Below are 72089 nucleotides of genomic sequence, written 5' to 3' on the forward strand. Positions count from 1 at the left end.
CCCCTCTGGCTGGACTGTTTTACTCTTACTGTTGACCCGTCCCTGACTGCTGCTTCATTTTCAGTTTGTTTCCAGTCCAACAGCTGCTCCTGCTGGCTTTCTTGGGAGGAGATTAGCTAATTTCACACTCTCAGCTCCGCTTGGATTATTGAATGCAGGTCCTGATGGACGGGACAGCTGGACTGGCTTTTCCAGAGGCGCAGCAAATGCCTCTTCGTATTGATCAAGTCTGACTTCAATGCGCTCGTGTGAGCTTACGTAAAAGGTTGAAAAGAGTTTTAAAGAACAAGTCCTACTACATCAAATGTTTGCTCTAAACTAAATTGGTTCTAAAAGTAGGAAAGTAGGCCTACAAATGGTTAGAATATAAAAACAACAAAAATAGGTTTATTCTAGTAATATTCAAGTACTGAAGCAGCAGTTTTAATATAACCAAATGTGTGTTGCATGTGCCAGCGCCTCACTGACCATATTATCTTCAGGACAAACACGATGGCTGCTGAGCCAAAGTCCCACCCGCTTTTAAATGCTTCCTGTGCGGGTTCAATCTGGCTGCAACAGCTCAGTGGCTCACTGTCTTAGCAGTTTACCATGACAACCTGGTTGCCAACGACAACACAGTGGCCAGACAGAAGCAACATTGATTTACCCATAATTCCGTAGAGCCCTGGAGCCAGCAGCATGTGTATATGGAAGTTTGTGCAAAAGTGGCGAGATGGTCAGGTGACATTTACACCAGCAGACCTTCAGTCCACACTTGTCCCGCCGTGAGTGTGCAACTCTACACGTCTTTAGTCTCCAATTACAGTGGCTAATGAGCGCCATCTACTGCAATGTGGAACAAGTGAACGGCCGCAGGCATTTAGGAAAATACAGGAGTGTTGTGTTCTGCAAATTGACCATCTGCATAAAGAGCCATGGAAAATTATTTATAAAACATCCAGGATTTTTTAATTTGAAGTGTATAGCCCAGAGGTAGTACTCTGGAGGACCTCTGAAACACCTCATCTGGTGCAGTGATTATGGAAATGGAGAGCAAGGTGTTTATTTGGGATTTGGGTTGACATCTGGTGACTGTGGCAGCCAGCAACACATCACTTTTAGTATCTCCTAACCCCTTGAGTGCTGTTTAGAAGACATAATATACGTTTTTTTGTTTATTTTTTCCTTGAAAGGTATAGCTTAGTTCATCAGTTTGGGAAATATGTCTATCCACTTTCATTACTGCCAGGTAAATGAAAAGACTATTACAAGTACACTCTTGTGCCTGTGCATTATGATAGGTTGTTACAAAGCAATTCATTAGCTTAGCTTAGTATAAAACAGTGTATCATCAATACGAATACTCAGATTGACAAATCATAAAATATATGTCAGTTACGGAGTTATAAACTTTTGTAACGTGCAGGGCTGGCCCCTTTAGGCTCTTAAACTCTCTACTCTAGTGTGGCCAACATATCTCCAGCAAGAGTTGCATTAAATCCAATAAATAACCTCATGTTATGTCACTTGAGTCAGTTGGTGGCAGAACACTACAATATGTGATCACATGAATAAATCTAAGGACTTTACATTATTAAGAAGTGAGCTCACCAGACATCTGTATCCAGCTCCTCTGCTCTGCTTGAGGGATGATTCAATTAGCCGATACTATTATAACACTCAAATCTATGACCAAACTGTCTGGGGTAGAGTTGCATTGCTGGTAATGTAAGCAGCAGATTTTTACAAGGAGAAGGAATGCATGGAATAAAAAATATGATGTGGCTCAGCTGGATTGATTTAGATCATTTTTTCATCTGTCAATGTTGAGTGACAGTGTAAAGGAGTATAATGCTATATCCATGCTCTACAATACATACACAGACACATTTAATCATCTAACCTTGGCCAAGAAAGTGAATAAGTGTTTTCTGAAAATGTAAAATACATATATATGTATAAGTCACCTGAATCTAACCTAGGACCATGTGACTACAGTTCAAATTTGACATGTCCCCCAGTGGGCTCACCGGATTTCCCATTTCCCATCAGCATCTCTCCCTGTGACGATTCCACAGTGATGTGATGTGCGATCTCCCTCGTAAAGCAGCAGAAGAGCTCCATCTGCTGGGGAACAAAGGGCACAGCTGGACTTTCTTCTTATATTGTTGTGTATCATGAACTTTTAACGTCACAAACAGGGTTTAACCTTTAATTCTGTTTCATTTCAACTTGGGTTTCAGTTTTATATCTCTGGCTGTCATCTTTTTCAGTTCTGGTGACTATGTGCTGTACAAGGTTATTGTTAACACGAAGCAAGAAACTCAAGGCTAAACATAAAAGTTTATTCAAAATCAGTAGTTTCTTGATTTGACCACATTTCCAGGTCCCAGCAACTGACTTGCTGTTTAGTGTATCTGGTGTGTGTTTTTGTATAAAGGCCAATCTATTAGGAATTTCAGAGTAGCCTTGGCTATAAATGCTATGATACTGTATGTAACATTGCGTCATACGATACTACATTGACCCTATAAAGATAAGCATTAAATAAGTTAAATAATTCCATTAACCCCCAGTAACAATGATAAACAACACTATGAAAGTAAGTGAAAGTTAACTTAAGTTATTCAGTGTATGTATGTGTGTATACTGAATTGACACAATTGAAATGTGTAAAACACTGGTGTGAACACAAATCAGACACTACCACTTGATTCCAGACTCATCTGTATTGATGTTAAGATTTTTATAATGAAACAACCTATCACCGTGATTGAAGGATCAACACAACAATGTGTCTTCAAAACAAGATGCGAAAAAAGTAAACAGTTGTTGAAGTGTTATATAAATTACAATCCTGTCACATTACAATCCTTTAAAGCAGCAATAACTTCCTACGATGACTCAGTATGTTCAACAGTACAAATAAATAAGAGAACAGCTGTAAGATTGAGGTTTTTGAGAGGAACCCTGTCTGGATGCAGATCAGCCCACCTCCAGCCATGTTAACAGCGATGGTGATCACTGAGAGTTTGTGTGTGTTTTTATGCATATTTGTTGGTAACAGCACTTTGTAGATTTTTCGGTTTAACAGGGTGTACGTGCCGGAGGTTCAACCTCACAGCGTCCTCAACGAAAATGTCACGACTCCACACACACACACAGTAAGCCACTGTCATCAAAACTGTACATTCAATAAATTAACAATGCATTGTCTTTGTTAAGCAACCAGTGAAATGACTAGATTACATAATTACATTAGATTACAGGTAGAATGAACCATTCACAAGATGAAATCCAGGGGAACGGGGGAGGGAAGGACCCACATGGCTGAGGAGAGGGGGGTGGTTGGCAATGGTAATGTATAGCACAAGGTTGGCAGGCGCAAATAGGGATGACACCACCTACCCTTTGGCCTCAGATCACTAGGGTTTGACCCCACGAGGGGCCAAGAGTCGCTTTAGAATTTGAGTTTCCTACACTGAAGTACCTTTGTCTCTTTCTCTTCTTTTCCTTCATCATCTTTTCCCATCTTGGCCCATCCCAAAACGCCCCCCACCTGTCCCCCAACCCCACCCCACCTCGTCCCGCCATGGTCTGTGGTCACACGCAGGGGTTTGTCTCTGATCGGACTGAGACTGGCTTTTTGGAGTTCTTCTGGAGTTGGTTGCAGTTTCCTGTAGGCTTCAAGGCTTGTGTTTGAAATGGGCCTCCACTGCAGAGACAAGAGAAGTAACATGAGGTAATGCAGTACTAGTGCGGGTAACAGAATGCTTCTAAACAATCTGCTTTTTCTGAGTGACAATAATTATGCTTTTTTTTATTAAAGCTACTCAGAGAGAACCACAAACAGAGAATCCAAAAGAAAATTGTTTTCTTGTTGCGGCAAAATGCAAATGAATCAGTCTGATTTTGTTCCTCAAAAGACTGAACTGCAGAATAAATGATTTTTTAAACAGTGTTTATTTACCTGAGCTGAGGAGGGTATGTTTCCACCCATGTCTGTGTATCAGCAGGATTACACAAAAAGTACTGAACCAAGTCCATACCAAACACGGTGGACAGATGGGCCTGGGACAAACCTATTAAATTTTGGTGTGGATCCACTTAAAGCGGCAGATCCAGAATTGTCCGTAACATTGCAAGGTTGAGTGTTTCCATCACTTTCACAGGCAATAATATTCAGAATTTAGAACTGCAGATTAAAGGGATAGTTCAACATTTTGGCAAATTGGCCCACAGCCAAGATGCGAGCTGCTCAGAGCTACGCTACGGAGGCTCATGGAATGTCAAATACACAATCCAACAACTGTCTCGTAATGTTCCATTATTATTACTAGCGTGGTGAATGTGCAGGTCACAACTTGTCCACCAGAGTGTTTTGGAGTTGTTGGATTGTGTATTTGATGAGTTTGATGAGGGAAACCAAGAAATTCCATTAGCCTCCGTAGCGTAGCTCTGAGCAGCTCGCGGCTCTGCTCTGCTGTTCTAAAAATAGCTTGCATCAACAATTAAAGGTAACGAACCTACTCCTAAAACTATAGGGATTATGGCAATTGGCCAATTTGCCAAACTGTTGAACTATCCCTTTAAGAACTTGTCCAGTTCGTGTACCTGCATATTCCTGTGGCCTCATTGGTCGATTGATCACTCTCTGAAAGGCCGCTATCCAATCCCGTTGCTCGGCCTCCGTCTCGCAGGCAAACAGGAACTTCCTGTCCGGTGTTACGATGGTGATGCCGTGGTTCCAGTGGCAGCCCTGGGTAGACGGGGGCAAACCAGCCAGGACGGTGTAGCTGTTCTCCTTACTGCCGATGAACACCTCGCCACGGGCGTAGGCATCCTGGGAGAGCAGGGACACGGGGTGAGAAGACAGATGGGTGAGGGCTGAGCAGTGGGTCATAAGAACACAGTAAGAACAGGCAGCTGTCTTCTTACCAGAGGGTCTTTAAAATACATGAGCCTCCTGTCATCCATAGTGAACCACCTCTTCTTAAAGCCCTCTGTGTGCTGCGGCAAAGAACAAGACAATGAAGATTATGAGAAAAGAAAACAGCAAACAGAGTTAGTTCATAGCAAGAACTATAAATTCTTATGACAGGTCTGCAAGCAACAACAATTTGTGTATTGAAACATTGATATTACTTTTTGATGTACAGAGTGTTATGTTAAATTTAATGTTAATGTTAAATCACCATTAAAAGAAACTAAATTTACAAGTTGTCACAAGTTAATCAATCAGGCAAACAAAGAACTCAACTAGTATGATGGCCATTAAGGGATATCATGTTTTATTGTCTGATCCTGAGGCCCTGCCATGTAAAGTGAGCTATGTAAATCTACTTTCAACACTAACGTCATTAGTTTAACTTTAACTTTGGATATTGCCAAATCAGGTTTTAGATGCATCTGGTCCTTAGTTGTGAAATGGTGAAACACGACAGATAAAACACAGCTCTGATGAATACAGTATCGATATATTTTTTTGCATACAGTGATATCACAGTGTATGCAATGTGTTGCTGGTTAAAAGGCCTTATTGTAAGGGGCCACAAGGCAGTTTGGGAACCTTTACCACACTAGACCATTTGAAATTTTAATTTCAATCACAAGAAATGATCCAGAGTAGACAACCACTGCACAAACCTTTGGGCCGGTTTTCTCCATAAAGCCTTCCTTCATAAAGTTTCTGGTCAGTTTAGGCACCAGCTGGAAGATAAAGAACAGAAACAGAATCACATTAAATGAAAGCATGGCTGAAATAAAAAGCAAAATGGCTTGATCTAGCATGTATTAGAGAGAATATTATGCATGTGCTTGTCTCCGAGAGTTTTTTAAGTGATATAAATGGCTCCCATGGTGAACCCAAGGACGATCATCCATCTTACAGGAATACAATAATTCAATGATAATCAGACATCTTTGAAAATTCTTTGCAAATCGCCCCCACCTCCTCATCACTTGCTCCAGGAAAAGCAACCTGCAGGTAGTGGAACCTGGCAGCTCTAATAGCGTTGAACCAGTCGACCATCTCCTGCAAGAAAAAGAAACAAACTGTAAAAAAAAAAAAAAAAAAAAAACCCTGAGTGGCACCGTAACCTGCTGTAACTCACAATCACCGTCTGTTCACTTCATGCATTCTGATTTGTGAGCGAAGACCGTGGGGTTTTATAGTAACAGTCACAGTTACATCCTTTATCTGTGATGACAGCGCAGGTATCTTTCTACAGGGAGGAAAGTGCAGCTGAGAGCATCGGAGCTCCGTGGATGCTGCAGCGCTGTCGATACCTCCACCACAGAACAAGAGTGACGGCGACACCGAACGAACCCGATGAACTCGCTCTGCTACCAGCCTTCAGTAACAGCAGTCAGCCAGCAGAGGGGGCAGTGCCTTCTCTATCTCAGTCTCTGACTCTCCTTTTCAGTCTCCTGAATGGACATAATTATCTGCCTCTTTCTTCCCTCTAATCTTGTTTTTGATTAACTGTGTGTCCCCTAATGTCCATTTTCCCAATCCACAACCCCACCAGCCCTCCTCCACTCCTCTCTGTTAGTCATACAGTAAATCCCATAGACGTAACCGTATTGCCAGGCAATAAATTGTGTCCTCAGTGGTACAAAGCCCCTCAATGAAGACGCTTAGCACACACACACGTGAGGACCTATCCATTCCCTTACCCTGAGCCAAGCAATGATTTTATGCTTTACTCTAAAACTAAGTCTGGCTCTAAAACCAACCTCTAACATCAGTCATTTCATGTCCAACACTTTGGTCCCCACAATTATTGTTGGACCTCATAGTGTGGTGGGCTTCTGGTTTTCAGAACCCACAAATACATTAAAAAAACACCCCATTACCCAGACAACAGGTTCAATAGCAGAATGGTGAGGGATACAACAATAGTTTGTGGCTTATTGAGGGTTTTTTTTTTGTTTGTATGTCTCACAGTTCTTACAGCACTCCTACAATTCCAAGAAAGGAAATCACTTGAGGGGTGGAAAACACCATGTCAAAACAGGAACTGTCTTTTAGTCACAGCTCCATGCTGAGATCAGATAGGTTAGGTTTACTATGAAAATTATGACTCCATGCACTCTTATTTTGAAGGATATGAACAGAATTAAGATTTGACATCCAGACTGACCTCATCATCTCCCTACAAGGAAGCACAATGCTGAGCACAGCAGCGAGTGTGGAGTGAGTGACCACAATAATTTCCCCACTAGGAAAGCCTACAGTATATTTCTGAGGTGGACAAGGGGGTGTTTGAAATTTAGCATGAGCAACAGCATTGACACAGATGATTAACTTGACTAAGTCAGAGGCGACAGTGGACATTGGTTGAGTCCTTTTGGTAGAAGGTCAGCATCAGTCAGGATTGCAGTATTTCAGCAACATAAGGATATAAATCTAATATGATATCAATGTAAAACTATAAATAAAAATGAAGATAAAAATAACAACTGACGTCCCTCCAGATACACAGAGGTGTCAATATGTAGTAGAAATGTGATGATACATTGGAGAAGTGGTGACTCCCAGCACTTAAACTTCATGTAGCAAGTAGCAACCACAACCTTTTTTTTTACATGAGCCCAAAATATTACAACATGAAGGCACTTCCTACATTTCCCCCATAATGTAGATGCAGACATTGTTTAATTATAGTCACAAGTCAGCAGTTTAACCTCATAGCCTCTGTCTCTAAATGTGTCACTGTCTGAATACTTTCATGACTGCGACGTAGGTACTGAAGCCACTGATGCTTGCTGGAAAAAGCCAAAAGGACATTAATTATTCAGGGACATTTCCAAGCCCTAGTGTGTTTAGTAAAGCAGACAGCATGCATATTATACTACTAACCCTGTACTAGTGCCCTGGATATAACATAAATCTAACTCTTGATATAGCGCACATGAAAACTGTTTCACTACATTGTGGGAATATAAGAAGTGGGAATGAGCGTAAATAACAGTGATAGCGTACCTTAGCGTCACTGTGGTAGACAAAGATGTTCCTTGTGCTGTTGTCTTTCAGATAGGTGATCTGTAATCCACAGGGGTTGCCGATCTTGGCCGGCTGGAAGGTGGCATTGAGAGTTTCAATTTTCATCACCGCCTTGGGATCCCTGGCCTTGATGGAGGCAGACATAAACAACAAATAGTACGCAGCACTACAAAATTCCCTTACTCACTAGTGGCTTTAGCTGAAGTGAAATTGTGCCCAACTGTGTACAGCTTAAAATCAGCTGTATCATCTTGCTTACATCCTGCTTGTTGAAGTATTTCAGCGCTCCCTCCCTCTCCGACAGGATGAACTTTCGGCTGAGAAACTGACCATTGTCTCTTCCTCGTTTCCATAGAAACCCCTCTCGGTACCCTGGGCAGAGAGAGAGAGAGAGAGAGAGAGAAAATAAATGCATGTGGTTATGGAAGCTGGTAACAAAAACCCCATCAGAGGAGATGAAAGATAAAACATAGGAGACATTTATAACAGCAAGGGAGAGATGTTGTAACTGCCCGTTGTGAGATGATACTGTACTTCAGTTGAGCTGAAATCAAACATCATTTGATCTTAATCTCATTTAAGGGAGGAGGGCGAAAAAGGAGACGGTGCGTGAGGGCGAGAAAACACAGCAGAACATCCAAGAAACAAACAGACGAGAGAGGGGAGCGTTTAGCGGGGGGAGCGGCATGAGACAGCACACAGAGAGGGATTTTATTGTCTCTGAACCAAAGAACATCCTTTTCCATGTTAATGATATACTGTTCCATTTATAGCCTATGATGTTTTCTTCTTCTTCTTCTTCCTCTTCAACCTATTTTGGTAAAAGGTTCTGCCTACACTGCCTGAATTTCTCTCTTTTCTCTTCTATTTCTGTCACACTGTGAAGTGTTTTCTTTCTGATCTGGATCTATTTTTGTATCTTGAATGAGAGGAAATGCAGATCAGTGATCAGCTGGCATCCCAAAGAAGTGGCTAATTTACATTCTAGCCATTACCTGATGCTGAGTGTTTTGTAATGAGCGCTAATTGTCAAATAAACCGCATTTTCTGCACTGTAAATAATGAGTATGAGGTGTAAAATGGGCGGATGTGCCCTGAATGACTAAAAACAGGATGAACTCGTGTCATGTGTAAATGTGGCAGAGGAGGCTAAATATATTTTCTCATTACTTGCATTTACATTTAATGATGTTGGGGGTTTTAGTTTCATTTGACCAGGTTTTAAGTTGGATGTGATGGCATTTTGTTTGAGTGTTTAAGCATCAGCAACATCTCACAGAAATAGAGTCACAGTTAATGTGGAAATCCCACAGAGCTTACTGTCAACAGCTGCTAGTCTGCTAGTGCTCCTGGTCAGGGAGACTAACTGGAAGACAGTTGACCACCTCATGATGTAAAAACAAACTACCTGTCAAAAACGAAAGTAGTCCCATTAAAAACTGCTCACTGCAAGGTTGGTTGGTAATCAAAAATAAAACAGATAGCATTCTTAGAATCTGAACAGTTTTTAGCATGATTGGCCAGTCAGAGTTTGAATGTTTCTCTCACTTCCCCCTTTTTTTCTTTCTTTACAGTTTTTACTGTAAATCTTTAAAAATCTCTTTCACTTTATTTTACTAATGTGAAAAAAGACAAGTACAAGTTTAGTAGCCTATTGCATGATTTAGAAACGAGTTCTGTGCTTAATCAATTAAGAGATGTTCCAAAAAAAAAAAAAAAAAAAAAAACTGTATCTATAAGGCTATTTACCACTGTACATAAGTTAGGAAATCTATTCTGTAAGTGAAACGTCCCTCTAACTAGAATTTAAAGCATCATTATGTATATTTTTGACTACTTTGTTGGAACAGAACAAGTTGTGAAAACAAAATATATACAATAATGTTAGCATGTTAGCAAAAACTCACTACCTAACAGAATCTTGGCATCCATTGTAGTAGCTGTCAAACTGGTAAAAGTTTTAACTCGGCTAACTTTTGACTAGCATGAATCTAATCAGTCAAATTGTGCACAATCAAACCAAAAAAAAAGCTAGGTGACTACGGTATAAACATGCTAAAATGCTTCACAGATTTAAGAATTGGTTTGTCACTACAATACAATACAATAATAATACATATTACTTTATTAATCCCCAAAGGGGATCCATAATTGTCATCCATAATTGCATGTTGCAGTTGTTTACAAGTGCACCTTTCGAGTAAAATAGTGTTTTTACAGTGCTTATTGATGGTACTTTATATATAATTATAATTAAGTGTGCTTGTATGTGGTTACAAATGAATTACAAGCCAAACATCTTGGGCAGTTCTCATCTTCTGATTCAATCTTGCCTCATATTCAGGGTCATCCACTGTTCCTTCACTTACTTGCTCTCTTCCATTCTCCTTATTCACTGCCATAGATTACCTCTCTATCTTTTTGTCCTCTGCACTCATTTCACTCCATCCTTGTGTGTTAGTGTGTGTTTGTGTATGCATGCGAATGCGCTTTGTGGCTGTGACTTTCTGACATGAAACATTCACCTACACTGGCATTACCTCATCGATCAATAGCCCTCCCTGTCCCCACCCTCGACTCCTTCCCTTTGCGCCCTTTTCCTTCCCTCTGTCCTTTGCATACTGGATCAATGTTAACATTGGCCGCTGTGGACTGCTGATAGCCAGTCTCAGACACTCACACCCACACACACACACACACACACCCGCACACACAAGTACTGTACACAGATGTCTTGGGCCTCAAAATGAATGATGTAGTGAGCATGAATGCACAGAGATGACAGAATGACTCATATTATTACAATCCATCTGTGTGTGTGTGTGTGCATGTGTGTGTGTTTGTCCACTGTAACAATAAACGGGTGAGGTCACAGCAAGCCAATCAGAAAACTCCATCTTCAACCAGACGTGAAATGTATACTAGAAGACACACACACACATAGCTAGGCCTGACACACACTAATACTATACACTCGGCCTCTACAAGCACACACATGCAATCAACCAAAAGCACACACACACACACACACACACACACACACACACACACACACACACACACACACACACACACACACACACACACACACACACACACACACACACACACACACACACTGTTTAATGGCAGTTCTATTTTCCGTCAGTGACAATTACAGTGTCACTGCTTGAATATGCTTTTAACTGCAAACCTATACAGAACCACTTAGGAGAGGAAGGATGAAAATTAATGTTTGAGAGTCGTCGATGGATGTTTCTGGGTAATTGAATTCCTGCTACTGGCATCCACTGGGACGTTTGTCCGAGGGGCTTTCAAGGTTCTGCTTCTCGAAGGGTAAACAATGCGAGCCTGACACGACAAGAAGAACAGCCACTTTTTGCTTTATTTTCGATGCTAACACCCAAGTGTAGGCCTACTTGTGCACGCATGAATTGTATGCACGTGGTTGTGTTTACGGCAACGCATCTGCCACCTAAAAATTTGCAAAAGGATGAGGAAGTCACTTGTTTCCAATTATAGCTCACTATATTAAAAAAACAAACATCAGTGGTAGCAGCAAGGTGATGACAGCATTTGTTGTCAGTTTTGTCTTTCACATAGCTCATACCAAGTGACAATGTGTATGTCATCATTTCATAGCATCTTCATTTCAATCGTTTTGAGGTGTCACCATGTCAGAAATTGAAAGTTGATTATTTTTCTTGTGAGTATTAGGGATTAAAGTCTTGTTTCAGTGAGGATAAGGCTGGCAGTCATACATTTAAAATAAGGCCATAATACACCTTACTCATTCAGCACTATATAGTGTAGGCTACTTGTTGTGGACAATTTTGACTGACTTACAGAAAAAAACAAATTTAAAAGTAAAAGACAGTTTTAAATGACTAAGTTATATCACATGTTGCCAGAACAGGCAATTTCTATTGTTGTTTTCTGGCACAGTATCAACTTGGTCAGTGGAAGGGTTGGTGTTGGAGGAATAATATAAGTGATGAGGGCCTCTCAGAGTATAATAATACACACAGATCGGTGTGCACGTACCTGCAGAATAAGGCTCCTGTTTCTCGATGAACTCAAATTCATTTCTTTCGTACTTGGCTCGGATCCACTGCTCTCTCAGCAGCCTGGAGACATGATGAAAAGCACACACAGTTAGCTTTCCCGTCAATTATACACCCACCACCTGCCCCGCACACCACACACACACACACACAAACACACAAACCGTTACTTCCCAGTAAGCTAAATACAATACTCTGGTGGTTTTTACAACTCAAAAATAATAACATGAAAATACCAGACCAGTAGTCACCAACGATGCAGTGCAGATGAAGCATTTTGTTGCCTATAACCTCTACAATAATGTAGACACACACATTTGTATCACAGTGACACCAAAAGACTTCACTGTCAGACATGATCAGTGTCTTTGCTTCCCATAGTTTCCACCAGTGCTGCATTTAAAGGAAGCAATCTCTTCTTCCTCTACTAGTGTGTGGAGAAACAAATGGCAACAGTCTGCACGTCACCATGCCAACCGTCTCTCTCACCACTCTCACGCTTCTCTACTTCTTCCAACCTTTCAGCCTCCCCTTCAGGCTCCAAACTGCTTTCATCCCTTTTCTCTCTCGCCACACATTTTATCTTTTTATCGGCCTCTCTCAGAAATAAAACGACTGTTCTATCTGCACAAAGGGGTAAAATGTCTTTTACTCTTGGCGGATATTTCCCTAAATGACACCTTCTAGTGACATTGGGTCTTGAACACTAAACTCTGGCTCTCGGGGGGGAGTGGGGTGCATGAACATGATGGCAGACCATGGCACAGGTACAGAGGGGTACATCTCCTTCATTTAAGTTTTTGTGATCTTTCTTCTGTTTGTGTAATATTAATTAAATCCTGCTGGACAGATGCGGACACACCGAGAAAGACACAGATGGAAAACTAAAGTGCCTGAAGTTAAAACAGGAGAAAAGAAAAGAGATTTTTTGGGGGGCAGGTGGATAATCAAAACGATATTCTATTAGTGCAGAAGAAACTATGAACATGTGAACATGCAGCAGCTGCCAAATAAAATATTAGTTTTCGCTTATGGTACTTTGACATTGATAGGTTTTTCTTCTGTTATATCACTGTCAAAAGAGAATCAATCAAAAAAAAATCAGTAAAGCATGAAACAGTGTACACGGTTGTGTGAATATCATTTACACACACAAAGAGGAAGGGTAAGTGATATTCTAGTCACAGTACACTACCTACACAGACAGGAGACATTGTGATAAACTGGTAAAGAAAATGCAGTATTTACTGTAGCAACGAAACAGCCAGCTAACTCCCTCAGGAGGAGGTAGAGACCAAACCAGAGCTCTATCACTGTCAATGTCAGACTTCAATTCACCATGTGGCCAGAAACCTGCTGTAGAACCAAGTCCTAAAACCCCCCAAAATAATTTGGATCCCTTGTCCTGAGGCATGTGTATATGTATATATATATATATATATATATATATATATATATATATATATATATATATATATATATATATATATATATATATATATATATATATATATATATATATATATATATATATATATATATATATATTTTTTTTTACATTTTTATTCAATTTCTTATATGTCAAACATCATAAAGACATCAAACTTCAACACAAAAAAATCAACCATATTAGACAAAAATACACAGGATAAAAACAATATAAATATACACACACAAATCACAGCCCATGCAGCGCAGCACATCTCCCAACACAAAACACTGTGTTTACGCAACACAAGTCGTCCTCCCCTCACATGTTATAGGCACCTATTCCCGTCTTATATGATTCAGAAAATGACCCTCCCTTTGTTATCATTCAACCTTGCTATCATCAATTCATAGGAGGCATTATCTGTCATATCAGCTTAACCCAGTCAGTAAGTTCTGGTCGAGTCTGACTCTTCCAGTAGCGAAGAATGATTCTAGCTGCAGTGATGAAGCCTGTCAGTGCTAAACCAAATTCTGCTTTTAATATTCCTAGTGGTGACCTTGCTATGACCTGTCTCCCAGAAGGCAGAGTTGGGGGGATTCTGGTAGAGCTTTTTCAAGCCATTCGTCCATGTGTTTTTTGAATGGTTGATTGTTTGAATGACTGAAATAAAACCTTGTGCTTAAAATAATATCTAGACATTTACACATTATTCTCTATGATGAAATGTCAGTAAAATGTCAAAATTACAGAGGTTGTCAGAGACATAACTCTTTTTTGTTGTGTTGAGGTCGTGAAAGAATCTGTCATTCAATCTTAAAACCATTAAAAACACTAGTATGCTAGTATTGGCTAAGAAGCCAGTATAGCTGGCTGATTCCAAGTAGTGAGGGTTTTCACTTTTGAGACAACAGATGAATAAAAATGAAATTAATAAAAAATAATATGTATTCAGTATTACTGTAACTTTGAGTGGGACAAAAGAGAGAGCACTTACTTGCAGTCAGTGTGTGTTGGTCTGTAGTAGAAAGCAGGAACCTTCTGCTCATATTTGGCCTTGGCTGCACTGTTTCCCATCGCAGCCATTAACTGAAAGGGAGACAGGACAACACAACCTGGTGATCTGACTACAGTAGTAGAACATACAGCAGATTTCATGTTGCTGCATTTCAGGAATTTAGATACATTTTATGTAACAGCAGATTTAACCAGTTAAGAGCCACACTTCAGGTATTTTTCCTTAAAAAAAACAACAACAGCAAAGTAAAATACTAGAGCATGGATTTCAATATTTGAGTGCATACCGACGTTTAACATTGAAAAAATGTAATTATACTAATACTATACAATTTCCAATATTACAGAAAGTGTAAAAACATCAACATCTTTGTTTCTTCTCATTGAATGAAATCCTATAAGCCATGCCATTTCAAGGACCTTGAAAATGGTGAAAACAGAACAACAGGCAGAAGGAAATAAAATTATCTGTACATATGACAAACATTGTCTGAAGCACAGGAAAACTGAAGTATGAAATAACTCATTCAATTGACAAGTCCGCTGTTTGTCTATGCGATTAATTAGGAAATGTCTCCACTGCATTGGGAAGTGTCTGCTCCTGCTCCCTCCATCAAGTGTTTCATCCAATGATAATCCCTGAGCCCAATCCAGCTGGCTGAATACCCCAACATGCCTCTCTTATCCTCTGAGGGGTTCTGGAAGGGATGCAGCACTGTGGCTTTTTTTTTTTTATCGTCAAGGTCAAATAGTAGCAGAAAATGCCCCCAAATCATAAACCCTCTACAGAGGTCACAGAAATTACGATATGTGACACATCTGCTGCCAAAAATGTGGAACACCAGACACCTCAGATGTGACATTAAGAACATTATATCAATATCATCAAAGCAGAAAGATCAAGAGTCATTTAGCATAACCTCCTCTGCTCAATATCCAATTAGTTTGGTACGCCTCTCCTTTATGCAAAGTGCTCACGACTTCAGACTGAATCACAAGCATTTACAGAGCAGAACATTCAGCAACTGTTCAATAAAATACCCAAATCTTCATCATAACATGGTGTCAATGGCAGCACAAATGAGACTAAATAAATCAGATTTGTCCCCTCTTAGACAGCATTATATAAAAGGAAGAGCTGGGACCTAATTTATCAAAACATACATAATCCCACCTTAACGCAATAACGATGATAAATCTCATTTGCTGTACATCCATCTGGACGTGCACATAGAGGCTCATTTACAAGCAGAAATCTGCCAATTATAGTCGACCACGTCCAAAAAGAGATAAAGATTAAACATAAACGAGGACAATGAGGTGAAGCTCCATAACATGTATCATGCTGTCCTCTGGACATTCAAGTCATTTCCTGTGTGTTCCTGCTTTGTTGTTGTTGCTTTTGTGCTGTTGCCAGAGAATTAGCCATTACAGGTATCTGGCCAGACTGAGAGTGATATAATGTGGACAATAGGTCAAACACTCTCTAGAATACAATCACGTGGACTTGCTCCCTGCAGTGTTTGTCCATTTTCATGAACATAGCTGAGAACATAAACATAAACATTTTAAGCCATTTAAAATGAATGAAACAAAAAACTTAAAAGTAACTCATAGATATAGTATAGATATAAATTAATTACAATTGAGCATCATTAAGAAAAAAGGAGTTCATTAATTAGGGCCCTGCTTTTAAGAATGATTAGTCCTCACAATACACGTCCAAAACCACTTCAATGTTACATACTAGAATATTCAATTACGATTATTGTGATTTTTCAGATGCAAACATGTGCCATTTATTCCCTAAATTTCAAAGGTTATTTTTAGAGACGTGCTCCTAAATCTTCTTGTATTACCACTTGAGGTGATTTTGAAAGCTGTTCTTTTCCATTGTTCTCCTCCACCTCATTTTGAAGATAATATTATCCTGTCTGTAACACTCCCTCAAACCATAAAGACATTTCTTTCAGAATAAAATGCTTATCTATTTTCAGAAATAAGGTGTTCTCAAGATAGTTCCAAGGACTTGACAGTGACTTTGCGTTTTCAAATCGACACCTTTGGTTTGAGAGGGGACAGGAGATATTTGCAGAAACTTATTGATGTTAATATTGTGAAGGACACGAAAGGACGGCCCCTCTGGGACGTTTGTGGGAAACCTATTAAACCCGCGATGGTTGTAACTAAGTTCTAATGAAGTGAATTCAGTCGTGACTGTTAGATGAAGGTGGCTCCTTTGATTGTGGGTGTTTTATTGGAGTGGGAGTCTAACACTTCCAAAGGTCTCTCGAAATCCACCTCAAACTCTCCCTATGCTGCATTTGCAGAGGTGGAAATGGAACACAGTTCCCTCACACATGAAACTATTCATCTGCTCGTGTTATTCTCTTGTATCTCTTTGGGTTTTATCTCTAAATACCAAACACCCCACTGTGTTATTCTTGCATTTTGCTTCATGCTACCTCCCCACTTTTATCTTAAGACAAATCCCCATTACATCCCAATTATTGTCCTCCCACATCTCCAGCCTCCTTGTTTTCCTCATCACCCATGTCACCATCACCTCCCCCAAAAGTTCTTTTTGTCACCCAGCCCTGGTGTTTTAGTGCTGACGTGATACATTCAAGGAACAACTTCACACTTCAACCGTAGACCAAAGATTTGAATCACTCTCCTCTATGATTAAGTTTTCTATATTTCTGATGGGGGTATATCTGCAAGGCAACAAGCCCCAGAAAAGTGCAAACTACCTAACTAATGGAATAATACTTTATTGATCCCAGTGAGGACATCCCCTCCCACCAAAATGAAGTCGGATGTCAGGGTCACATGAAGGTCAATGTTCTTTAGTTCTGATAAGATTTGATTGTCTTGCATATTGACTGAAGATGTCTTCAAGGTGCACAGCCAATCATATCATTATTAACAGATCAATACTGGTTGTGTTCACACACTGATAAAACTCTGATGCCTTGTTTCTCTGGTAACCAGTGGTTGTGTGGTTTCTGAAACACCTACAGAGCAAGATATTGAGAAATTGTGCTTTTTACCCAAATATGGTCATTTTGAGAATGAAATTTGCCCACAAAAGGAACAGGGCCTTGTAAAGAAACGGGTGGTGGTGGGTGTTGATTGTGCTCAGTGGAAAAAAAAAAAAAAATCAAGCGGTTTAATGTTAACAGACTAAATCATGAATTTCCAACAACCTTGAGCAGAACGAAGGTTTGGTGAATCAGATGTTGAGAAACACAGAAAAGAAAAGGTGTCATCATCTATTCCAGCTGAGTAACACAATGCCAGCCCAATATCAGATATCAGCAGTCAACTCAGAGAAAGGGAAGTGGTGTTTATAGATATATTTTTTAATTTTGATACTTGATATCTATATATTTAATTTGTGACTATGCATTACACTGTAAATTCACCATGACTGCCCTACCTCCACCTCACTGGCGTCCCATGTGTCCTGGACAGACTTCACCCGGCTGATGTGGGGGATGCTCCGGTGAAGGAGCGAGCAGGCCTGGCAAACAAACACGCCCAAAGTCAGCGACGCCCAGTCCGGCTCTGCAGGAGGGAGAAATGGGGAGAGAAGGAGAGAATTAGAAGGAGAGATGATGTAGGGAGGTGAAAGGAGAACATTTGAGGTTGGGGAGAAAATGAGAAAGAGAGCGAGGGAGGGAGGGAGGGAGGGAAGGGAGGAAATGAAATGAAAATGGGCAAAGTGGTGCAGAAGAATGATAGAAAGAGATAAAAGAGGAGGTGTGAGAAGGTCCTGTCATAAAGGCGCTGCAACAAAGAGAATAGCAGCTCAAGGTTCAGGCTATAAATACTGAAAGTGCTGATGCTGGTGCTGTTAGGAGGTAATAGCAGCAAAGTAAATGAAGCAAATATTACAAGGGAGTTTGGCTGAGTGCGTCCCTGCTCATAAAAGAGAGCAGCTGCAAAATATGATTTTGGGGAAATCCTGTTTAGCTTACTGACAGGAAACAGACCGCCTGCGATCTGATCAGGTTAGTTACATCACCAAACTCCTAAATACACTGTGATAACATCATCACACATACAGTGCTTACATGCACACACCCAAAAAGACGACATGCAGTGTGCGGTACTTTAAAGGGTTAAATTTAAAGTGAGAGTGTGGTAAACGTACACAAATGCCCTGGCATGCATGCACTGCACACACGCACACACCTATACAGCACATGTAAATACACTATTGTTACTTACTGCCAGTATGACCATGTGGTTACACACACACTTTGAATACAGGCTCAGTAGACAGAACAGAGAACATGCAAATTAGGACAAAAAAAAGGAGTTTTTCTTTTCAACGTGACAGAAGTAGCATCAGTAGGCGTCAAGAAAGGGGATGTCTGAGTCATTGTATCACATAGACTCTGATCAGATGTAAATGACAAAGTCAGAGATGCAGTGTGTCAGAGTGAGACATGAAAAGTGAATGAGTGCTAGACATCAAGGAGTAATGAAGATTAAAGCTCAGCTGGTAAAATCATGTCAAACATGTTTGGTTAGAATAAATAAATGAACACAAACTGTTCATAACCGCAAGGAGATGATCTTTGTTGGCTGATTGGAATCTTTTTCATAATTAATAATGCTATAGGATTCCTTTAACAACTGACGGGACTCAGTTACACACAACTGTATAATATCCTTCAAGGCTTAACGATCTTACATATCTGTCAGATCCAGAGTATTTATGAGTTTGCACCAAATTGTAGAAATTACTTTTGAATGGAATACCAGTACCTACCCTCTGTGCAATGCTGACTGACACAAGTGAAAACATTCCACTCTGGGTTGAAGCTACCAGCCTGTCCGTTAATTATTCAGATGATGTACATAAACCCCATAAACCAAACATTCACTATGTCACTTACTTAGACTAGAGGTCACTCAGTAACACGGCCAGGAGCAGCATAACATAAGGCTGTTAACAACTTTATTGGTGTTTGCCAATTAATCTGTCATTGAAATCTTGCTGCTTAAGCACGTACTAATTACTGGCCAAGAAAAGGTCAGAAAAGCTCAAAGAAAGAAGCTGTTGCCATTGCAATGAAAAAGCCCAGAACACAATTGGTCGGTCCTCAACAGGGTTTGTCTCCAGGCAGAATGGCTAATGTAAAAATAAATGAATGAATCCGCTTTGTGTCATCATCATTCAATTCAATGTCATATGACCAAATACCAGCAAAGCTAAACTCTGTGTTGTGCTAATTCTAATATTAGTAGACTAAAGCACTAAAGATAGCAAACATAACACCTACGTGCTAAACATCAGCATCTTGGCATTAGCATATTAGCATAAATGAGCAATTAGCTCTATGTCTCACAGCCACTAACATTACTATAACCTTTTAGTCTTGGTGCTAAATACATTGATTATAAATTATCTAAAGGTTTTAGCCAATTGATTTGCTTAATTGTTCCAGCACTATAACCACCAGGTGTCTTGTTTATTTACATTTCATTACCATGGAGGAGAGCCTGATACATGTTTGACATACAGTGATAAGTCTGAAAAAAAATATATATATGTGTGTGTTTTTTACTTTAATATATGTAACAGAGGTCTGTAGCTACAGTCACAGTCAGGAGGTACCAGTAAGGAGAAGTGACAGCGTGTGGTGGCCAGCGGTACTGATATTAAAACTCACTCACCCATAAAAGAAGTGCTAATCCACTTGCCAAGTGGTCATTGACCTCTTAGCAAAACGGTTAGCATCATCGCCCATGGGCGGTTCGAAAACCGCTCAGCAGGCCAGACAACATCGGTCACATTGGTGCCGTGACCGGGATGTCCTGGGTGGAGTGAGTTCAGGGGGATGAGTGTCACGGAGGTCCGCGAGTATAGTCACAGTCATGAGGTAGGCTACCAGTAAGGAGAAGTGACAGCGTGTGGCGGTTAGCGGTACTGAAGTTAAAACTCTCTCACGCATAAAAGACGTGCTAATCCTCTTGCCAAGTGGTCATTGACTTCTTGGCGAAACGGTTAGCATTGTCGCCCGCGGTACGGGAGACTCGGGTTCGAAACCCGCTCAGAGCAGGCCAGACAACATCGGTCACATATATTTCTTTTTCAGACTTCTGACCGTATGCAATATGAACGGCACAAAACATATTCATGGCCGCTAGTGACTGAAGTCACCATGATTTCTGTCCAGCTCACTCTCTCTGCAGTTGCCATTTCTCACACATGGACCCTCAGCATGGTGCACCAGGACCACGTGAATACACACATACACACACACACAGTGAGAGCGCGTAATGCTTAAGGGAGTCATATGAGAGCTACAGGAGAGAGAAGGGTGGAAGAGGGCAAAAAATACCATTCTTGCATTTCCCCAGCCTCTTGAGACTGGAAAAAGCATAGACGGAGATGCCACAGAGCCTGACTGGGGATCAGCGGGGGGGGAGGAGAGAGGGTTCGGAGATGTGGAAGTGATGGAAGAGGAGAGGGATACAGTCTGAGACATGGGCAAGGGAGAGGGAGGAAGTCTGTGGGCTCTTTATCATGCAGAGAGATGATGTGAGCTCACAAGATCCCCAGGGGTGTTATGTGGCATCTACGCTAATCTCCCTTCGATTTATCTCTTTTAACCCGTGACAAGTCCGCAATATTTTTCATAAATGTCAACTCATCCTTTAATCACTATGGATTGTGTGATCACAAAGCACTGGAGATGACGCTTTGATGTGAAGAAATCAAACCTCTTCCATTTCATTTCTGTCACGTCTTTCTGCCAACAACACACATACAAACACACAAAACCTTGCTGACACCAAAACACACAACCAGCCATTCAGCGGTGAGGTCACTGCTGTCTGAGTCAGGCCTTACAGAGAAGCAGACAGCACTCATGGAGATTACTGTGGTCGCATGACTGACTAAGCGTGCACACACACACTATATACACACACACACAAACCAGGCAGATGCACACACATGGGGCTCCCTCCTCTACATGTACATAGAAGATGTTTCTCAACAGGATTACTGTGAACAACAGATGCACAGTCGTAGCGAACAGGAGGTGGAAACTCCTGATGCAGTGTAACCGCTGTGTGTTTCTTTCCTTTTCCACAGTGTGTAATGCTGTTTTGAGACGTGTTTGTTAAAGAGCTGCATCTTTCGCTCCATCAAGGAATTGTTTTGAAAAGAAAAAAAAAAAAAAAGTCAAGTTTTGCTGTGGTTACAGGGCTCGTTGGTTGGGGAGAGACAACAGAGCTATTGATCCAACCACACAAGGTTGAAGAAAGAAGTGCCTGTAGCGTTACTGCAGGGCAGATGCTCGGTGAATGAGGGGGCATTTATACAATAGCGGCCCCTGTGCCTGCGTGCATTTTGCAGGCACTTCTCTGCATCTGCATGAGTTCATTTCTATGTCTGGAATATGTGCGCGCCAGTCCGTCAGTGGTTGTGTTCTGGTGGGGGGGTTAATGACTGAACAGAGGGGACGGCTGAGGTTGTGACCCTCTCATGTCTAAGTCGATCCCCTCGGGTAACAGCACAGCGATTTTTCTTATTCCTGCAGCAGGAGTTACAGTAATCCTAGTTTTTACTCGCATTTAACTTCAGCTTGACCCTGGTTCTGTAAAATGAAAACACTCACCATGCAGGCTTTTAGAAGAAAACCATCAAGGTTTGCTTCATCTATAAAAGGCAGACTGTCCATAAAAAGATATTCCATGCAGATGTTGTGTGGCTGCGATTTTGTCTTATATTAAAGGAATGATTGAATGGATGAATGAATGAATATATGTGCATGATGATCCATCCTTTGTGGAATTATTTTGACAAATTCAAAGAAACTGTTACAGCCATCAGCATTATAATTTCCCTGAATAAAACACATTACCTAAACTGGACTCCAGCTGTAGAACTAACTGTAGCCCAGCAGTTGTGCTGTGTATGGTCCCTGTTAATAGAATTGAAATAATGACATAATATAGTAAACCAAAGTAGACAAATATCACAGAAAAACAGAATCAACATGTATGCATCAGTTCTTGTTTGTATACAAAACACTTTGTCTGATTTAGTTCAGGGACAACAACATAAAGCAAAGAGAATGTGAGTATTTTCTATTTTTCTCATGTTTCATGCTTTGAAAATATCTTCTGCCATCAGAGACAGCAGGTCTATAGGCAATTTCAATGGGATATAGAACCCACAATGTTCTTTTAAGTGAGTTGGTGCCATCTTTGTCCCAGCATGCCTCATGGGACCTTAACACAGCAAAAAAATGCATCTACTATAAGTATGCTACATTGTGTCTTCCATTAAGACCAAGCCTCCTGTGAATATAGAAAGAAGAAAGAAAGATGTGTCAAGACTGACACAAGACGAGAATGTGGTGCACTTTGTATATGAAGCATTGTATTACCTCATTGACATTAGCTGTGTCATTCATGCTCCACTGTCACTCATCAATCAGCTGCTTGTCTTGCTGACTAGTAGCATCCAGTGGTGTTATAAAGTGTACATCTTAGCTGTTCTGACACTCCTGCCTGATGCACCTTCCTCCATCGCCCTCATTCTTCGCTTTTTGTTGTTATTTATGCTCGTATTTGTTTAGCAGGGATTTGTTCTGGCTGCTGCTCGGATTCTTTCAAAGCTCCTTCAAAAGACTGGAGCTTTTTCTGGTATAACCACATGATGTAAGTGTCTCTGAGTGAGGTGGGGAGCTTAAACATAGTCTTCTGTAGCTGGAAGCTTGCTGTTACAGAATAATATTGGACCTGTTGGTAAAATGTCAGTGCTGATTTTTCTTTTGTTACAAACTTTTTTTTTGTCTGTGCTGATTTTAAACTGTCCTCACTAAACATGTCCAAACCCTGAATCTCTGTGGTGGAGTTACCTGGTCAATGGTAGTAAACGGACAATGCAACATAAAGCATAAGCATAAGATAATTTGAGGCAGCCATGTTGGAAACCTATAGGCTAAGGATTCTATAATGATTCTATAGTCAACATCCTGGTTGGTAACAAAGACAAAACCCTCTACATTTCAATAGGCCAAATCAGGGTACTATCAGTTTAGGTGTCCCTAAAGTTAGACACATAAAAGGTATGGTTTTCAACTATCCCTTTCATTTAATTTGAAATCGTGAGACATTTCTAGTGAGGAAGAAGTGACGGAGCAAACACAGAACCACTCTGGGCATACTTTTTGGTAGGCAAAGAGAACTGCACCACCGCTGACAGGAACATCCATTTACGATTTTGCTCGTTACTGCTATCCAAGGCCATCTGGTTGTCCTGCTGAAGGTGTGACAGGTTGTGTTCCCACACCATTTATCTTCCAGAACGCCTTATGAAAAGGGAACACACCTGTCGCATACCGCCAACTCCTAGAAACACAGGGTTTAGTGACAGGAGTAATCTTAGGCTGTGTGACAAGATGTGTTGTTTTCTCCATTTCTTTTTCCTCGAAAAGAGTCGGTAAAGCCACGAGTGAGCTGCCATGGCTCAGCCTCCTCCGATCTGGTCGGTGCTCCTGCTGTTTCTGCTGTTCGACAAACACCTTTCTCACTGCACAGAGGACTGCTGAGGCCTCTCTCTGGAGGGAATAGCTCGTTTGTGTGTCCTTAGCGAAGGGCACAGCCACAACGCTGCTGAGCTATCGAGAAACCCTGCCGTATAAGCTCCCAGCTCAGCCTCACATCTGAGCACACCAGCAGAGAGAAGATAGGGAGGTGGTGGTGAGGGGCAGGCAGGGGAGGGGAGGGGGAGGGGGAGGTTGCAAAGGTAAGGAAGGGCAGAGTAAGAATGACTAAGCATAAAAAATACACAAGCAGTGTTGCCAGTTTGTGTGTTTTCCGACCAATTCCAGCAGGCGTCCTGTCAGGTTAATGGATGTCGTATCTGCAATTGGTCAGATAAAACAGGGGCGAGGGAGGACGGCCAGGTCACTGCTGATGATGTGATTGTCTGTCTTTAGACTAAAACTCTGAAGATTCAAAGACACTAAATGGCTCTGAAGTGATGTAATGCAGCAGGTGTATTTGACAGCCTCAATTTCCCACTGTGCAAATGAATATGTAAAATTGGGCCAGGAATCACCGATATATCTAAGAGAACAACTAAATTGTGAATTCATTCAATAGGTGACCACAAAGAGTAACCAACTTAAGCAAAGTTAAGAGGACAACTTTCTCTTGGCTCTGATTCATTCAATACAGAGAACCATACAGCTGCTGTCATGAACCTATTTCCGTTTTGTCAGATCATGATCCTATAATAATCATTTGTTCAGCTGGTCTGTCTATCGCAACAAATTTTGACTGCAATGCACAGTTTGCTTGTCAGACAGATTTAAAACATTTGCTCACATTTCACTGTGGACGGATCATTATTAAAACCACCTGGAAACACAGGTGCGGACAAACTGTTTTGACAGGTAAGCAGTGCTTCACAAATTTGTTAGGAGAAGTTAGCAGAGATAAGGCTATTTCATTTGCTCATTTGGTGACTGGTTATTGATTCGTGACAGACAGTGGTTCACATTGTGTTGTGTTTAAACCCCCCAATGGCTAAGTATCAGTGCTGTAATCAATCTTAAGCCATTTGACTCTTCCACTTATTGAAAACTGAGACAGGAAGTAGGGTGCACTGCTAATGTTAGCGTTAGCAAACCAAACTGACTAGTATTCTACCCATTAACACCAATGGGTGAAACAGAAACACTAAAAGGAGCCTCACTGCAGTATAAAAACCTACAAGAACTTTTAATAATTGATTCCGGTTGATGATATAGGGAGATGATCATTCATTTGCTCGAAATGTTAAAAGTTATAAAATGATAAATGTGGATGCAGATCTCCCTAGTCTGATAACAAACATTTTTACTGAGATTTTATGCTACGGTGAGTGCTCCTTAATCAATTTTTGAAAATACTGTTTATGAAAAATCACATGATATTGATGACTTAAGATATTGTGACTTATTGAGCCATGACCTCCGGATCATAAATGTATAATTTTGCCAGATACACAGGTTAACCAGAGGTTCACAGGCCTACTGGCACAGCTGGAAAAAAAAAAAAACTCACTTATAAGTCATATATCATTCCCACATTCCTTGTTATCTATTTGATTTATCTTTCAACATACAGCTTGGGGCTTACACTACTTCCCACTTAACCATTCTCCTCATGCCCCCCTCTGTAACCTTGGCTCATTTGTAGTGTTTTGAGCTGTAATGAAACTGATATTTTTCCTAAAAAGCCAGTGAGATAAAATCCCATCAGAGCCACCTAACCAGCATCAATAATTCATATCTTCATCATTATGAGATATGAATAATGAGCTCAGGAATCCCTGATCTACTAGCGGGTGGGAGGATTGGTCGATGGATATCCTAGTAGCTTTCATCTGTGTGGCCGGTTCTTATGAAATAAGCCAAGTTGAGTGAATGCAAATTTGAATTCAACGTATTCTGCTGACTAAGCAGTGTCTCTAGCGGTTGTGTTTGAAGTGCCTTGCTCAGGGGCATCTCTGCACTTGTTGGGGAATGAAAAAGCACGAGTCACTTCATGCGCTGTGATCTGAGTCAGTCAGCCCTGCAATTACCTGCACCTCTGAGTGTTTGGCTACTGCTACCCTTCAGCTGGAACTGTCATATGATGTCCCAGATGTTGTTTTTTTTCACAGGTGTAGACCATGTAACATCTGTCCCACCTTTGCTTGACAGGAGCTAAATTAGATTGCATAATGATAGCAAGTGGAGTATTTCCGAGGCAAAACGGCTGAGCAATCTCAGCATGGGGATATCCAAAGCCAAGATTTTCTCTGAGCACAGTGGATCACTGCAGATCAGTTTGGAGAGACAATATAAAAATGTTATTTGTATGAGTCAAATAGGGCATCGGCCTCGGTGCCACTTTTCTACAGCCATCGTTAAAAAAAAGGACAAAGGGAACAATTACAGCAACATGTTTACAATGACACTGCAAATGTACCCATTGTGAGACTAATAAAGGAGTATCTTCTTATTTCACACATATCAAACTTCAAATTCTTTCTTTTAAAAAAACTGTTTCTATAATTTTATGATAGAGCACAACAATATTATCTTCCAGGACAGAGGTTCTGAAAGCAGTGATGTGCAGGCCGGTTCACACTTCACAAAAGCCTGCTCAGAGTTCACACACATTAAAGTGCTACTTCACATTCACACTTCACGATCTTGAATTTTGAGCTAAAGTTCACTGTCCCAAAAAATTACTTTCAGTTTTGTTTAAATAAGATGCGCTCAGCTATACTTTTTCATTAGAGGTTCTCGTGCCCTCCATCCCCAACGCCCCATCATTGCCACCTCCCAAACAAGAATTGCTGTAGTGTTATGTTATGATTTATGTTCTAAAAAAATGATGGCAATGGGCCAATTTGCCAAAATGTTTAACTATCCCTTTAAGGGATGGAAGTAAAAAAACATTGGTTAAGCATATCAATCAAAGATCCACAGGTGTAAAACAGGAAGCCCTCCACGATAAGTTCCTCCTCCTAAGTCAGCCTTTCAATGATCTCATAGGGCATTATTAACACCATGCATCTTCTTAACCATATTCTCATATAAAGGTGCTCATCATGGCATCCATGTGCACAGCAATAATGGCATAGAGTTTAAACTAATCTTCACCATCAATATGATCTCAGGGCTTGAATAAGTCACTCAGATCAGTATGGGCAGGTTCTTGGTTGTGAATTGCCAGCACTAGCATTGTTCACGTTAGTTGCAAACTGATACCGTTCACCAAAAAATGATTGACTGACTGAAAGCGTGCGTCATTGTGTGCGTATTTCAGCAAATATCACATCCCTTGTCTCTCCAACAACTACAGTAGAAGCAGCACAAGAACAGCCGAGGCTGATGAGAATGCATATCGGCTGATATTTGTTAATAAACCTCAGTCAGAGAATCAATAAGTCATGAAGAAGCATAGGGCATGAGAATCTATACCAATTTTCATTCATATCCATCCAATAGTTGGTGTGATTTTTTCTTTTTTTTTGTCAAACCAGTTTGGTGCACTGATGACTGACAGACATTTCCATTGCAATAATAAGCAAATGTGGCTAAAAATCAGCACAGGAAACCAAATGTTTATGTTAAAGCTTTTATAGCCTGGCCCTAGGCTGGGCAGCTTTATGTAAGTTGATGTAACAGAGAGGCAAAAGGCCACACAAAAATGTATAGATATTTAAATGGTGCTGTAGTCACCAGACAAATACAGCACCCACTACTGTAAGAGACACTTTGTTTGCTTAATTCTCATCAAGAAAACACCCTCCGGTCGAGATGAGATCCTTCTTCAAGTGTCCACCTCTCAGACAAAGCTATCTAATTTTGCGAAAACACGGCTGGTTCCAAAAAGCTGCTTCGACACAGCCAGTCCTCAAAGGAGCTGTAACCAGGGCCAAGGAACAGGCATCCTGGGCAGGCTCGGCTCCAAGCACTGGGCGTACGGCCCGTACTGGAGCCTCGGTGGCCACTCACTGGTTTATTGCCATTTCAGTGAGGAGAAAGGAGAGGGAGGAGGAGGAGGAGGAGGAGGGAGGGAGGGAAGGAGGGAGGGGACGGAGCGGAAGAGAGGGGATAAAAAGGGGGAATTGGGAGAGGATGGAGAGATAAAGAAAGGAATGAAGACAAATATGCTTCAGCGGCGTCTGAGGGACTAACATAATCCAGGTGAAAGCAGCAGTGCCGTGTGCTGGCACTTCTGCAAAAATGAAAAACAAACATGTAAAGCAAAAAAAAAAAATACACACCACCAGTTAATTACTGAGCCGGGCTGGAATGGATGGAGGCTGCTGACACTGGAGAACATGATAACACCAGACCACAACACCAGCAGACACACACACACACACCATTGGACAAACATGATGTCAGTTGGCATGTCTTTTGCACACACTCACACACACACATACTATACACAGAGGAATGTTTATGTGTTTATGGCTCAAGTCCAGAGTCCAGTCTGTTTTCATTAGGCCTTCTTTTACCTAGAAAGAAAAAAAAAAGGGGGGGGGGGGGGGGGGGGGGGGGGGGGGTTTGCAGGTAGCTGTGTCCTGCCAGGCATTTCATATCATATGGATCCAATTCATTCAGACTTGTTGGCTTTTGAGGCACCTCATCTTCCCACCTTGTGCACATGAGCAGCCTTCAGCTTCATGCATTGGTGCATCTGTGGCTGCATGTATACGGGGGGACACCGGGAGCCAATAGCTATTACGCTTCGGGGTCTCGTTTCTTACCTGGATTGCCGCAGTCCGCGCACGCTTCGTTGCCGGGTCTCACCAGCACGTCCTGCAGGAGCCGGTTGTTTCCCTCCGGTTCCAGCGCCATGGTGAGTTTTATCCGTCCAGCCTCACCGCGGTGGGAAGGAGCCTGCACAAGAACATCCGCTGGACATCCACGGACAGACGGACTGCTGCTGCTGCTCGGTCACCTGCTGCCACCTCCGATGTGAACTGGAGAAAACGGGCGGACCGGTAGAGAAAAGACTGGATGAGACTAAACGATTCTCTCTCTCTCTCTCTCTCCCTCCCTCTCTCTTCCTCTCGCTCTCTCTCTCTCTGATAGCTCTATTACCTAGTCTCACAGACTGCATAATAATCAAGCTTATAGTCGTTGTTACCATCACCTCCTCCCTCCCTCCCCGTCTGTCTATCTTCTCCCGTCAACCAGTCTCATGTTTTATGAAAGTGTGACATCCAGCGGTGGATTCAATGAACAAACTCAAAAGCAGGAAAATCCCAAACTAATTGGAAAAAGTCACTCGTTATCTCTAATGAAACAATAGGAGCCTAGATTTGCTAGAAGAGAAGAAAATATATTAAAGGCTATAATAATAATAATAATAATAATAATAATAATAATAATAATAATAATACATTGTTTTATTTGTAAGTGCTTTTACAGATGCTCAAAGACACTTACCACTTTAAAAATCATTAAATAGAGCAAAGTCAGAATGAAATAAAATTATTAACAACAATAAAACAGTATAAAAACACACACAATTATATATTATGATTGGCCATTTAAATCTACTTGGATTGCCACTTTTATTTTGTAGTTTCCAATTTTCTGTAAACACATATATTGACTAGGATTTTCCATCCCCCTGGAGTTATTGTTAAAATTAATTTTGTCCTTTTGTTTATCGAGGCTTAACTCTCTATGCTTAGAGATAATATTATTTTATACATGGAAAATAAACAACAATGAAAAATGTGTGTTATTACTTTGGAGTGTGTTTGGTTGCCGTTTTGTTATACAGGCCTATTTTTAATAAAATACAATAGCGTTGCATTATGATACATTTAATTTCCTATGACCTCAGCAGGCATATGGAGCCATTATGTCTCTGTTTGCTGGACCCCATTAACTCTACTTGAACTTGACTGCACAATGAACTAAATCAACCCCGATTTCATGATCGATGTGATCCACTCCATTACTAATGTCTGCCCCCGAAATGCAACGTCATATTTACGCGACAGCGGAGTCACACACGGTGACAGTTTCCTGTAGTAGAGAGGACTCGCAGCTTCTTCAATAAAGCAAGCTAAACAAACCTATTTGAACATGTCTACTGCTATGAACTTTGGCTCCAAGAGTTTTAAACCTCGGGCCCCAGATAAAGGATCCTTCCCTCTGGATCACTTCGGTGAGTGCAGACGAACAGTCTCGGCTCTGTTGGATAACATTGAAACAACCGATCAGACATGTAATGTGACCGAGCTGCTAGCTCAGTCTCTGGAGCTGGAGACATCACACAACTCACTGGGGTGAAAGAACAAAGTCACTCAAACTGGTGTATCTGTAATATATAAATATCTTCACTTCTTTCTGATCATGCACCACTGAAAACTGTTTGAACTACAAATTATGTGGTTAGGTGTTTATTTATTTTGCTTGCAACAATATAAAACACACACAAAATATCTGATATTGTTCCACACAGCTCTGAAAATGAAAGACATTAATGTAAATGTAGTGTTTGGGACTGTATGGAAGTTGTTGGGGTGGAGAATTGTGGTTGAATTTGATCTCCTATTCCTCCCTTCAGACATTTGTCTGAATTTCCAATGGACCTCTCCCTTGCTATACAATCTTAAACAGACAAGGTGCATAGGGAATTGTTGGGAATGCTGATTCTGTAAAGGCAACAATAAGTGGTCACCAAACAGCATGCTGAGTTTAAAATATGGCAAACAGAACAGTGCATGTACTCTAACTGTGCCCAAAATCCATAACATAACTCCACATCCTACTGTATGTACATGTGGTCCAAACTTTGCAAAGAGTTTAAAACATATCATACACATCTATATTGTCCAGCAAATAGAGTGTGGTGTCTCTCCACCATAGGACTCGATGCTTCTGCAACATGACAAGCTTCAATTTACGTGTGGTTGGTTTCTGTTTCAGGAGAGTGTAAAGACTTTAAGGAAAAGTTCATGAAATGTCTGAGAGACAACAGCTTTGACAACTCCCTGTGTCGATTGCAGTCCAAAGATTACCTGGAGTGCCGCATGGAACAGTAAGAACCAGCATTACAAATTACGGTCAAAAGCCAAAATAATATGTCGTTTTTAAATCCAGGCTGGATAATCCCTTTGTTATTTTGTGTTTTCCAGTCAGCTGATGGCAAAGGAGCCTCTGCAAAAACTGGGGTTCAAGGACCTGATGGATCCTCCTCCCAGCGAAGCGGACAGTAACACTAAACCCTGACCTCACAACACCTGCTGCTGGAGCAGAAATACGAGGATGGAGTTTCTCTGAACTGAACAGATCCAACACTGTGTTGGGGATGAGATGAGGAAAGAGTGTTGTGAAGAAGAGGCTGAGGAGACTGGACACTGGTTTGCATTGTGGCCTTTGAGTTTGAGGGTTGAGCTTAATCACTTGTGTACATAAGATGAATATGTGTAATATATATAGAGATATTGTTTTGGTGTGTTGATAAATCCTTTCTATTTTAAACTAAACTATGTGTCGATTGACTTCTTTCCAGCTGCCAGAGACCCAACAGTGTGAGCAAGCACTGTTGACAATGGTTCTGTTAGTTCAGTTAATATGGCGACATCTGCTGGCCAACTCTTGGTATTGCATTTGTATGGTCCCATGTTATACAGACATTTTTCAGAAAATATAATTGAACATGCAAAAAAAAAAAAAAAAGATCTTTTATCCAGAGTTAGTGGTTGGGTGAATTGTGTTTGCTCTTTTTAAATCATAGTGATAAGTGAAACCACCCAAATGGCCCTGATCTGCTGCTAGTAGATTGCTACTAAGAGTAACTGTCCACACCTGTGACTTGTTTGCTTGTAGCTAATTAGTGTCTCTGTATAAAATGTCAATGAGATTTTCGACTTTACTGGATTCTGAGCCATGGGGAAAGCAAAACAATTGTCAAAGGACCTAAGGGAGAAGGTTGTTCAACTTCATCAAACAGGAAAAGGATATAAAAAAAGATATCCAGAGATTGGACAATGTCAATCAGCAGTGTTCAAACTCTCATTAAGCAGTGGAAATTAGGGGGTTCTGTCGATACCAAGACAAGGTATCTTTTATATGGACCAATTTGAGTCTGAATATGGAATAACTACATAATTCCATATGTGTTCCTTCATAGTTTTGATGTCTTCAGTTTTAATCTACAATGTAGAAAGTAAAAAATAATGAAAGACCAATGAATGAGAATGTCTTGACTGGTAGTGCAGCTTCACAAAAAGTAGTTTTACAGGGGGGATATGTATTGTAGTAACCATTGTAAATTGTTAAGCTCTGGCCTCCCATGTACAATGTTTCATATAAATCAAGTCATATGAATAGGAGCACACACCAGTGCCCATTCTACAAATAGCAAACACCAAATGCTGTGACTGGTTCCTCTGTTCCTCCCAAAAGAATCATTGCCTGATGGGCTTCACAAAAATAAATAAAACATAGAAATTTGCTTTTTTTGGATTAAACTATGACCTTTATTGTCAAGCCGCTAGCTGAATATAACACTGAACCAGCAATATAAAACGAGGCACACACAAACACACCACGTCATGCAGATTGTATCGGTCCGCCACTGAGGAGACGATTAAAACACAACAATCTTTCCATAAAGGAAAAACCACAAACATCTGGCTCAAAGTGTTCACAGTGTGACATTTAAAAAACCAAGTGGGTAAAAGGAGCATAAAATACTGATGCATCAGTAGTTAATGAGTGACTCTGACCTGTCTGTATTGACAGTTCAATAATGACTATGTCTCGTATTAAAACAGATACATATTGCTAACAGGTACTTTACTCAATATGACTCGCATGTATAGCTGCCTTTGTAATGAATTACTGTAAACTGTGATGCAGTTAGAAACTCTGTAAACAATATTTTAATAAAACACCAACTAATAAATTTAGAGTTAAGGGTTCACTATCATTCACAGCAGGGTAGATAAAATATACAGTACTAGTTTTAGTTTGTTCCACCCTGTTTAGATCCCTCATCTCCATATAGGATATTAAAGGGATAGTTCAACATTTTGACAAATTGGCCCATTGCCATAATCCCTATAGTCATAGCAGTAGGTTTGTTATCTTTAATTATCGGCGCAAGCTATTTTTAGCACAGTTTTTCGGCAAGCAGTCTCTGCTTTTGCCTCGAAAACAACTCGTAACGTTCCGTTTTTACCTCATAGCGTGGCGAATGTGCAGGTCACAACTTGTCCAACAGAGCGTTCTGGAGTTGTTTGATTGTGTATTCGATGAGTTTGATGAGGGAAACCAAGTAATCCCATTAGCCTCCGTAGCGTAGCTCTGAGCAGCTCACGGCTCGGCTCCGGCGTCCTACAAATAGCTTGCACCGACAATTGAAGGTAACAAACCTACTTCTAAAACTACAGTATACGGATTATGGCAATGGGCCAATTTGCCTAAATGTTGAACTATCCCTTTAACCCAGATAGGAGCGTTACAGTGTTCAGTATTGATTTACACTTAAAAATCATGACCAGTAGTATAACTGAAACTCTTTCCATTTATCAAAATGGCACTGGACAGAACTTAAAGTGAACATCTTGGTCCTGCCAGATGGATTTCAGAAAACACTGGTTGACATTAAACTGAAGAAATTATTTTTAGACTTGTCACCAAATAAGTGATGAGAGCAGTGCCACGAAAATCAATCAATCATCAACCAGCAGATGATTTGCTCAGTGCCAATAGAACTAAAATATTTTTTTAGTGTAATGTAAAATAGTTTGGTCACAATAAAAAAAAGGTAGGTTTCTCTACGAAGATAGTTTGACTATGTGTCCAGTTCTAGCTGGAACATGTAAAGAAGATCTAATATTTACATAAACTAATATAATTCTGTTTCTCCACTCTGCATTTGTCTGCTTCCTTTAATTTAATACAGTGCAGGCTCTGACATGAGCATCAATCACTAGCTCACTCAAATCTACCGAGTGACACAGTGGTGGTTTTGATGCCCGTGCTCTCATCACTCACTGGGTGACAGTTAAACATTAAAACTTTAATATCTGGTCACACTATCACTGATCAAAAGGACGCAGTTAGAGGAGCAGATCTAAAGGATGGGTGTCGGGTGGCATCGGGTGTCACCTAATCGCTAACGGGAAGAGTTGGAGCTGGATCGTGACCGGTGGCGGCGGCGTCCGGGGGACCGAGACCTGCGTCGTACCGGAGAGCGTCGCCGAGGAGAACGAGACCTGAGAGGGAAAGAGTGAGAAAAAGGAGCAGGATAAGAATTAAGAATGAAACTTGCACCTAATACAAACAGTAAATGCAGAGATTGTATTAGACATTGGCAGTACACATCACATGCTGCTCACCGTCTCCTCATTCGGGGCGGGGTGCGTCGCCACATCGGGGGTGGGGGCGGCATCCTGCGGGGAGGGGACAGCCTGCGAGGAGGAGGGCGCACCGTGGGAGTCAGCACGGCCGTGACTGTGATCTCCTGACCGTCAATCTGACCTGAAAGAGGAAAAAGAAAAAGGAAAATCCATTATGTCATCATTTCACATGACTGAGAATATGGCTCTGATTCAATCTGTTCATGTTTCCCATCATCCTCGCACCTCCGTCCATGTGTTTCAGGGCCTTCTCCGCCTCCTCGGGCGTCTCAAACTCCACGTAGGCGTAGCCTTTGGACAGGTGAGGGTGGATGCGGTTCATGGGCATTTCAATCATCTTGATCTTGCCATAGGTGGAGAAAATCTCCTGGATGTGTTCCTACAATGGCACAGAGGAGAACACATTTGGTCCAGCATCTACATTTAGATACATTTATGGAAATCAGTAGAGATCTCTGGTCAGTGGTTCTTTAACAATCTGTAAATTTACAACAGACTAATGAAGTTCCTGTTGTTGTAGAAGCCAGAGACTCATGGAGATGTCTCTGTCATTTAGTATTCTGGTTAAGCAGTCACCTTGATGACGTTTCTCGTCAGCCGGCCCAGGTAGACCTTAGTGGGCTTGGGGGTCGGGCTCCTACGTCGTCGGTCTCTGTCATCCTTCTTTGCTGATTTTGACCTACGGTGACATTTACATTGCAGTTATTCATAAATCAGTGGTACAGTACCATCATTTCACTTTTATCAAACCATACTACTTGTCTCAACTGATGATTTGTAAAACATCATTATTTCATTGATGTTTATAGTTTATGTTTTGAGTAAAGGTGAATGTTTGCTCCTGAGCTGTAATGGATTTGTGTAAATGGGATAAAAAAAAGAAAGAAAGAAAAGCAAATACCCCTGTAAAGTACAAGTATGGATGAAACTAATGACTTATCGATTAATGACCCAGTTCATACTTTGAGCGGGAGCGTCTTCTGTTGTTGTGGCGCTGACGGCTGGGGCTCGGCGAGGAGGAGGAGGAGGAAGAAGAGGAGCGGGAGCTGGACGAGCCTGAGTGGCTGGAGGCGGAGGAGCTGGAACCGCTGGAGGAGCCTGAGCTGGAGCCTGAGCTGCTGCTGGAGCTGGAACTGGACCTGAAAAGACAGCAGTTTATAATGTAAACAAAATACGAAGGAAAACAATCTGCTCAACACTAACAGAAAACTGATGTTGAAATTAGATCACCCGTTGTTTAACATTTCTAAATAGAAAAAAACTAAAACAGAGCCTGGAAGCTGCCTCCAGTTTCATTTAATAGATTTAGTGCCTGACCTGCTGCTCCCACTAGAATTGCTTCTCCTTGTGCGGTTCTTCTCTCGGCCTCGGTCTTTATCAGCTCCTTCTTTAGTGGCTCCTGACTTCTCCTTTACTCGCTGTTTGCTCTTGTCATCCTCCTTCCTCTTGGTTGGGGAAGGAGCCCTGTTGGAGCAGAAGGAAACACACACACAGTCAAACTTTAGGCCTTTAACAAGACCCAGAAATAAACATTCGCAGTTATTAAAGGTGTTTGCAAACAGTAATAGCCGACTGTTGGTATACAAATGTAAATTAAAATGAAATTTAAATTAAAATATCCCCGCACAGAGGTCATAATGCAAATACATGCACCTCTGGATCACTGAGCATTAAATAGAATGCAAAATTGTTTGGTAAACACCATAATGGCTACAAACAGCAATAACATTAGCATTAGCTAGTGAGATAATATCGGTTATATTAAGCTGTGCTGGTATTCAGGTGCGCGTTTTTTTTTAAAGATAATATTGAATTTTCTTTGACTTGGTTTCACAACGCTGTTATTACTCAGTCATGCGTTAATGTAAATTAAAAAAAACACTAATTCAAACTGAAACGTTTACTTACATATTAACCTAACCGCGACTGTTATAGTCGCATAAAGATGACGCATTTGCCACAGCTTGACGTCATCCAATCACAGCATTCTACACACAGGGGCGGTGATTAGGGTGGTAGATCTCTCCCTCAGTATGGACTGCTAGGGCATTTTCTTGTCGGCATAAGGTTTAGCAAGTTAAAACTTTTGCATTGGTTTATGATGCATGGTGGAGAAATGAACGAGGGAGAAAGGAAAGGAAATTAACAACATGCAGACTCTTATTTTAGAAAAAAACTACAGTAACTATTTCCATTAGCCTTCTGTTGGGAAGAATCTTCAAAAACTCTAATGTGAAAACTATCAAAATCTCACATAAAAAAAAAAATCAACCACAATTTGAAGTTGTTCCCACTTACCATTTGTGTAGTTTATTTTTTGCACGCCTTTTTCTCTCATCTAGCCTTTTTTATTTTATTTTATTAGCCTGTTTAGTTTTTTAGTTGTTGTTTTTTTGTTTGTTTGTTTTTCCTTTCCTATCTATATGCAATTTCCTCCCTTATGTTTCAATGTTTTTTGTTTGTTTGTTTGTTTTTTAACACAAACTGACAAAAAATGCTGTGTTTGATTTTCGGGAAGTTGCCTGACAGGTAATGCGGAGGACAAAAAAACACAATTTCATGAAGCCGGTAAGATAGGACTTGTGCCTGTCTTTCATATCAACAGAGGAGAACGTACCCTTGCTTGCAGTCGTTATACCACTTACTCACTAGAATAGATCATATTTTATCTGTCAGTCAAGTTAATGTATTAAGCTAAAGGTAATAAGATAACTCTAGTAGTCATATGAAAGGAACGGGGTGCTGCAGGACACAGAGGTAAGGGGATGCACATGTCCCAGTTAACAAAATCATATTGAATCAATGTTGAGATATGGTCAGGCAGAAATGTTGAATCTACGTTGATACCTGACATCGAAACCAAATTGAAAGCGCTCGTTATGATAGGTGTTGAATAACCGCAACTGACACTGAATCAACACTGATTAACGTTCACCTAAAAGCAGTGTGCTGCTGTATTTTAGTTGATTTTATAATGAAATAATGTTACTGAATCAATACTGTATCAAGTATCAACTGTATCTAAATTGAAGCCCATATGTAGGCAGATATATAAGTTATTTTAGTCCAAAATTACCCTACTTCTGCATGCTGCATAAAAAATATGAAATCATAATAAAACACATTTGAATAACTGAAAAAACGGACAGAAAACAGGCATTTAGCCTAAAGTTCAAGGTTTATTCTGAAAAGGCAAGTTTATGTCAAAACGTAGGCTATGACTAGTTTTATCAGTCTCTCGGTCAACAACTCCAGAGGTGTGTCTGCAGGTGGAGACTGTGGAGTGATAAGTTCTTGTAGGAGATGTGTGCCTGCACTTATGGGTCAGCAGTAGGATTTTGTGGTTGAACCGGAATGAGACAGGGAGCCAGTACAGTGAGGGGTTATGTGCTCATCTTTACGGCATCTCATCAGGATCCAGGCAGCGCTGTTTTACATGGACATCAGCTTCTGGACGTTATTGCCAGGAATCCCGAGCCTCTAACCTCTTAACCTACATGTAAAACAAACAATATGTCAGGCGATTGTCGTTTTGATTATTTTTTGTCACATAAATAAGCGTTTTAGCAAAACATAACAATAGGCTGTGTAATGTTAACTCATTCAGTTTTTTCCCTCCAGTGTACAGCCAGTGCCAGCACTTTTGAGGATTTCTACTTTTCAAACAGCCACAGAATATGTTGTGCTATGACACACAGAATATGGGTTAGGGTTAGGGTTAAATGAAAGGGGAGACTCTCTACTTTCACCAGGGGAAAAAGTGAGTTTGTAGCATGTTCCACTTTTTAGTTATCCTCATTTGAATACAGCATGCTTTATCCAAATTCAGCATTCTGGAAGGATAATTCTGAGAAAAACAGGTTTAAAGTGAAGGAGACACTTTCAAGCAGAATTCTCTTTTGAACCTAGTATTTATTTATTTATTTATTTCAACAGCACCAATGATTCTCTCTACCACTAGATGTAAAGTTTGGAGCTTCCTTGCTACCCTATTCTCAGCGCGAATCCGGCCCAGACTGGCGCGTCTGGTCGGGAACTGCAGTTGAGAATTTATTATTAAGTTTTTTACGAGGTGACAGAAAAGTCAACAGGACAGGGGGGCATATTAACCCGCTGAAACAACGGGTGACGCCACATGAGGGGGCGGACCCCGTCAGTTATTCGATTTTCTCAGTTGCATGTAAATTGAGACAAGGACAGGAGTCCGACTAGACGCCAAAATCAAATTTAAAATCGATTAAGCTCTGCATTTAAACGTACTGACTGAAACAATGTTGATTCAGTGTTGGCATTTCAATTTACAATGTCAACCACCTTTCAATGTTGATTCAATGACATATTTTCAACATTACATTTTTAGAATGTTGATCAACCTTAACCAACAATCAACCTTTCTAATCATCTTTTGCTATGTTTGTCCTCTGGGACAGCTGGGCGTAAGATGAGCTCCACAGATGATAGTGAGCCAGAAGAGACCAGCAACACCTCAGGCAGTATCAGGATCCTCGCCTTAACTGTGTGCTCTGCAGCCATTGGAGGCACCTTCCAGTATGGCTACAACATCTCCATCATCAACGCTCCCACCAGCTACATTCAGGGCTTCATCAATGATACCTACATGGAGCGCTGGGACACAAGCTTGGACATCCCACAGGTGACCGTATTGTGGACTCTTATTGTATCTGCCTTTTCACTGGGAGGTTTGGTGGGTGCACTTCTAGCAGGCCCTATGGCAGTCCGCTTCGGGAGGAAGAACTCGCTGCTTCTGAACAACTCTTTCCTGTTTGTTGGCGCTGTCCTTGTGCTAACATGCAGGGTGGCCAAATCATTTGAGATCATCATCCTCGCTCGATTTCTGGTGGGGATTAACTCAGGTGTGAGCATGAACATCCAGCCTATGTATTTTGGGGAGAGCGCCCCCAAACACCTCCGAGGTGCTGTGGCTTTTTCCTCTGCTGTTTTCACTGCATTTGGGATTTTCTTGGGTCAGGTTGTGGGACTCACTGAGCTGCTGGGTACAGAACCTCTTTGGCCTTACCTGCTAGCTAGTAATGCTTTGCCAGGATTGATCCAGGTGCTTACCCTACCTTGGTTCCCTGAAAGCCCCAGATACCTCCTCATTGACCGGGGAGATAGGGAAGGATGTGCTCGGGCGCTTGGAAGACTCCGTGGCGGGGAGGCTCCTGTCCTGGAGATGGAGGAGATGCTTCAGGAGCAACAATCAATAGCCTTAAATTCTGGATGTGCAGCTTCTGCCAAGACACCGTGGGCCCTGTTTAAGGATCCTGACCTGCGATCCCAGCTCAGGACAGTCATGGCTGCCAGTAGTGCTATGATGCTCTGTGGCAATGATTCCTTCTACTTCTATGCTTCTTACATCTTTCTCGAAGCAGGGATTCCTCCAGAGAAGGTCCAGTATGTCACCATTGGCACAGGAGCATCTGAGCTAACTGCTTCTATACTCAGTAACCTTCTGATTGAACGAGTGGGCCGCAAGTACCTTCTCGTTGGAGGGTATAGTCTTATGTCTTGCTGGACCATAATCTTTACTATAGCTCTGAACCTCCAGAGCCGTGGGGTTGCGGGGATGTCCTACCTCAGCATGGCATGTGTTTTCTCCTATATCCTTAGCTTTGGCTTGGGTCCTGCAGGAGTAACAGGGATCCTACCAGCTGAGATCTTTGACCAAGCTGCTCGCCCAGCAGCTTACATGGTTGCTGGCTCGTTCATGTGGATCAGCCTGTTCTTGATAGGAATGGTGTTCCCATTCATTGTCAAAGGCCTGGGGTACTTCTGCTTCTTACCTTTCCTGGGTGTGTGTGTGGTGTCTGCTTTGTTTCTGTGGCTAACCTTACCGGAGACTAAAGGCAAAACACTGGCTGAGATCACTGCAGAGTTTGATAGACAAAACAAAATGAAGAAAAAGAGGCAGGGGGATCAGCCCAATACAGATCAGTACCAGCTCGATACGACCTGTCCCTTCACTAGCCTTACAGACGATCATGGCCATAGCCATAAGAACAGAGACTAAAATTTGACATGGTTCAGATAAGTGGAGACAAACCAGGCTGTGCCTTTGTAATCACAAAATGCACTTTTAGAGGAGTAGATTACTCCAGAGATATAATCTGAATACTCTGTTGATGAAAGATAAGGGTAATGACCATTAATTCAATTTAATTATGGTTTCATGAGCTTTAGGAGTCTCCATACATTACCCAAATGTGTAGAGTGTAATATCGTCTTGCTCGAGCAGAAGTGTGACACTTAGCACTCAAAGAGACTTTTAACACAATATGCTGTTTTATTGTTGCTGCAGGAACAGTAGCAGTTCATATCAGAATACCAAAGATATTGCATGTCCACTCAGTCTCCTAGTAGAGTGCTAGGAACCTTACGAGTGACAAATTTGACCTATCAACTTTTTGTTGAAGACATCTTGCTAAAATGATCAAAAGGCAAAGTGATAAGCATGGCCATTATCAGAGGAAGGAAATCATTCCTTGATCATATAAAACCTTTGTATTTCCTCAGTCTGATTGTGTAGCTCATTCTCATGATTCAGTGTTCTTCATAATAAACATGACTTTATGCTTTTAAGTTGCTTTAAGTTTTGATAAACATTCTGAATTGCTTTACCTATTGTAAGAAGGGAATAGAGCTTTCAAGACACCATCTTGACTTTTGGCAATCAGATGTCAACCTGCTCTAGTTTCTCCGTCCTAGGTTATGGAACCTGTTATTGTCTTCAAGGCATAATGTGTGTTTTTAATATCAATGAAGGAGTTCAGACTTTAGTAACCCACATTCATACCCACTCCAACTCCGTGAAGGTCGGTAGTAGGGTGGGTAATCGTTTGAATTGCATGTAGTGAAAGATTACCTACTCTGATTCAACATGTCTGCACTGGGTAGATAATGGTGCTCGTTTAATGTGTAATCTGATTATGCTCATTGTTTTGTTGATATGTGTGTCCGGTTCAGTGGTCCATGCTTGTGTATGTTACTCATTCAAAGATCCAAGTGGAAATATTGACTCTAAGCTGTGGCCAGTTTCATCACATGTTCTTCTTAGCAAAGATGGGAATTGTGGAGGCATCAAGTCATCTCCATGGCATGCATGTATTTTTTCTGCCCATGCACTAAATGGTTAGCTGATGAGTGAATGCACCTGGTTCAGTGACTGAGCAGAACAAATACATGGCATGGAGTTGACTTGATGACTCCACAATTCCCATTTCTGCTTCTTAGTTAATAATTTCATAGGACATCAAGCATCTGTTTTATGTGGTGTTTAAGCATCAACTAGACTGTGTGTATAATTAAATTACAGTGGTCAGAATCCCCTTTGATATTATGTCTATACCTAAGTGAATATCATAAACCCTCTGTTGCTGCTAACAGTGAACTGGCTGAATACTGTATATGAATGCAGTACTGCAGATGGTCCAGTAGGTGTCGCACTGTCACTGTTCTTGGCTTGCACTCCTTTACGTATGATGATGTACTAAAATATATGACTGTATAAATATTAAAAGGAATCACAGATGTAGCACCCAAGAGCAGATGACACACTCAACAGCTGTCAGACCACAACCTCTCCAAACCTTCTGTCAACCATCTGTCATTACTTCTGTAGTATTTCTCAGAAAAGCAAATATTTTGTATTTTACATTTAGGATGTTTTAAGCTCAATACAATAACAGGAAAATGTAAATTATACAAGAAATTATTTATTCATTTTTAGACAAGTGATCCAAATCATCCTTTCATTTCCTGAAAAGAGAGAGAAAACCCTTGCTGGAGACGGTGCTGTGCACTGACTGAATGAAATCACTGTTGTTGTCTGACACTGTAACCAAAGCATGTTTGATGCTCAGGCTGTATTTTGCAAAAATGCACGATTTATATCAATTATATTTATTCAATGCAAATGACTATTGTATGAAAAATAAAAATAAATGTAAAAGTGCTTATTTATTGCATTTTCTATGTGATTTTGTGAGGTCATTTGACTTATTCTGCCTGTCTAATCCAACTGCTTTCTTAATTACATTTAATCACATTACTTTGTCTCCCTTTGCTCCTCAGTACTTATGCAGCCGCCTCCTCCCACTCCCATTAAAACTGTTAGCGTATAGTGTTTATTTATGGAAACAAGTGCTGTTTGAGAGCATCTCACTTTACAACTGGGAAAGGTTCAAGTGTGTTGTTGCACTGGACTCCGTTACATCATCTCAGCATGAGCAATTCCCCTTGGATGCTGAAATTGTAAATAAACAACAGAACGATAGGATTGATATCCAACCGTGTGCCCAGGCAAGTGGGTTTTTGTGCGTATGACAGCACGATACAGAGGACACTAGAAAACTTAGCTGGAATTGTGTTTGTAATCACAACAGGAAGCAGGATTTGCTCTTTTCTGTCCTCTGATAGTCATCAGCCTTTAATAGAAAAGCTAATGAATCTGATAAACAGGGATTTAGAGTCCAAAGAGATTCTCAACAAGCAAAACCAGCATTAAAACAGGTGACTGGTTTTATTTTTGTGGTTGACTGGTTTATATTTGTAACCTGTTTTAAGATCAAGTTGATTAAATTAAATAATTCATAGGATACACAATGAATCTCATCCTGAGAGACGGACTACATAAAGACAGGGGTCTGTAAAACACCTTTGTTAGGCCAAGTGAAATTTTAAACCCAAACTGGTCCATTAGCTAATGATCTTAGGGATTTTTCTGTATTCATTGCTCAGGGCTGAATGTAGTTAAAGCTCAGTGCTCATTGACTCATCAGATTAACCTGGGAAAAGACTGGATGACATTTACTACAGTGCCCATTTTCCAGTCACAATTTCAATTTTCAGTTCTCAGGGGTGCCTTCAGCCCGCAGTTAAAGGAATAATTTGACATTTTGAGAAATGTGCTTTATGTGTTTTTACTGCCAACTGTTAGATCATAGAATTGGTACCAGTCCCCAAAGCTAACAGCCAGGAGACCGTTTTATTAACCGAGGGAAGGAGAACATATTACTGAAACCACAATAAAATGCCCAGTGGGTGTCAGTCCGCTGTGATTTGACCCGCCTGATTACCACACCACCACTGTCTAAGCCGATAGTTGCTGCTTCTTTGAATGTCACTTCCTATTGTTGACCTTTAGAGAAAACTGATCTAGAACTCCATATTCAGCCCCTACAACTTCTACGAAATGTAATGTTCAAATTAACTTTTTTTCTTTCACTCATTGAGGGATGGCAGACAAAACTGAATTAGCCTGTATTCATATTTATCATGTTGTCAATGTATTCTTGATTTACCCATTCAACCGTGGTGCAGCTGGGGTTTTTTTCAGCCCTGAACGCGGTCGAAAAAGCGGTGCTTCAGCGTCTTTGGTCTTTTCTAGTGGGCGGTTTTCTAGAAGGAAGTCCCAATGTTCAAGCCGACTGTGTTTGTTTGCATCTTCCTGCTTCACTGTAAAGTGCTGGTTTCCTCTAGCAACCAGAAGTGGAGTGCAGAAACACTGGATGTGGTGAGAGAGACTTACCTTTAATTGCTGTACTTGTTATAAATCAAAAATCAAATGCAGTTTAGTTTGTACATTATGTGTTGCTGAGGATGTGTCTACATGTGTTAGAAGTCTGCACACTGTAAAGCTCGTCGAGTGTTTATTTATTATAGATCAACGTTTCGATCCCAGTGGATCTTCGTCAGGATAAGAGACAGAAACATTTCGCTCATATAGGCAATTGGTCCCACCCCCCAAATCAAGGATGCAACTCAGGTGAGGCAACCCAAAGACATAAGCCGAGGCTGTTAAGGGGAAATGAGCCAATAAATAGAAAACAATAAACACACAAATACAAATATAGACAAATAAAAAGTATATGCTCGAGGAGCTTTACACAATGTGTGGACTTCACTCTTTTCTTCTAAGTCAATTTTGTTTTTTAGTCCTGCACCTGTCACACGTTTGGATGTGCGTGCTTCACCCCACTATTGTGTCTGCATGTGTAACATTGGCAAGAACACTTTGTATCATAAAAGTCTTCAAAGAGCTGTAGACTGCACCCCATCACGATAATACGTGCTGATGATGATATTATGAGGCAGACAGCGGGTCACAGTGGACCTGCCACACAGCCTGATCGTCAACACCATCGCCTTGGACACGGGTCGACCTGTTCCTCTGATGGATGGATAGCAGTAATAATAGAGTCATTATTACTGTGTGACCTTTTTGTCTTGGGAACAGTGAGATAAGAGGGAGATGTGCACTTTGGCATCATATTTATTAAACAGGACTCAGAACACACAGTACTGTATATTAAACCCACAGCCTCGGCTCGTACCAACGCAACATGCTTCATACACGGCGGATCATCTATGTAACATGTTCCATGTCTTTGCTATTACTTTATGAAATTGTTACCAAAATACTCTGGATATGAAAGCTGGGATTCAGAGCCAGATGCTTATCTAAGGACAACAAAGTGATTTTAATTTATTTTAACAATGGAACAGATCTGAACATTTAGATAGAAAATCTGTTCCAGGGGGTAAAACTCGTATGATTATTATTGTGTTATTTGTAATTTGTCCCAAGATGAAATGAAAAGATCAATATCAATCTCAGATCTGTCATTAAAGCCGCATTAATCAGTGCTTATGTATTAACAATGGATTAAATGATTAAGTGGAATGTAAATGGAGTCGCTTGCAGCAACAAACAAGAGAAATGTCACCTGACTGCCGTCCCCCTCGGCTTTATGGTGTTGTATCTTTCAGTTAATTGTTGTTCCGTACTAACCTGCAGCTATGATGTTTTGGTTCACTCTCATCTCATTATTCGACTTCATTTTCAGCTGCAGATGTTTGCAGAGAAAATGATTTCAAATAAAAAACAGACAAACAGATCAACCCATCGAAATGTCCAGATAAAAAGACAGAGCACACACTTACGAAAAGAGTAATAATACACTGTATATCACTAGAAAGGAACGAGAGTGCATGTATGTCTGGGTTAGGCCCTGGGTTTGTATGTGTGATGGAGAGATGCGAAGAAAGACAGAAAAGAAAGCAGGGAAGGGTTGGATGAAATGAAAAACAAGGTAATAGAGAAGGGGTTCAGGCAGTAGCAATAAGACCATAATTAAAATATTGTCAGGAGCGTGTTTGCGATGAGGATTAAGACTGCGAGAAAAAAGAGGGGGGGGGGGAGCACCCAGGGAGTGGAGGAGAATAAAAGACATAGACACTCATTCTGTCCCCACGCTCTACTTGAAAGGATTGGTGTGATGTCACTTTCTGTCCACACAAGCGAAGCGGCTGATTTGTTTATTCATCCAGGTCTTATTTTAATGCTGACGCTGATGATGATAGAACATGCGCTGCTGAACATGAGACAAGGGCTGACATTACATTTCAATCCAATATGATTATGTAACTTTTTTTTTTTTTTTTTTTAAAGAAACGGAAACAGACGCTTGCAGGATAGCTTTTCCCATCATGTACAAAAGTCTTAACTGAGCTGATTGTGTCTCTCACTTACAAAACCAGTGTGTCTAAGTTAATTACCTGAAGAGTGTGGTGCTGAGTCTGAGCAATAACCAGTTTTGGCGATGCTGCCTGTCGGTCTCTTCTAAGAATCTACCCAGGAGCTTTAAAGCTGCACTCAATAAATCACAAAGTCCGATAATTGACACTTAATCTGTTCAACTGAGGATTCAACAGATTCAAGACCAACAGAACATGTGTCGAATTATCTCTTAGACCAAGGTCAGAAACAAGAACAACTGAGAAACACAAACCCTTATTATTATCTTATATCTAACATGATTCCATAGTTTTGTGGGGTTTTATTTCTCATTCTTTCAAAAATATCTACACCTGTATTTGACAAGAAAGAGTGTGAGAGAGATAAAGGAGCAGTAGGAGACAGAGTGAGGAGACACATGCATCAAAACAGCGCCCTGCGGCTCAGAGCTCAGTATGGCCATGTGGTGTTTACAGTTTTTAAGTTTTTAAAGAATAAAATGATCACAACAGGAGTCTTTTGAAAATGACAGAAGTTGGAGTAACCTGACTTAAAATGATGATGGTATCAGCAGGTGACATGCAAATGTTACTGCTTAACAGAGTTTGTTTTAAATATTTAATCCAGTGTGTTTTATTAGTATGTCAGGCTTCCAGCTGTACGAATTAGTTAGTATAACGTCTGTGGAGAGCCACTACAGGATTTGTCACAAGATGACATCATCACCACTCTGCCTCGCTGCAACTGCAAATCAAGTCAAAGTCTGAACCATATGTAAATACCAACATGATGTTTGCATTTGAATGAATCTTTTTCTATATTGATTCAATAAATTGCCTATTTTTCATCAATTAACGTCACCTGAAGGGCTTGTTACGCTGTAGGTCACAGACTCTGATCACTCTGTCAGATTCAATCTGATCTGATCAGTCACAGTCTTTGTGTTTCTTTTATTCTAATGAACGGGCATGGAGTGAATTCAAAATGAACAGCTGGAGGAAAGTAGATCAGAGCCTGGCCTCGAACCAAGGGAGTGAAATATCCTAATTGTTTTTTTTTCTTTCCTAAACTACTCTTTCAGACAGCTCAGTGAACTTGACTGGTTTATGTGTCTCTTACCTCAGCAGTGGACCACAGCAAGCACTGATTTAGAGCAGTTATAAAAGTAATCAGAGCAACGTCTGAGGTGTCCTGAAGTATGAAAATGTGATATAACACATGGTTTCTTTATTATGTTTTCAGTATAGTTTTGTTTAGTTCATTACCATCTATCACAGTAAATAACAGTAGCAAGTAGTAGGAATGTATTTCATGTTAAAAGAGCAACACATGATATACAATTATGCCAGTTTCCACTTAAAACTAATTTTTTGGGGGACCAAGTGTCACCTCCTGTAAATAAAGGTGATATATTTGTATCTGTTTGTGATTTAGACTAACAAAACAGTTTTTTTTTTCTTTTTACATAAAATCTGTCTTATAGTGCAGATTCTAGATTCTAAAACAGCCATGAATGCATAAAAAATATAATACATTCCATTTGTTAGGCCTGTCATTAAATGCTCACATTATTCAAGGATTGCAAGATATAAAGAACTGCTTTAATAGCATGCATACATTCTGAGATGCTGTACACCGCTTAAAAATGACGTGTGCAAGTGTGTGTGTGTGTGTGAGAGAGAGAGAGAGAGAGAGAGAGAGCTGTAGGAGGGAGGGGGGCTTTCATCAACAGCTCTCTTCCCTTGGGGCCCTGGTCTGTGTGTGTGTGTGACAGCAGCAATGTCAGCATGCATCACTCAGGGACTTTAGGGAAAAAAGTAATCTTATTTAACCAGCGCATTGATTTCCTGATGGCCTTATTGGCGCTCCAAAAAGAACAAGATGAAAACAGATAAATAGAGGAATAAAAGAATAAGATTATGAAGGAAATAAAACTATCATAAAAAGGCTGCCATTTCCCTAAATGTCTAGCAGCTGAATACTTTACATATGTCGACGTGCCGTGAGGTAAATGGACGATTACTCACAGTGGCACGTTCAGGAAGCCCAGGGCATTTCAAGGGATGCGACTCATGCTATGTATCCAAGTAGAGGTCAGTTATAGCAGGCATGCGCCTCCTAGGGCAACACCTGTGTATGGTTCCTAATCCTCTGGATACTATGACAGTCTGTGTGTCTCTCTCTCCTCATCATCCCTCAGCTGGAGAGAATGCATTTACCAGTGATTGATAGCCTTTGCGAAGAGAATGAGGCACCTGGCGAGCACTTCAAGAGCTGATTCTCATCCAAATTGGCCGTAGCTCTCATCAGCTCAGCATAATGGAGCATCAGTTTGTCTGCAATGGCTGGGAAAGGTGTTTGCTGCAGGAACCGAGCATGTACTTTGGTATTCTAAAAGAGGAGAGGTGATATTGCACAATTCCATCATGTAGTTCAGATTCCAAGCCCAAAATGTGCAGCAAAAGTTTTTCAGCCATGGATCACTGAAAATAGAAATAGAAATAGAACCATAAAAAGACAAGAGTTATACAAATAAGAGTCCAAAAAGATGGACAAGCAGATGGTTAGATATTAGAATAACCAGAGAATTAACCAATTTCTAAACACCGGACTTTAAACAGCAGCTGTCGAAATTCACAAACTACATGGATATTACCCTGTGCAGTGACTTTTACATGGGTAATAATGCCATATAATGATGATTTAAAGTAATCTAGGTAAATTCAGGTTTAAAGCAGAAGTAAGCGATCCGGTCGTTTCGGCTAATGCTGCGTTCCAAGCAGGCTTTTGAAACCGTAAGTTACAGCTTCAAGTCGCGACTTACGACTTTGTAGCGTTCCAGGCAACCCGCAACTCACGTTTCTCCGACCTGTTTTACATGTGAAAACGGCCACTCGTAACTTCCGACCCGCGAACTCGTACCAGATCGAACTGGTATGACTTCACAGGTTGGAAAAACACGAGTTACTCGTTGCCCTGAACGCACCATAACTTCTTGTCAGCCGATGGAGTTAGCAGCCCCGCCCTCGTCATGGATCTATTGGTCCTCGTCCCTACGTCACCACATTCATGCGCATCCCTTGGCTGCACACACTAGCCTCGCATCACCAGGCTCTTCAGACAAGCGAAGAGCCTGGTGTCCGTTACCTCTGAATTAGTCTGCATTCTGGTTCCTGTCTGTAGCGGATACCGAAATCACCAGATTCACCAAAATAAAAGTGTTCACCAACATAAAACTTATAAAATAAACATTATCTTGCAATACAATAAAAGCGAAATGTTAACTTAATGGCTCGGGGACTTTCTTGTAAATTATATTCCTTAAATTAAAGAGTTTTACCGCATTTTATTAGCTTGGTGCTTTTATTTTGAAGGAAAGGTCTGTCTCTCTCGCCCTGGATCCGTTTCCTTCCCAAAACAGCGGGTCAACGGCCCCAGACTAGCACACACAGCCCTTTATGCCGTTCTCTCTCCTCATTGGATAAAAATTGTGGGATACAAGAAAAGTTTTCTCCTCGGCTCAGAGCAGAGCAGAGGGACTGAGAGACCCGTGTTTCGGTCCAAACACTCTATGTAAATGATTGCTGTCAGAAGATATAACTATTTAAGACTTATATTAACACAAAAATATTGCTTACTTCTGCTTTAACTCTGGATTCTCAGTCCTACAACAGTGGCTTATGTGTCACCATGGTTGCTGAACCCTGAACCTACGCCAGAGCAGCTTAACATCAAAGGATCAGATCGCATGAGTGGAACAGAGAGTGGACACAAGGCTCATGTGTCCACTCTCTGTTTAGAAGCGCAGCTACATGGAGAGTGTACCACACTAAATGAATCTTTTAGCCTTATTATAGGCTCATTTGACTTCATCGATGATTCTCATTGATGTTGATTTTAATCCTCCTTCGTCACCGCAGCTCAGAATTACACGAGGAGACTCTGGGATGAGTACTGGAAATAAAAACTAAACCTTTGATGTCTTTAATTAGAACATTGTTTGGCACACTGTTCAATATTTCAATGATGATGATTATAAATGTTAAATGTTTCAGTCACACTGACTCATCAGACATTAACTACTTCTCTCTTCTCTGCAGCAGAAACAATTCAATCAGACATAAAGTTCAGCTCATCACTTTTGGGCACGTTTGTAATCAAATTACCCGCGGGTTTGACTATTTCTTCTTACATCATGATAAGTAGTTAATTTATGGTTGTCTATAATTCACATAAATAGACTTGTAGCTGGAGAGGAAAATTCTGAGCTAGGTTAACAAGATGGCCAATACCCAGATAACTAAAAATGATCCTGGGTATGTTGAACTTAAGCACACCATTGAACAGGCCTCTGATGTCCTGCAGCATGAAGACACTGATTGCATCCATTAATACTTGTAGTTTCATTAATGTTCATGCAAGGGAACAATAATTTCATTATTTAAAGGTGCAGTGTGTAATAATTGACAAGTACTGTATTTTATTGCATTTTATCCTTGCTGTAAAGCACTTTGTGATTTTATCTATGAAAAGTGCTATATAAATTAAAATTACTTACTTACTTACTTACTTAAGGTTTATTGGCTAAATCTGAATTACCCATGAATATATTAATCGCTATAAAATACAATTTGTTTGGTTTTCGTATAATTTTGTAAGCAAGGGTCTTGCTTTAGAGAGTGTTGCCATCTTGCGCCGCCATGTTTGTACGGCAGCCCGAATGGAAAATCCATTCAGCCTGAGATCACGTTTCGTGAGTTTTGCGTTCATGAATAAAACCAACCAAGAAGAAAGAGGAAGGAAAGAAGAAGGAAGAAGAAGTATAGAAGAAGAAGGAAAACAGCAGACATATCGTGAAATGGTTTAGATCTTCACCTCATCACTCCATGCTCCTGAAATACTCCCAGTTGTCCCAGTTGTGGTAAACAGGTTTTTTTGTCCTCGGAGGCCACCGTCACATTACCGATGGGAGGGGTGAGTGCAAGGGAGCTTTTTATACACTGGACTTTTAATTTGTCCATCTCAGTAACATTGCACATGTAACTTTAAATGTAAAGTTAAGAGATTTTAATTAAATAATTCAGGCGACACATTATTTTGTATTTCTGCATTGGTCTAATACATGAATTATGTGTGGACTATACAGGCAGGAAGCTACTGATAGTTCCCTGGCTTCCACACAGGTTAATATCCCTGTCACGTCCTCCATATACTGTATGTTCCCTCTTTACTGTTTTATTTTGAAAATCCCTTGTGTCTTCTTCCTATCTTTTCTGCAATCAGCACCTGCTCCACCTTAATGTGTTGCACTGGTGTCTCATTGTCTTCCCCTCCTCTGCATACCAACCATACCCCCCAGCTCCACTCAGCAGGGGCAAGCTTGTCTTGTCTTCCTCCCTGCGTGGTTGCCCTCCATGTCCTGGTTCTTGTGAGTTCTTGGTTTGATTCTGCATCCCTTTGTTTCAGGTTAACTTTGAACTAAGGCAGGAATTGTCACAAATATTGGTAGCCATGACAGCAGATTTTATTGATGAGGCTGACAGAGTTAAAATGCATGACTGTGATGACTGTGTATGTGTGAGCCCAGAACCGAACCCCAACGCTGCAGCTGCAGGACAGACACTTGTCACTTGGACACAATTGTCAATTTAATATCAGCTTTTGAGTGCAGGATGAGTTGTCAAACGTTTTATTTCTTTACTTTTTTTTCTTTTTACATATTCGACGTATAACAACAGATTAATGAACAACACAAGGGTGAATCTGGGCGAGTGCATTTTTCATTGACTGGGGCCTTGAAAGGAAAAAGTTGCACATAATGTTACATTCACTAAACAAATCAGTCATCCTAAAAGCCTTTTCTCTTATGCTGTGACCAAGTGCATATTTGCACATTAGATTCACCTCCCGAATGTTTTAATGTGAGTGTCACCAAATGTTACGTTTTGGGCCCAGGCCCTTCATGTGCGGACTCTATTTTTTCTATTTTTGATTCATTCTTCTTTGTGATCCAGCGCCTAGTTTTAATTTCTGAGGATGTGCGTGCTTTGCGATTCTCTCATATTTGCACATTTCTCTTCTTCATTTTAACCTTTCAAGTAATGTGAGAGTGCTACAAAAAAATCAGAGACAGGGTTTTCAACAACTGACATTAGGTGAATTACCTTGAGCTGGTGAAATCCTCCAATAATAGTTGTCAATTCAAAGTGATGCTGGATAGAAAATAAGGGTTTCAGCTGCAACATCCTGCATTTGATGAATGTGAACACTCACTGTTCTTCTGTAAGTGATACAGAAAATAATTATCTGAATATTATTCTACTTTAATTTACTTAGTGTTATGTGTGGGGTGCAGTGGGTAAGTGGACAATGAATACATTAATAAATCTAAACCAAATGTAATTTTTCGATATTGTTTCATGCAGCAATAAGTATATGCCGCATATGAAAAAATTAAAAAAAGAAGAAAAGAATAATGTGGCATTTAATTGGCCAATGTCTTGTTGAGGGAGAGAAAAAGGAAAGTCATGGGCATTTGGTGATAATGCAGGTTTTCATACTTCTTCTCACCTAATCCCCAAAGTGTGAAAATGTTTTCTGAAGGACGTCACTGATGGAATGGCCTTGTCTCTGGGAGTCCATTTTAAACAGTTTGCTTCTCAGACGGTTCTCTTTCCCTACTTGAAAGGCTTTCAGGCACTAGTCGATTTGTGAAGTCTTTTGTTCCTGCCACCTTAGTACAAGTTCTGCAGCTTGTTTCCCCCCTGGCCTATGGTCATCATTTTCCCAAACTAGCCATTTTCCATCCGTTCCTGGAGCCATTTCCTGTCTCCACACTCACCTGCTTTTTTGTTTGGCATCAATCATCTCTGCTTCTCCACCCACCCAAACCCACTCTAAGCACAGCTCCCTTATTATCCAATCCAGTGCTAATACCAGCCATTTTTTCCCCACTCAGTGTCGGAATCAACTGCTTTTGTTCCTCCCTACAGTATAATCCTGTTCACGGTGCACAGTGTTTCCCTGTGAATCAGCTACCTGTGTGAATCACCCTGTTGTCTCTGCCTGCCTTTATTCCTGCCTGTCTGAACTTTTTAAACTGTCGGATCCCCCTGTGCACTGGCAGAAGTGAAGCAGGAAAAAGGCTGCTGTGCGTTTGGCACACAGTGAAGCCTGCTCAAAGTCGTGGCTGAGGGATGGCTAAGCTAACCTTTGATTCCCAGCAGGCCTCCATAACCTTCCAACCTTCAGCCTGCCTCAGAGGCCTTGTTCACACCTGGCATCCTAAATGGACAGCTCTGAGATCAGATCTCACTTCCCTACTAGACATGTCATTTATTTTATGTTATGAAAGACCAAACGTGTTGTTGTCATTAGCCAGTCTTTCTATAACAGATGGGTCTGTTGTCAACGTGTTTGCTTGTGTGAGAGAGAGTGGGGGCGAGTCGGTGTGTGGTGGTCAATGTTGATGTTGTGGTGTATTAAATACACTGAGAGGTGTCAGTTGAGTAGGTGGTCTTTCAGCATTCTTTGTTAGTGAGAAGTCCGCTGAAAACAATTTACAGATATGTTAGACAGTTACATAACCTGCACGTCAGCAGTGTATGCTGCTTTGAGGTACCTTTTTATATTACCTTCTCAGTTAAATTTCTCAAAAATGTTCTTCTGAAAGAGAAGTTAGTTAGTTAGTTAAGTACATAACATACTACACATTATTATATAGATTGATTAACCACTGTTAGATTACTTCATTATTTCAAATACAATGTATGTGAATGCAAACTTGCACGCACTCGCGCACACAAACACACACACAAAAAAGTAACAGTTGCACTAATTTCAACAGAAAATTACAAATTATACTTGATCCACCAACTCTAAAGAGACAGTCAATGGAAATGAATAGATAGGTGAAGTAGTAAAAAAAATAAAATGAGAGTAAGAGGTGCTCCTTAATGTTATGTATCACCTATTAACACCAAGGCAGTATGTTGTGTATCAGGCAGGCTGCTGTAGTTCATTAGCATTCTATGTGGATGTTTTAACCTCGGGTGAACGAAATGTTTCGTTTAATCAAGATTTTATTTCTGTAAGTCTATCACCATATAGACTATGGTTTTGCTCGTCTGAGCTCCATCTTGCTCTGTACTCCCTCTCTGCCCTCACCACCCGCACCTGCTGTCTGCTGGTTCCATATGAAGCTGTTGCCCTCGTGTCACCCTCCCAGTCCAGACACCGGCCAGCTGGACACACTACCATTGGTATGCATTGCCAGTGTCCTCCATGAGAAACATGGGCTGAGTCATTCTGTGCCCTTTGAACACATTTATCCTGGGCTGACAGACCACCAGACCTCGGGAAAATGTACAGGGGATGGGTTGAAGGGGAGTAGGAGGCGCAGGCAGTGGGAGGTAAAGGGAAAAGAATGATGGGGAGATAATGTAATGACTGGGGATGAGAAATTAGCCTGTGGTTTTGAACATCAATGTAGAAAAAAAGGATGAGATAGTTGAGGGGGTGAGGGGGGAACAACTCCTGGGATGAGTCACCGGAAACAGTCTATTTTTAACACTTAGTACTTAAGCACAACTGTACAGGTAGTTTAAAAAAAGGGGAAAAAAATAATTGTTGAAAATTGAATCAATTTGAAAAAAGAAAGAATGTCATTACAAAGAGATTACAAAAGAGCGATTTGCAACAGTTCAAGTAATGTGTTGCTGCCAGGGAAACATGAGGAGTGGACCCAAAAAAGGGCACTCACTGCATGAACATGGACATTACAGTTGTAATCTAACATTATTACAAAGATGTGTGCAAATGAGGTTGAATTGCCATTTAGCAGCATCTGTCCATTGAGTCAGAAACACATCAAGGGATTGATCCATTATAGAATATCATTATGCAGCTACATTTGGCAGAAAAAGCCTCTGAGGGAGCTTTTGAAGAAGCTAAGCAACGACAAACAATCTATTGAGAAAGTTCATCCAGTGCATAAAGACATTCATAAATGTTGAAACTTAGCTAAATCAACAATAGCAAAACACTTAGTTGTTTGGATGATGGCTATTTTGTACAACTGTATGGAAATAGCTGGTGGTTGTCAGCTGGTGGCCACGCGGCTGGTGGTGTAGAATCAATGTAGCAGCTGGTACCCAACACCTTGTACAGCATCCTTATAAGAGGACTCAATGTGTGTAATGTGTAATGTGCTGTAGGCCTACAGCAAAGAAGACAGTAAAGGTGTTTGAGGGCAGAGGTGGGTCAGACTTTCATGCAGGAGAACAGAGCTGTAGCATCCCATCAGACCTGTAGTCAGCATTCAGGGGACATATTATGGAAATATCACTTTTTGAAGGCTCTTTAACACATATTGGGTGTTTGTCTTGCCTCCTGGCCCCCAAAATATGAGAATTGACAAAAAAAATCTGTACTGTGCAGGCTCACTAGATTGAAATACACGTGGTTTTACGAGCTGTTCCCTCAGTTGTCTTCCAGTGATGTAACTGATTCGAATTTTGCATAATACCACCCCTACCTGGCACTGAAACTAGCCATTTCGAACAAGGCTGTTTCAAGGGTATGAAAAGAGAGCTGTGATGTTTGATCCTTGGGGTATTTTGACCGAAGCATGTCACAGACATGTCTTTAAGATGCCTGGGAACTATTTTAATTTGTGGAAAGGGGGCGTAATCTGTCTCCTTTGAATATGTTGTTCTGTTTTTGTTTTGTTTGTATTCTCTGTGAGGCACTTTGTGCTGCTGCAATGTATGAAAAGTGCCATATAAATAAAGCTGATTTGATTTGATTTGATTTGAGGAGAAACAAGGCACATGTGTGGAAATCAACACAGGTGGGAGTGGGACGCATTAGTTCCTCGCATCAGACAAGACAGAAGAAGAACTAAAACAGGGAATGATACAAACCATGACCCTAATTCTTAAAGCACAACTTAGCTGCCAAACACAGACATAGTAGAAAATTATAATTCTGAAAACGCTGTCATTGGATGTAAAAAGAATGCAATACTGACTCCTTCTCTGGTGATAGCGTTGAACAAGTAGGGCAACTTCAGTGTTCTGCTTCAAATAACCCAATTCTCCATGTGTACAGTAAATTGGACAGGAGTGAGACAGACGAGTAAGATTTATTTTGAAATATATATTGTAAACCAGGCCTGCTGTGGCCTGACACAAATAAATATCACGTCTCATAAGCAGACACTAGGCAAACAGGCACATATATATTAAACAGTATATGAACTAAAATATTACAGTTAACACATTTTTATTAATATGTTCTTCTTTATTTGCTGTTCGTCTTTGATTAAAAAAATGCTATATTGACTGGACAAGCTTTGTTATAGTGTTTTCTTTGCAATATATGAAAGCATGGGAGTGGGCAAGAGAAAAGAGAGGGGAGGACAAAGCAACACCATGGATTCATCACTAAATCAATAAGACAAGGCTTTTAAAGGGGGACTGATTCAAACACTATATTTTGAAAGAGCAGGCCCTTCAGCATTTCAGGGCAGATTAGTTGGACCTCTACTTGAAATACTGAACAGAGCTGAGTAACACTTGCCACTGCACAAGATGATCTCAGTTACTGTGTTCAGCCAACGAGGATCAAGAGGGCGACACACTGAAGCAAATCTCAAAAACAGGAGGGAAAAAACTCACCTGCTCTATGAAGATTCACTTTGACCAGAGTACTGGCACCAGGGTTTCCTCCTTCTGCAGCTGCCTAACTGATTTAATATTACAGTGAATTAAAAAGACTTGCACTTTAATAATGTATCAAAAATCGATTGGAGTTATTGAGAGAATGAGTTTTACAGACAAACCCACAATTAGTGCTTCATAAAATTATATATTCCCCATGAGATGGAATGATGATCATGATGATTATGATTACCTATTTAAATTGACCATTAATGAAATGGAAAATGAATTAATTTAGCTGGTAGCTTGAACAAGCATCAATTAATTATTTCAGGGCACTTAACAGAGCTCTGACCACTAACCCATTCAATACTGATGGGATTCATTTTTAACTGAACATTGCACTACTTGACTGCAACACAACAGCAACATAATTGCAGTTATGCAGTCAGATGTTGAGCAATCATACTAGGTAGAAAGACAGATTTATTTTTTTAGAGTTGCTTTCCTTACATTTTTTTTAATTTAGTGATGAGAGAAGTTACGGATTAGAAGTCAGTCCCCTGAGTTGAGGCCTGAACCTATAATGATATGCACTCTACCAAGAGGGCCACCTATGGGTCCAGCTATGAGGTTTATTTCTGTATGTAAAATGCTACTGCATAGTGTGCTTATTGTGTTGCCAAACCTCTGGATGCATTAACCTTTGTGACCACTGAGCAAAGTTCCTGTATTTCCCACTGGGTCCTTTCTAATGGAGTTACAGTATAGAGAGTGGGGTCAGGGGGGGGGGGGTGGGTCTTGTGGGAGCTAAACAGTGACTTATGCAATTAGTGTTTAGTGGTAAACTGAAATGTAATGCAGGAATAAAAGGCAGTGGAAACTATTAAATTAAAAAAAAATTCTAACATGCTTATTTAAAATTAATTTGATTACTTCTACTAGTTTAATGGAGGCCCTTTGAGTGGTGTATTGATTTGTTTTTCTTTTGGAATGGAGTGTGTGTAAATGGATTAAATGTGCAGGAGGTTACACATGACATCTAGTATCGTGCATTCAGAGTCTTACATGGTGTATCATTAATATACACTTAAGCAGTAATGTTGTTTCCCCTATGCACAAAATGAAGACCTCTGTGAGGCTGTTGGTTCGTTTTGAAGAGGCATCGTGCTGAAGCAAATGCCGGTTTACAGATTTCCTGCTGTCCAAAGATCAAAAACAGAAACGCACTTTGCAATAATGCACATTCTCAAACAGCAGTGATGGGGTACTTTTATCTGAGCCACAGTGCAAATGACATTTCACGGATATCTCAGTGGAGGGACAGCCTTTGACTACAAAGGTTAGTGTTTCATTATTTATTTATTTATTTATTTCAACAAATGCATCTCTGTTGATTTTACTTCTTCAAGTGCAACTTTCTTTGCCTCTCAGTACCAATGAAAAGTTTTTGTCATGTCAGATCTTTTGAAAATTGTCCGACTATCTTAGAACAAAGAAAAAGTGTGACAAGCAGTTTTCTCAGGAACACACAACTCACTCGGGGGGGGGGGGGGGGGGGTTGGCAGTGAAATTTGTGAGCACTCACCTGGAGCTGCGCTGGCAACCAGCTGACATAGTGCTCATGCCTTTGTAAAGAGTAATGTGCATGCTCACATGTGGCACATGCACACACACCACCACAATGGAGAGACTCCAATCGCATAGTTGATTTCACATTTTCATAATACATTACACTGGGAGGGGGAGGGGAAATAGATATACAGAGCTATTTCCCTTCTTGACCCACATCTGACACACACACACACACACACACACACACACACACACACACACACACACACACACACACACACACACACACACACACACACACACACACCCCACTCACGTTGTCTTGAATTATTCATGACATCTGGAAGGTGACACGTAGAAAGAAAAAAAAATCTGTGAATGAAATAAAAATACTCAGTCCATCAGCTGCTTCTATGCATGAGTCATCCATCAATGTGGGTGCAATTGCGGGAACTCTCTCTCGTATCTGTCTCTCTATGCAACTCACACACACAATCACAGACAGAGATTGTGCATTCTCTCTCTCTCTCTCTCTCTCTCTCTCTCTCGCTCTCTCTCTCTCTCTCTCTCTCTCTCTCTCTCTCTCTCTCGGAGGAATATATTCCATTCTTCCAATAGACAAAATGAGGAAGTTAATAATAGCAAGCAACTGCAGCCAGCATTAAAAAAAGAAACAACAACAGAAAATCATCTGAGACTGTTTGTAGGTGTGTGTGTGTGTGAGAACAAATGAACAGGGGCGGGTCTTCCATGGTGGCACGGGGGGTCCAATAGTCATTGACCATTGACACAACTGTGAAAAGCTCTTAGCTCCTATGTTCTCTGTACAGAACTATAAGCACTAACTGACTGAAGCCTAGTTTATGCTTCCGTGTCACGTCGACGCCGTAGACCCGACACCGTCGTTATAATAATAATAATAATGAATTTTATTTGTAATGCACTTTATATTGAGCAAACAATCTCAAAGTGCTACATAAAAAAAAAGAAAAAGATACAATTTTGGGGAGAGAACGTCTCCCCAAAAGAAACAACTAATGAAAGGCTTTTTTAAAAAGGTAGGTTTTTAGGCCTTTTTTAAAAGTGTCCAGGGTCAGTGGTGCTCTCAGGTGGTCAGGGAGAGCATTCCAAAGACAGGGAGCGGCGTGACAGAAAGCTCTGTCTCCCATGGTTCGGAGTTTGGTCCTTGGGATCTGCAGGAGGTTTGCCTGACCGGAGCGGAGTTGTCGTGAAGTGGGCTGGGGGGTGATTAGCTCCTTCAGGTAGATAGGAGCATTTCCATCGAGACACTGGCGGGTCAGTAGGGAGACCTTATATTCAATCCTGAATGAGACAGGGAGCCAGTGGAGGGATTTGAGAATTGGTGTGATGTGGTCAAATTTTCGTGTCCTTGTAAGGATCCGGGCAGCACAGTTTTGAATGTATTGGAGTTTTTGGATGTTTTTGTTGGAGATCCCGGCAAGAAGAGCATTACAGTAGTCCAGCCTGGTGGAGACAAAGGCGTGGACGAGTTTTTCTGCATCTGGGAGAGAGAGTGATGGGCGGAGTTTTGCAATGTTTTTTAGGTGGTAAAAAGAGTTTCTGCAAAGCTGTTTGATGTGAAGTTCAAAGGTCAGGTGGGTGTCCATTATTACACCAAGGTTGGTGACTGATGGAGAAAGGTGGATGAGCATTCGAAGTTCTGCGTCGAGGGAACGTGTTGCTTCTGGTCACAGAAACAATGGCAACTGAAAAACAAACGCTTTTATTGCAAATGTTGAAGCGCAGGCGACGAAGAAGACGTTTGCGGAGGTGGTCTGTCCGACCAGTCAAGGCTGAACGGGTGAATTTACCACACTAACGTTCTGAGCGGACCAATCACAGTCTTTGCGGTTCGTGCCGCGATGCGTCGTAGTCAGGATTTTTTGGAGGTGCGCGTCAGGCTATGGCGTAGGGTCTGCGTAGGGGTCCGCCTTGACGCCGTCCGCCTGCACTGTAAACAGTGTGTAACTGTACAATTTTTATTTATTTTTTTATTGAAGAGAGCGATCAGTGGCAGCCTTCATTTTTGTTACTTTTAGGTGCCCCCCCCCTCCCCAGATTCACTGTTATTACCCCCTGTGCCCCCCACCAGAAAATACTCTGGACCCGCCCCTGTAAATGAAATCTCCTGACAGGACCAGAAATACAAGGAAAACCCTCTGATGTAAGAAACTTTACAGGATTCGCATATTAAACATAGTCACATTGAGTAAGACTAAATTATATCTACAATTTGAATAAATGATGTTGGATTGTATGCACTAGCAGATAATATACAAGCTGTCCTTTTGCAGTGACATTTGAATGCCTTTGTGACAAGTGCAATAGATAAAATGATAAAGATGCGGTCTATGCAGCGTCTTCCCTGGAGGCCACAGCATCCATCTTGTTTGCAGCCACAGCTGATTTAATTGAAAAAGCAGTGATAAACACAAGCAGACTCAGTATGTGCAGGCACCAAATATGCAGTAATACAACTCAAAATAAATGCGAGTGTTGCTTTGTGTGTGTGTGAGAGAGAGCTGCTGGTTTTCCCCTTTTTACAAATAATTGAGGATGAGCACGCTGCGCTGTTAGAGAAAATGTGCTCTTACATTGTCAGAATAGATTATGTGCAGACATTTTCACATTTTGGAAATAAAGCCACAGCTGGTATTCTGCGAAATCACTGCTCAGAGGTCAGTGTGCATGCGGCACACATACAACCTTTTTATAAGCATCTGTAGAAAGAAATGTTCTGTGTGCATCCAAAACGTCAACTGACAGCAGCACTGCAAACAGGTTATTTACTCGTATTGATCAGCCACATGGAATAAAGAAATGTAGTTCCGGTCTGAAACCATTCACAGTCTTTATAAAACCCAGAGCTCCAAACTGAGGCCTATGCTACAAAGGTATTGATGCAGCTTCAGATTTAACTTTTTTAGACCTATGACGGTGATTCATTTCTTTCTGGGGTAAATCACCATGGTAACCTATGCTTAACCTGCTCTAAAGAAAGTTAAGTTAAGAGGATCAGTCCAATAGCTGCCAACAACCAGGCTACCAACCAATCAGATCACTGGAAAAACTCAGTCATCATTCCTATGGGATCCCAGTGGGACAAAAGAGTTCACAATGACGTGATGATCTGTTTAATGACATTTTTCTATGTTTCTATGCAGGTATCAGCTTTCCTTTGACAAAGTTGTTCATGATTAACAACTCTAACTGTATCACATGAACATGCCTGCATCTGGAAACTTAAACCCAGCCATGTTAGATGATGACCATGTTGTGGTACAGGTTGTTTTTACAAACCCTTAACTTTTTAGTGCAGTAAGGTGAGCGATCCAGTCATCTGCAACAAAAAGAAACTACTCATAACTCTGTGAAACTTTGACGGTATATTCTGTAGCTATCATTTGAACTATTTGCATAATGGTACTATAATGTTACTTTAGAAAAGTACATGCTCAGACATTTCATTTCTGACGTCAATAACAAACCAAACTGTTTGAAAATTGGTCAAAAACTGAGCAAGTTCTGGTTATTTTAATAGAACATGCACCAATAGACATAATGCTCTAAACTTTAGGGAGTGAGCGGGCCGATGTAAGATGGTGGCTGTGGGGCGATGCCGTGTCATTGGGCAGCAGCGTTGGGTAAGCCAGTCTTCTTATATTTATGGTTCTAAAGGTTCCTCCTGCCTGCCTCCATTCTCCACCCTGCCACACTTCGTCCTCATTGTCTCCACCTGTTGTTCCCACCTGCACTACATCATCAATCATGCCAGCCAGTATATAAGCATTCCCAGCGCACACACTCTTTGCTCTCTGCTTCATGACCTTCCGTCTGCCTGCTCTGTTTTTGGCCTGTGTGCCCCACCGTCTGCTCACCTGCTCCAGACTCTGTTTCTGCCCTTGACCCCAGCCTGCCCTCTGTTATTGTCGCCTGTCCCTGGATACTCAGTAAACACCCACTAATCCCCCACAAACTCTGACCTGCAGCGGTACCTGGGAACTGCTGTCACCTACCTGAGCCTGTACTTGCCTGTTATCGGCTGCAAATTATTTGAAACCTGCCATACCCTGTCTATTTTCAATAAAGCTCATAAACTGCTTCCCTGTTGTGCTGCTGATTTTGGGTCCTGACCCGCAAACCCGTTTCAGGTTTATTCTCACAGCTCTCATCACTGTTGTTTCCAGCAGTGCAGGGAACTGTTTTCAGCAAAGCGTGAAACACACTGCTGTTCATCACCTGCTAAGCACAAAATGGCAGAGAGAAAAAAAAAGAGCAACTATCTGGCAACGTTTAAGAACAGAAACTTCTCACAGATGGTGGAGAGCAAAAGGAGAGTGGAAATTAGACTCACATTAATTCATTGCTCCGACCCCTTCAGGCTGAAGGGGTTACTTGTCTCCTGGATATGTTTGGACAAAATTTAGCAGGGAACTATTCAAGTCCCATTACTTTTCCTGTTTTGGTCGCTTTTTTTCTCCCACCCTACAGTTTCTGAGTGAATATTTTCACTGTCATAAAAACTCATTGCTAATCCTCCTCCCTCCTTCCCTGGCCATGTGCATTTGTTTTCAATGAAGCCAGCCAGAGGGGAAACTATGGAACCATGCCTCCAGAGGTAGGTTACAATCCAACTACTGCAAAACGCTCTCGTGGAGAGGCTGTGACCTGCACATTTGCCACGCGATGAAATAATTGTGTAACATTACGACACATGAAGTAAATACCCGGAACTACTTGCGCTTTTGAAATCACTCTGCCCAGCAGCCATGTCTGGAATGTAGTTCCGGCTATGCAAGGCAAATTATAGTTAGCTTGTAGTACACTGTGTGCACCCCCAATGGGCATTGACTTTGTCAACAACTGTGAAAAGCTCTTAACTCCTATGTTCACTGTACAGAGCTATAAGCACTAACTGACTAACTGTGCGTTCACACCAAAAGCCACTTGGGTGACCGTGGCGACCAGCTGCCATTCATTTTCAATGTACGCTGGTGACGATGAGCGACGTAATTTGAACGACTTGAGCATGGGCGGCGTGTAATGGAGGCCAAATGTTATTTTGGAAAATGGTGAAATTGTGAAATTACCTCTCTCTGGAAAATTATGGCAATCCATACATATTTCCCATATGTTCAAGAATAGATTTTTTGGCTTTTGGCTCGACCAACGCAATATCATTCCGTTATTGAGAGAGAGAGAGAGAGAGAGAGAGAGAAGCGTGCATGCATGACAGCAGTGCACGGTAAAAGTGAAACTCATATGGTCCGATCAACCCCCCCCCACCCCGGTCAGATAGCCTTCCCAAACATGTAACATTACGACACATTAAGTAAATACCCGGAACTACTTGCGCTTTTGAAATCACTCTGCCCAGCAGCCATGTCTGGAATGTCGTTCCGGCTATGCAAGGCAAATTATAGTTAGCTTGTAGTACACTGTCTTTGCCTTTCTGGTAGAAATTGAGTTGCTAATGAGCATTAGAGAAAACAGAGTCAACATCATCCAAACCTGTGTGTGCATGTCTGCTTAGAGTATGTGGGAGCCTGGATGGATGACTAGCTCATGTGTTAAGTGGGCTGCTCTACTCATAGATGGAACATGAGGAGCAGGTGGAGAGAGAGAGGAGAAGCTTCAGACAGTAGTATACGAGCAGAGAGGAGAGGCAGTCTGAAGAGAGGCCGAGCATGACTGCATACATCCATCTTACTGACAGGAGGTGTGATTAACAAGGCCACCTGCTTTCTCTTTCTCTCTCTCTCTTTCCCTCTCACCTGGAACACCAGAGGGATCCTTGGGTTGCGGCTCCCTTGTATTTTCTTGCCATTATTTGAAGTGGCCTTTGATGTGAAGGTTCACCTGATGGCACGCTCGGCTAATCTGCATTGGCTATTCCATTTGTACTTCCCAGTCAGTTGGCTCATCCAGCAGCTGTTGGTGTAGCTGACTGTCATTGTATTCATGTTCATTCATCTGTGCCGTCTTTGTAACTCGACACACAGCTAATACGCTCTAATCAACGCTCCCTTCATCTCGCCCCTCCTTCTTCTAAAGTGTTGGAGCTACAGGTGTTCTTGGGCCAATGGTCACGTATGTCTTCGTTAAATGATCTTTTTATCATCAAATCTCTAAGCAGACTGTTTGCCGCTGATTTTTGAGAGCACACTCGGAGAGATTTCCACCACATCTGTATAATTATGCAAGAATTGGTGAGTTATTTGGCACAAATGTCTCTTAGCAAACATAATAATTGTGTTAGTTGCAGCCGAGAATTATTTTTAGATGTTTACTGGCTTTAATTGAGCCAGCAGCAAATTCTCATAGCCAATTTAACTGCCCAGAAACTCAAACTCACAAGTACATTTATTCTAAGAGTCCAGTTTCTACCTGTTCTGCTACCCACTGGGTAGGTATCAATTTTATGCTGTCACTGCTCTTCCAAGAATAGAAACTACTGACTGTGAGAAAAATGAAAAGTAGCCACCTCGTCAAATTATACCGTAATTGGTGTCTTAGCATGAGAGGGGAGCATTACCTATGTATTATGGGAATAAGTTTGTCGGCTTTGTCACATACAAGTCAAGTCAAGATATCTTTATTGTCTCCGGAGGGCAATTTACATTGCAGCCAGCAGCAAAAATAACAATAAAAATACACAATATAATAATTAAAAGAGTGACAAGAGACACAGGACAACGACACAGGACAACAATAAACATCAATCCAACAAGCAACCAACAAAGTGCAACAGTGCCATACTGGATAGAACTGGATAAAAACAAGTGAATTACAAAGTTTGATTCCTGTCCAAAACACCTGTTTATATTCACTTGACAAAAATGATCATCAAATGGAATATAGATATTATTATGTCTTTGCTCGCTGGATGGAAATTGACAGTGAAAGCAGCTGAGGGCAATAAGAGAGATATGATTCAGCAGTTAGTTTAATGAAACTACATAAAGAAAACGGTTTCATTGTTTCCCCGCCCTCCCTTGGGTAGCCTCCCACGTCATCTTTTCACCCTTTTGAAAAGTGATCCCGCTTTGCAACATTTATGATAGATATTGTACCGCAGGTACTCCAAAGAACAGAGGGAGGACGTGGTAGGCTATAGCTGGAAGCCAGTAGTTTACAAAAGGTTAATAAGCTTAATATTTGTAGAATAATGTGTACACAGAACACTGTTCCTGGAATAAACACAGGTATATCATATTACATGCTGAGCTGAGCGAATAAGTTGAATAACTAAATGATATCACTGATATTACTGAGATGGCAATCAAATTAGTTACTGAATGCTGAACCACAGAAATTTGTACTTACAGCTCCTCATCATTTCAGTTTCTCAGTCCAGCTTTGTCGAATACGCCCAAAGCCTTCACTTGCCATCGTCTGATTTTAACATTTATTGAAACAAAATTATGTATTGTGGTTTGACACGCAGACAAAATCATGTAAAGCTAAATTAGGGATAGCCCTGCAGTATTTATTGAGGGTTACTTACTATGAGGCCAATTTTCCTCCTTTGATAGACGGTATCATGCCCCACACTAAGAACACCTGGCTCACAGGTCGTTGGAGATATAGTTGATAACATCTCCATCTGTCAGTCAGTTAAACACATTCAAAATGATAAGACTACCCTCATTGTTGAGGCCCGACCATAAAGATCAAATTTTCCAATATGTCACCACACTAAAACTGAAGTGATCTTGGGTGGATAACCAGACGCACACCGAAAAAAAAAAAAAAAAAAACATCTCAACAACTTTTTAAACTCTAAGTCCAAACAGCATGTTGTTCACACTATGCATATGGAGGCTCCATCTGACACATATGTTGGCCAGGCAGAACAGGACCAGAGTGATGATGACAGTTCATGTTAATTCACACGTTTCTCTCAGCGGCTGTGGGTGGACCAGTGAAGACGCTGAGAGAGCTGTAGGCCCATGTGAGGAGCTGTTCCATCTACTGGATAAGACGACGACGATGATGATGATGATGATGATGATGATGATGGGTGTGAGGGTGGAGGTGCAAAAAAGAAAAGTTTACTTTATGACAGGCAAAGAAAGGAAGATAATTATACTATACTAGATTTCTCTCTTTACACAACTAACACAGCGCCTTCCTCCACACGCACACATATGAGATGGAGCCCACACTCTGTTGTGGTTTATTTTTCCTGGAAGCTGCACAGTTTTCTTTGTGGTATAATTTCTAACTTGCTAACTACCTTGCTACCTCAACATGAAGAAGAATCCAGAAGGTTTTTTTCAGATATTATTTCAAGCTAACATCCAATTAGTTTCTATTTTATTTTTGGGAACGTACAGTATATTTCCCACTTGAGATTTGAGGTGAAAAAGACAGTTATAGCTACGAGGGTAAAGCAATTTCCGCAGAAGACGGAGCGTAAGTATAAGCTCTTGGGAGACACTTTAGATAATTAAAAAGAGGCTTCTCAAGCCAAATTGGATATTCACCCTGCAACAAATTAGATTCATCATTTACACACATGCACAATGGAAACACGAGGAATCGTACTACTAGACCACACACCACGGTAGCTACACACAGATGTGAGTGCGCCCATGCTCGCACACGCCCCCGTTGCAAATGAGTGAGTCATGCAATATGCAACCGTATAAAAGGAAGATCGATGACAGCCCCAGCGCCGCTTCCCCCCTCCCCGTCTCTCAATCCAGGAATGCAACAACCAACCCACCCACCCACACACACACACAAGCGTGTCAAGTGTGTAAGGGAATCTACGGCAAAGCAAAACTGCAAATAGAGCAATAAAGTGTGACATTTTTGTCCGAATGAGATGTCTGATTTGCTTTTTATTGTCATTCGTGCTGTCATCAGACACAGCATTGGGGAGTTGTTTTGAAAAAGGGTTGCAATTAAAGCAGATAAGATCACACAAGCCCTCCGAACACAGGAATAGATGGACGACCACACAACTTTGTGTTAGGTGTGATTGCGAACAGAGAGCAGCCATGAAGGAGGTTTCACTAAAATGTTTTGGGTGTTTCTCCACATTTTCATTCAAAAATAAGCAATGACATTATACAACAGATGCTGGCAAGCCTGCAGTGTCTGAGAAAGTCTGACAAAAAGTTTTATTAAGAGCATTTCTCACCAATAGTGTGTCAGCGATTAAAAAAAAAAAACACTTTAAATTGAAGTGAAATCTGATTTCTTCTTCACACAGTGCTGCAGGAGAAAATCATAGATCATCCTCAGTGCTCGTTCTGTCGGGATGGAAGAACTCTGGATACTACCTGAGAGATAACGGGCCAGAGATCAACGCCACTCGGGCGGTACTACACTTCCACAACAGTTTTCTTTTTTCAGCCAAGGTCAAAGGTCATTAAGGCTGAAGGGAATAACTACAACTAAAACCTCCCACCTCATTCACATTGGCATGTTCTTGTACATAACTAGCCTCAGCCCCTCTTGTTCAATGATTTTATTGTGCAATAGCTTGGCTATTTATCTATTTATTTATTATCAAATCCAGTATTGGATATACAGTATACAGTGGTGGCCAAAATTATCAGAACACTTGGCATATTTAAGAGGTTTCAGTTATTTTTGTTGAATTGGCTATTAATCATCATTATGCTCTATAAGCCATGGAATAGAGCCATCAGAAGAAGATTTAGGTAATTTTCCTTACAAAAAACAAGCTAGGTCTATTTAACTGTCAATGTCACACAATCATGTTCCTTCAGAGAAGAAGCCAAAGTCTGGACCTCAACCCCATCAAGCAAAATTGGAACAAGTTGGAAAATAAACTGGACATTTACATTTACATAAACATTTAAAGGAAATCATTTGGCGTAAGTTGCAGAAGGCATGGGATAGTATTAATGTTGAAGTTCTCAGGAAATATATTGACACTATGCCAGAGACATGTGCTGCTGAAATTGCTGCAAAAGGTGGCCAAACCAGCAACAACAACAGTAGGACTTCATCTCGTTTTGCTCAGAGCAACCATCTGCATATTTCATGAGCATCATGAAAAATCATGTTTTGGAGGCAAAAAAAAGGTATTTTCAGATCTGTCAGCTGTTCTAATAACTTTGGCCACCACTGCATATTTTTGTTAAAGTTGACAAGAATCCGGGTGCACCTGTAACTGTGCTGTAAATACATCTAATAAGAGGTGATTTTGAATAATGATGTTACATAACTTTTTTTGTTCTTATTTCGCCCCGTTTACAACAATCTAAATTAGATCAACACATTCTGTGGTGTGGATGGATTCTAGCTATAACATAATTATGTCAAAAACAAATGCAATCAAGAAAATGTTTCCTTTAATTTCAGTTTGACTTCAGAGACAGCTGCACCCTTTAATTTCACTGCAACAAACTCCGATTGCATCTGGTGTGTTATTTGCTCAGCATGGAAGCCGGTCCAAAGGACAATACACTGTCAAAACCACACTCGGCCCATTATGCCAAGATGCGTGTAAGTGCGTGCCAGACAGCACAGATGCCAGGCACTGAGCGCTGACCCCACTGGCCTCTTATCGTGCAAAGTGTCATCTCCGGAGCGGAAGAAGAAGAAGAAGAAGAAGAGGCGATGCAGACGGGGGAAGAGGATGTGACCAAATAAGGAGAAAGCGGCCTCCCAGCAGGGAAGGGAGGGAAGTTTTTGTGAATCAGAGGAAGATATAAAGGGAGAAGAAGTGGGGGAGAGAAGTCTGGATAAACAGGTACTATCTTCAGCCGCTGAAGGAGCCATGGCAACCTCCCTACTTCAGCCTTTCTGAACAGCTCTTAAACAGAAAGGCAGCAGATGGTCCACGCAGGACTAATATTTGACCCAGCGGTTGTGTTTGTGAATTCTTTGTGAGAGCGAAATTGCGTCATCGACTCAATCAGCATCATTGTTGTCATGAAGTATTCTTGTGGTGTGGAGGGTGCTCATTCAAATCCATTGTAGTGGAAATGCGCAAATCAACAGCATAAATAGAAATTTCAGATGTAGCCTATGTATCACGCTTGTCAAATATATTCGTAACCCTTTGTGTGTTATGCTTCATCTTTAGAAGGTTATTGTGTGTCTTGTTGGTTATTAAAGGACAGAAAAAAAAACAGTTTCTCTAGAGATGGAAAGTACATCTGATCATGATGACATGTTCTGAGGTCGCAACGAGCCACATGAAGGTCACACAAGTTTGCAGTGATGTGCTCCTTCCCCTGCATGTAATGAAGTTTGGACTGAGACTTTATTAAACACTCTAAACTCACCAGCTGGTTGCTGTAGGTTCTGCTCCGATACTGTAGCTAAATTGAGATGAAATCCACAGCATAAAGCAACAGACAGGAAGAAAAATGGACAAATAACTGAGTATATATTACAGAATATAACATATAAACATTTTCATATATTGCAGGAAAGGGAAACTATTTTTTTTATTTACAGTGCTTTCTTCTCCCATCATCAAACCCTGTGTGGATGATTACAATATGCAAGTATTTAATCAGCTTGAGGGAAAATGTGTCTGTCATGAAAGGGTGCCTGTGCCTCTCTCAGAGATGTCATTGACTGAAAGGTGGGATGTGAAAGGATAAGTTTGCTGTGAGCTGTGAAACAGATCCGACAGATCTCCACTGTCTCCCTCCCACAGTATAATCTTTCCACTCCAATGGTTTAGAGTAAAAAAAAAAGAAGGTATATTTAGGATTTGTCATGTAAGGTTATCTTAGTGCAACCTGGGATTGGCACACCAGTAAGTCAGAGAAAGCATTACACCGGCATGGTAAATGATTTATACAAATTTTTTTACGATAGTTACAAACTTTAAAGCTCCAAGTTTTGGTTTTCTTTCATCAGGTAGAACTGATCTCATTCTGTGAAAGAACTCAAAACCAACAAACTTTGAATTGCTGATTAAAGAAAACGGATTATACTGCACCAAGGCTCAGAATTCAATTGAAATTCCTATTTAATTTCCAAAATTTTGAGAAGAAGCTTAAAAAGTATCCACATCGTCATGCCAGTCGTGGTTTGGAGATTAAAGCTCTGCTGCTTCTTTTCATGCCCCAGACCAAGTGACAAAGAAGTTAAACCACTGAACTTGGAGTTCTTCTCTTTTCAATATTTGAATTAGAAAGTGAACAGCACCCAAATTGATACCAGGGAAATGTCAAGTAGAACTATACAGTACTTGACGGCAGTTTTATTATTGGCAAACACTAACAGCTATTCCATTTCCAATTTGGTAGAAATCATTTGATAAATGACATTAAATAAAATTATTATTGATTCTGCCTTCAAGATTTGACATTTAACTCAAGGTAAACTGACTTTACATCCATTTACCAAGAGTCAACAAGGTACATTTTCACACTGTAGGATTTAGACAATCCACTTATGCAGAACAGGTATCAGTGAGTGCAGCCAGTAATCCAGTTCCCTAATTACTGACACTGCAGGGTCGGGGCCACGGTGCACCTGAGACTCATGATAGAGGGGCACCGTTTGAAAGAAACAAATTACATTCATTGTACACACTTAAAACACACTCATTAGCCATACAATTAAAACAGGTGACTATAATTTCAATGATGTGACTCATCTGTGTGTGTGTGTGTGTGTGTGTGTTTTTCAAACCATGAAGCTGTGAAAAAATCCTGATGTTCTGAACGTACAAATTTGGTGATAAAAAAAAAGAGTATGCACATTATAGTTGATATAGATTACACACTACTTCAGGTGTCATCTTTTCTCCAAATGAACAAGATGCATGAGAGAAGGATCATAAGTGTGGGCGAGCTCAGCCTCCAGGGGATTAGAAGTCATCTTACTCCAAAAGAGGAAAACAAATCTTGAGGAAACGAGAAATTCCTCTGTTGAAAAGAGAAAACTCTGAGCTGTATAACAGTGACAGATGTGATGGCTGTCTGATCTTTCGCGGAAGAAGACTGATCTGTAATAACAGCAGATGGTGCTGGTTTTTCATTCTCCCCATTATTTCTTTGCAATATAATATAAACCATATATTTTCCCACTCCAGAGCACAAACAAAAGCGACAAGTAGAGTGCATCTTGCTCTCTTTGCAGGCGTATAACACTGAGTCACGAAAAGCTGAAGACAGCTATCAGAAAAAAACGTATCAATTATTAAGTGTAATTATGGTGGTTGAAAGATGGGTGCCATTAACCTCTGAAGAAGTGCCTCCAGAGGCGGATAGATGTTTGTTGTGCGTATGAAAAACCTTCAAGTGCCATAACACCTTCCATTTTCTTGTTTTCCTCCCACAGTAAAAAGCACAATTATTTTACAGTCAGAGAATAAAAAGTTTTTGAACAAATTCAATAACTTTTTTGTAAATTCATTTCTCAAAGCTGTGACAAAAAACAACTCCCTAATTAGCACTTCTATTTTTTTCTTTAACTGGTTTAATGAAAAGTACTTTGTTTTATGTTCAAAGCTTTGGAGCCACTGATAAAATAAAGTAAAATTGCCATCTGACTGGCAAAAATAATTTAAAAGCAAACAGATGAGTTTTGTCCTTGTCCCACTTTACATTCAACAGGGAAAATTGAATAGTTGAAGGAAAGATGTCTGCCTCCTCAACACTAGGTGGCGATATGCATACATTTCTGATTGGCCTATTCTGTCACCGTCGGGTCGGGCCTTGGGCTGCTTTTTTTTTCATAAAACACATTTTCTTGCTGGTTGTACTGTGTGTTCTTCATTGTGAAATGCACCGAATCAGCGCTGACGTATCAGCGTCATTATTCTATACAGTACTACACTTTGTGTCTCTACTGTTGTGAAGCATGTGCACATGTAGCCGATGTCTGGCCCTTTGCGTTGTGTTTCTCACGGCCTGCCCTAGGTGGGGT

The 72089-nt window shown here is 40.9% G+C and overlaps 4 protein-coding genes across 4 annotated transcripts; 2 read left to right on the forward strand and 2 right to left on the reverse strand.

The window, feature by feature from the left end:
* Positions 1–3668: 3668 nt before the first annotated feature.
* LOC311003060 (arf-GAP with dual PH domain-containing protein 1-like) lies at positions 3669–14572 on the reverse strand (the record flags this gene model as incomplete). The annotated part of the gene is made up of 9 exons (XM_083994740.1): positions 14481–14572; positions 12035–12117; positions 8250–8362; positions 7970–8116; positions 5933–6016; positions 5629–5691; positions 4921–4992; positions 4597–4825; positions 3669–3697 (listed from the first exon to the last, which is right to left on the reverse strand). Exons 1-9 carry the CDS (start codon positions 14567–14569, stop codon positions 3669–3671), a joined length of 909 nt encoding a protein of 302 aa, XP_083850866.1. The 5' UTR covers positions 14570–14572.
* A 15492-nt stretch (positions 14573–30064) lies between these two features.
* cox19 (cytochrome c oxidase assembly factor COX19) lies at positions 30065–31466 on the forward strand. The gene is made up of 3 exons (XM_083994763.1): positions 30065–30211; positions 30976–31087; positions 31185–31466. Exons 1-3 carry the CDS (start codon positions 30130–30132, stop codon positions 31276–31278), a joined length of 288 nt encoding a protein of 95 aa, XP_083850889.1. The 5' UTR covers positions 30065–30129; the 3' UTR covers positions 31279–31466.
* Positions 31467–32583: 1117 nt separating this feature from the next.
* On the reverse strand, positions 32584–36355 carry LOC311002590 (RNA-binding protein with serine-rich domain 1-like). Its single transcript, XM_083993997.1, has 7 exons — positions 36327–36355; positions 35736–35882; positions 35381–35557; positions 34995–35097; positions 34644–34797; positions 34398–34539; positions 32584–34274 (listed from the first exon to the last, which is right to left on the reverse strand). Coding segments are annotated over exons 1-7 (825 nt in total). The 5' UTR covers positions 36329–36355; the 3' UTR covers positions 32584–34174.
* Positions 36356–38859: 2504 nt separating this feature from the next.
* Positions 38860–40449, forward strand: LOC311003207 (solute carrier family 2, facilitated glucose transporter member 11-like; the record flags this gene model as incomplete). Its single annotated transcript, XM_083994892.1, has 1 exon — positions 38860–40449. One exon carries the CDS (start codon positions 38860–38862, stop codon positions 40447–40449), a length of 1590 nt encoding a protein of 529 aa, XP_083851018.1.
* Positions 40450–72089: the final 31640 nt, after the last annotated feature.

The sequence above is a fragment of the Trachurus trachurus genome (genome assembly GCF_905171665.1).
Source record: "Trachurus trachurus genome assembly, chromosome: 19".
NCBI lineage: Eukaryota > Metazoa > Chordata > Actinopteri > Carangiformes > Carangidae > Trachurus > Trachurus trachurus.

What these genes read in the sequence shown, in the direction of transcription:
- cox19 (XM_083994763.1), top strand. Translation starts at nt 30,130, where the DNA reads ATGTCTACTGCTATGAACTTTGGCTCCAAGAGTTTTAAACCTCGGGCC. An exon ending in CTTCCCTCTGGATCACTTCG is followed by an intron (nt 30,212 to 30,975) that starts GTGAGTGCAGAC and finishes TTTCTGTTTCAG; the next exon opens with GAGAGTGTAAAGACTTTAAG. An exon ending in CTGGAGTGCCGCATGGAACA is followed by an intron (nt 31,088 to 31,184) that starts GTAAGAACCAGC and finishes TGTGTTTTCCAG; the next exon opens with TCAGCTGATGGCAAAGGAGC.
- LOC311002590 (XM_083993997.1), bottom strand. An exon ending in AGAAGACGCTCCCGCTCAAA is followed by an intron (nt 35,098 to 35,380) that starts GTATGAACTGGG and finishes ATGTCACCGTAG; the next exon opens with GTCAAAATCAGCAAAGAAGG. An exon ending in CCTGAAACACATGGACGGAG is followed by an intron (nt 34,540 to 34,643) that starts GTGCGAGGATGA and finishes TTCCTCTTTCAG; the next exon opens with GTCAGATTGACGGTCAGGAG.